Source organism: Nycticebus coucang, chromosome 19, assembly GCF_027406575.1.
Source record: "Nycticebus coucang isolate mNycCou1 chromosome 19, mNycCou1.pri, whole genome shotgun sequence".
In the NCBI taxonomy this organism is placed as follows: domain Eukaryota; kingdom Metazoa; phylum Chordata; class Mammalia; order Primates; family Lorisidae; genus Nycticebus; species Nycticebus coucang.
The window spans coordinates 51,844,531-51,916,619 of NC_069798.1; the positions used below are offsets into that span (position 1 = coordinate 51,844,531).

At 38.6% G+C, this 72,089-nt stretch overlaps 1 protein-coding gene across 1 annotated transcript; it reads left to right on the forward strand.

Moving 5' to 3' along the window:
- The first annotated feature begins 24,186 nt into the window (after positions 1-24,186).
- LOC128571612 (40S ribosomal protein SA-like) lies at positions 24,187-25,216 on the forward strand. Its single transcript, XM_053571168.1, has one exon. The coding sequence runs from the start codon at positions 24,269-24,271 to the stop codon at positions 25,154-25,156; it is 888 nt and encodes a 295-aa protein (XP_053427143.1). The 5' UTR covers positions 24,187-24,268; the 3' UTR covers positions 25,157-25,216.
- Positions 25,217-72,089: the final 46,873 nt, after the last annotated feature.

Sequence of the window (72,089 nt, forward strand, 5' to 3'; positions counted from 1 at the left end):
TTTCCAAGGTGACATTAAATGGAGCAAAACTAAAATCTTCCATGGGAAGAGAAAAGTGGTGGAATATACTATCTATGAGGTCTGATAAATTAAGTTCATGAACTCACCATAGAAAAAGTGCAACATAGCTCACTGCTGAATATCACTATGGCTCCCTTCTAAGTACTCCCGTGGGAAGTTGTGTACCAATGTCAAAGCCTAGTCTACCCTTCAAAGCAATTTTGTAACTCTTTTTCTGGAATGACCATTAGAGCTGTTGTTGTATGGTACCCTACCACATGCAAGAACAATAATGAACGTCACTCAGCAAGACATTGCCCCATGTCAACATGAACAGAGCTGTGAGACATTGATGCATGTATACCAAGGTCACAAAACCTTACTGAGTTGCTTGTACAGTGCTGCCAATGTAAGTACGCACAGGGTGACAAGTTTGAGAAGTTTAATTATCAGACCTCACACAACAACAGCTCTGATGATCATTCCAAAAAGAGAGTTTCAAAATTGCTTTGAAGGGTGGACTAGGCACTGAGTTAGTGCACAGCTTCTCAAGGGGAGTGCTTCAAGTGACTGTAGTGCTGTTAAGCAAAGAATTATGTAGCCCTTTTGCTAGGATGAGTTCTTGAACTTAATTGCCAGACCTAGTAGTTATTAATTTCTTTATAAATGTGTCTTCCCCATTGTACTGGGATATCCTTGAAGGCAAAGATCATCTTGTTTTTACCTTTGTATATTCAATGGCTGGACAGTACTTGACACACAGCTTAATTAAAGTTTCTCGCATGAATAAAGGGGAGAATGCCCGATTGATGAATAAATAAAAGGAAAGTGTTTGGAAGTAGAAAGCAGAAGGAGCCCAAAGAGAGAGGCAGAGGAGAGTTCAGGATGTTAGTAGAAGGAAAAGTGATTATTTGAATGCAGCTGAGAGGGAGAAGAAAGTCGAAGGGTAGATCCAAGTTCTTTCAAGATCTGGAAAAGTGGATGAGATGATAGATGCTTGTTAATCTCTGATATGTTGGTATGAAAAGAAATCATGGCCTTCCATTGTAGTTAACACTAAACTTCTTTGTAGTGTCATTTCTGACCTTAATTTATGTCTGGTGGAGATGCCAGGTAAGAAATAATCGAGATGGTCTGAGACTCCATAAGAGATAAAGGGTTATCAGACATTTGGTATTCATATTTAGAAAAGCATGTCCCTGTCACCATCAGATAACTCTATGATGTGAAAACACAGTTGTGCTATATGAGTATGTTCAAAATGCCAAAGAGGATTCTGTGCTCTTACACTTTGGAGTGGTTCCGTATTTCTTTGTTCACTAATATTTCTCTCTGGTTCATTTGTTCAGAGGTACCACCTGATTTAGAGGCACCACCTTGAAGGAGGTCACCAGCTAGTAGGGGAGACAGATAAGTGCATGCAAAGTTATGAATCAGTGATCTGCAGCAGCTCTGAGCCCAAGAGCACGAGGTCAGGGTCATAGCATTTCTGACCTTCCCTGCCCAGTCTTGACATATCACAACCCAAACCATCCTATTCATTACCTGCTTCAAGCCCTCAACCCCCAGGCTGCTTTCAGCCTGGACACTCCTTCTAGAACCCTGGACTCTATCAAGGCCTGGAGCTTGAAAGCTCTGTTAGTTCTTCCCAGTCTGTCTCCTAGAAGCTTAGACCTTCCCTCCTCCCCAATGTACACAGCTAGACCCTATGTTCTGACTTGGCCTCTTCCCTGCTACCACTTTGCTCCAACAATTGCCCAATGCAAGTCTGATCTAGCCATGACCTTTGGATTATGGGTTTGGACTACCTGGCTACTCTTGTTTAAAACATTTCTTGGTATTTCAGCCAGGTCTTCTTCTGCCTTTTCGTTGGAGCTCTCTCCTCCTTCATGCGATGCCTTGACTTGAGGACTTCCAGCTTGCTTCAGGCCAAAATCTGTCCAAGACAGCTTCTGCCCCCAAGCTCAGCCAGAACCCCATCACTGTCATGGTCCTTGCAAGTATAGTAGGGTATATACTATACAGAGGTATAGTAAAGTTACCTCTGTAAATTGACCACCCAAGGAATTGTTACAAGCTGGGCAACACACTGCGGGTGTCAACATAAGGAACTAGGCCTGCAGGCCTAATAATTTACATGTGGTGCATGTCCAGTAGATATATGAAAACTAGGAGGTGGTCAATGTAGGGATGTGGTCAACTATGGAGGTTTTGCTGTATCTCTTTGGCAGAGAAACTCCCTCGGATGCCCTTTAGAAGGGAGGAATGAGTTTTGGCTCCTATTGGGGTGGCCAGGTTCTGGGGCCTCCTGGCCTCCAAATAAAGTCATTAATAGATTTCACCACAAAAACTACTGGAAGACCAGTGGGACAAAAGTGACAAATGACTCACTCATCAACTCTAAGTTGTGGAAGTCATGTGCTTTTCTATTTCAAGGGAAAATGTGAAACTGTAAATGAAATAACTTGATGAAATATATATACACACAAACACCCACAGAGTAATGGAAACTATTCTGCACTATGCATATATATGTTAATGGGAAAGATGGAAGTCAGTATTTCTTAGCCTCTTATTTGTTAGGTTATGTCAATAAATTTCACCATGTACTTTTTGGTGTAAGAGGCTCTTCTATGTAGAGTATGACAAGGTTTTAGAAAGATATTTTTCACATAATATTACCCCCTGATTTATCTAAGCTTCAGGATTACTTTTATTGTTAAACTAATTTGCCAATATGCCTCCCAATGTTGTATTTCTTTGTGCAAGAATAGATGAAATGTATAAAGACACCAGGAAGGACAAGGACGCACAACTTCAAACCGTTATATCTTGCAGGCAAGTAAACTATTTCAAAATCAAAGTACTTAGTTTCAAGCCTTCAACACTGTTAAAAAATAAATCTGGATATTTTTAAAGTAGGCAAAAATAACTTTTATTGCGTATCATTGAAAATTCAAATTTTTGAGCTGATGGAAAAAATAATTGTGAATCATCAGTTTGTCAAACATCAGCATCAGCTCCAACAAATTTGGGTATTGGCTTTGTATTAGATTTCTTGATAGCTGGAGCAGCAGAAATCTTGAGATTCAGAGTGCAAATTCAGAGAGGCAGGCAGAGATAGAGTCTGGGTTGGTGGAAAAATGGCATCTTGCTGGTAAAACAAGCTTCACACGTTAGCCAGCAACCATCGTGTTGGTGACTTTCCTAATCCCCAGGAGATTCACTAGGTCTAAATTTTTCTGCTGAAGCATTTGACAGGCCTTAGTTCCTGATGTCTCACACTCAAGCCTTACTTTATAGTCACATCTGTTAGTTTAAAGCATTTTTAGTTTATTGAAGAAGGCTTCACAAAGAAAAAACAGATGATGAAAATCTCATCTGTCAAAACTGTTATTAAAACCAGTAACAGTGTGAAATTTTGTTTAAATTGAAAGCATCATTTATTTTTATCAAACATTTTATAAACAATCACATTTGAGAAAGATTTGGGGGACCTGGAGAGCCCTCAACAAAATGCAGCTTGTTATGTTGCTTTGTTTAATGTGCAGCTTTGAGATAGGCGGGGGCTGCTTCTCTTCTCCTTAGTGTGAGACCAGAGGGTGAAGGAATTGCTGTGGAGCAGGGGTTTGCCTGCCTTGACCAGGGAAGAGAGTGGGACAGGTAGACCTCAAATGGAGGCTGAAATGCAATGTTGTGGTGGCAGATCCCAGGGGCATCTACTTTGCCCTTTTCTGATGGATAATGAAGAGTGTCATGGCCTGAACCTTGAAGTCCCTCAGAGAGATTAGGAAAAAGAATGGAAAGGAAAAAAAAAAAGACATTCATGGAAAAATTGAGCCCAGCTTTCTTTTTCTCTGTGTAGACAGTTAATTTCATGCTCAGATCTGCTACTGATATCAAAGGGTGTTTCACAGCCAGAAAGAGTCAGTGACACCCTGAGGAAGAGAAACAAGATGAACATCAAGTCCATTTAGTCAGATCTTCATTCAATCCAGATGTTTGGCAACATGGAGACAAAACATCCGAAGCTTTGCTATTGTGTAGACTCAGCCTTAGAATACACAAAAGATCCAGTTTCACATTCATAACTGGAAGTCTCACACTTCCTTGACTGTTTGGTATTAGCAGCTTTGGAAAAGAAAACGTGTCTGACGAAAGTAGAGCAGTGTAAATCCGAATGATTTGTCCAAGTAGTGACCTTTCTTCCCTTTCTCTGGGCCATATGGTACTTAATTCTGTCACACTGTAAGATCATCCCCTCAGAGCTAGGAAAGGTTCCCCATGGGGCACGGGGTGCTGGGATAGGGGCACCCAGAGCGTTAAAAGACTCTCCAGATCCTTAACGTCCCAGCACACTCTTCCTTAAAGCTTCCTGATGTAAGAATTGGTCTAGTTCTCCTTTCATATCACCCTCTTCTTAGTCCCTTCTTCCACTTGTAAAAGAAAACCTCCCTTTACCCACTCTGGATCTTACTGGGGCCTGTTGCTCCAGTAAATTACAGAACCTCTGGCGCAGTAAACAAAGCAACTGCTGAGGTCTTTGAAGCTTGCTAAAACCAAGTCCTCAGTCTGCTGCCTGTTTTGGATCATTTCAAAGAGGAGAAGGTAAAAATTCCATATTTACTTCCCTAGTAGCAATATTGCATTTTCTGGAAAAAGGACTACATACTGGAGTTAAGTTTGCATTTATATTTTCTTGAACATTTATTCAGGGTCACCTTTTCATGAACTTTTGCCAGGTGATTATGTTCTGTCAGCCTCTATTTCATTTTACAAATATCTTGCCCTCTACTAACCTCTTTTCTGCTCATTTATTTGCTTTTTGCCATGTACTAATAACAGAAATGTCCTGCAGCTTCCACCGCTAAAAAATTCATTTAACACCACCATTTTATACCTTTTATAAGATCTGAACGTCCTGTGGCTCAATCCCTTTTGTGAATGTTGTTGATTTACTCTGAAACCTGTATCCTTATAGCCCGAAGTTGTATTTATCCATAGAACTGTAAACTAGTGGGAGAAAAAGCCTTATCCTTCTCATTAAGAGATGCATTTCCAATAAAAAGTTATTTATTACATTCAATCATTTTTAAATCGAAAGTTATATTTATTTTTGAGAAATTGTGGATTAATAGCTGCAATGATAACTCAATCCAGAAAAAAATTTTGATAGTACTTGGTGTATTATTCATTTTTATTTCATGAACTCACATAAAATGTAAGCAGTTTAAACTTTTACATTTCTATACATATTTTTATTGCAGAGAATTGTGATCAAGAGATCTGTAAAAGTCTTTCAAGCATATATTTTGTTAAGATAAAATTCCTTTCTTTTTCTTGTCTGATTGCTCTGGCCAGGACTCCCAGCACTACATACATTGAGTAGAAACGGTGACAGTTTGTTACCTTGTCCAGTTCCAGATCTAAGCAGGAATGCTTTCAATTTTTCTCCACTCAGCTTTGTGTTGACTGTGGGTTTGTCATATAAAGCTTATATAATTTGGAAGTATGTACCATATCTTTCTATTTTGTTAAGAGTTCTTATCATAAAAGGGTGCTGCATTTTGTCAAATGCATTTTCTGTATCTATTGAGATGGTCATGTGGTCTTTGTTTTTGCTTCTGTTTATCTGGGGAATCATATTCATAGATTTCAGTTTGTTGAACCATCACATCTTTTGTGCTATTATGGTCATACATTTTACATCTTCGTGTACTATAGTACAGTATTTTTAATACAATTGAAATACTCACCTTAAACTCCATAATGAGTTGCTGTTGTTTTACTTTTAAATAGCCAATTAATTTAAAAGAAATGTATAACAAAGGAACAAAATTGTCTTTTAGATTTCTTTATAAATTTATTATTCAAATGGCTCTTCATTCATTTTAGTGATGTCAGTTTCTATCTGGTATCTTTTACTTCTGCCTGGAGAATCTTCTTTAATATTTCTTTGGGAGTGAAAGTGTCCTGTTAAAATATTCTCTTAGTTGTTTTTGCCTTTTTGAAGTCTTTGTTTCACCATTATTTCTGAACTATGTTGTGCTATGTACAAAATACTAAGTTGACAGTTTTTTCTTTCGCCTTCTAAACTTGTTTCCATCTTACACAGTATTTGATAAGAAATCTATTGATAGTTATATCATTTGTTCCTTTTTCATAATGGGAAGTTTTTTTCTTTCTCTGCCTTTAAGATATTTCTCTTTGTGTCATTTTCAGCAATCTGATTGTGATGTATCTTGGCTCCCCTCAGCCCCCAGCCATTTTGCTTGAGGTTTTTTGAACTTCTTGGAACTGTTTATAGCTTTCACTAAATTTGGAAATATTTTGGCAATTTAAATATGTATATACTTTTTCTGACCTCTCATTTTACTTGCTTTCTGGGACTCCAACAGTTAAACAGTTTGATATTTTCTTTAAGGTCTATGAGGATCTTTTCACTTTTCTTATTTCTTTTCTCAGGGTTTTTTTTTTTAAAATAATTGTTTATATTGTTGTATTGTTAGTTCATTTATTTATTTTTGTTCTTTAGTGTCTAATATTAAGTCAATGTTATCTAGTAAGTTCTTCATTTCAGATTTGATACTTCTTATCTCCGGAAGTTTCATTTAGTTCTTTTTTGTATAATCTACTTTACCTCTTATGTTCATGTTTTTCTTTAAATCCTTGAGTATATTATGCATATTTTTAATAGCTTTTTTAATGTCCCTGTATGTTAATTACATTATTTCTGTCATTTATATATCTGTTTCTAGTGGCTAGTTAATCTTCTGGAATGGGCTGTGTTTTCTGATTTCTTCATATATCATAATATTTGGTTTGATTAGGGACATTGTGAATTTATACTTTGGAGTACTGGATTTTGTTGTATTCCCTTAAAGAATATTAGACTTTGTTCTGGCAAGTAGCTAAGCTTCTTGTAGATCAGTTGGATTATTTCAAGGCTTCAAGATTAGTCTGTACTTTGGAAGTAATTAGGCTTATTTCTAAGACATAGTCTATCTTGGCACTCTGCTGAATTATATGTTCCAGGATCTCTTTCCATTCTAACCACTGGAAAATAAAATTGTTCCTAGCCCTATGTGAACTCTTGTAATTTTAAAAAATCTTATAACTTCATTGTACTTGTCTTTTCCCCAGAAGCTTTCCTTGTGAAAGTTTTATCCTATACATACACAGGTCAGTATTTGGCCAAAGACTCAAGAAGACCCCTATTCAAATTTTTCTCCATGTAACTCTCTCTTCTCTGATATTCTGTCTTGCAATTTTTAGCTACATCTGCCACTCTGAACTGTTATGTCTGTCTCTTCAATTCAGCAGTGCTTTGAAGATCTTCTTGAGCTTCCCTCCTAGAGCTGGAGGTTTGTAAATTGCTTCCAGGCAAAATGCCAGTACAATTGAAATACTCACCTTATTTTTCCTCAACCCTTTTCTTTTGGAGATTACAGTCCTATGTTGCCAATTATATGATGTCTGACGACAGTTGTTTCATATATTTTATTCAGTGTTCTGGTTGTTTATGGTAGGAACATAAATCTGGACCCTGTTACTCCCTCATGGCTAGAATTTAAAGTCCTTTTGTCACCTTTTATTTCTGCTTTTTATCTATGCCTTCACATTCAAGTTATTTTTCTTCTTTCTAAGATTCTATCACTGAAACATCTCTCAAACTAGTCACCTCCTTCTCTTTGCCATGGCCTTACTTCAGTCTATAGTTATTTGCCTTCTCAATAATCACAAAAGTCTTTATCTAATTCTTCTTCTACTTCTAGACTCTATTCCCCCAGTCAAATCCTCATTCTATTATCAAAATGATATTCATAAAATTCTTGCAATTGTTAACAATTAAAAATTTCCTTCAAATCTTTAATGACTCCACTTTGGTAGAAGAACAATTAAGCACTTTTAAAAATATTCATTTATTTGTTTAGAGACAGAGTCTCACTTTGTTGCCCTTGGTAGAGTGCCATAGTATTATAACTCATGGAAACCTCAAATTCCTGGGCTCAAGTGATCCTCTTGCCTCAGCCTCTCAAGTAGCTGGGACTACAGGTGCCCCCCACAATGCCTAGCTATTTTTAGTGACAGAGTCTCATTCTTGCTCAGGCTGGTCTTAAACTCCTGAGCTCAGACAATGTATCCATCTCGGCCTCCCAGAATGCTAGGAAACACTTTTTAATATTTTAATATTGGTAGTAAGGCAAGTTTATAATTTTCTCTTTAGCTTTCATTTCTCATATTATCTACCATTAATTCTTTCCACTTTCTTTCCTATCTTATCCTTTCTGTGTCTTCTTTTCCCTGTGTAGCAAAACTTCTTCATATTTTGTGACCAAGATAAAATTACACGTCTTTCGCAATTCCTTCTGGAGTATCATTTTTTAAAGAATTTCCTCCTGTCTGAATTCTGAAAGTACTTTGTTGACACTTTTTATGACACATTTTATTATCTATGCTTTAATTATAGTTCTTTATGAACAAATATTATTGACATCAAATATTGATAGTTATATGCTGTGATTTTTTGTTCTATGTTTTATCTCTCTCTCTCTTTTTTTTTTGCAGTGTTTGGCTGGGGCTGGGTTTGAACCCACCACCTCTGTTATATGGGGCCCGCGCCCTACTCCTTTGAGCCACAGGCACCACCCTACATTTTATCTCTTACAACAAATATTGGCAGTGAATTTCATTGGTTCGGTGCCTAATAAAACTTTGCTGAAAATTATTGCCTGTATTGACATCTTGACATCATCTTTCCTTCTAGTCCGCTGCCTCAAGCCCAAAGGGATTCCTAGAGGAAGCTGACGCTGAACTCTCAACCGAGCTAGGACTTAAAAGTCCTTTTCTTTATGTTGTTCTGTATCATACCACCATTATCACTGTTTGATATTACATATCACATAACTAATTTCATACATTAGAGACAAATAATTCTGTTTTCAATTCATACTCTGTGCTTCTCGTCTTTCTACTTTTATATTATAGATGTCCATTTTTTTTTTTTTTTGCAGTTTTTGGCTGTGGCCAGGTTTGAACCCACCACCTCTGGTATATGGGGCTGGTGCCCAACTCCTTTGAGCCACAGGTGCCACCCCATGTATGTCCATTTTAAAAATTTCTTTCTCACAAGATTATCAGCTCCACCCAAATGAGGCTTTGATTAGTCCTTTAGTATAATGTTTTGCATACACAAATGGAGGAAGTATAATATAATCACAACACTCTGTGTTTTGGGTCATACACACACACACATACCGACTTTGGCTTATTAAGCATAAGACCTCACATATTAAGAACTTAACATAAATATGCATGCATATATCTCTCCATAATGTATAGCTTTAAATAACCTCAATATGTGTGAATTATATACAAAAATTAAATGTAAAAATACTGGGATTTTATTGAATATTAACTGTTTCATATTAGAAAATTACACTATCATATTAGCTTTAAAAGGTATAGCATACATCTGATAGTCAGAGATACTCAGAGTCTCAAATTATAGGGATTCAATTATTTTCTGTAGAAAATACTTATGTCTCAAACTCATTATCAAAACACTTTCCACATGCTTTGCCTAAAATTACCTTTTCTTCATTTTAATTATACAACTCCAAATCGCTTTTCCTCATTAGTATTTGATAATTATAAGCAAAGAAGCAAATATAAGAACAAGAAATACACGAGAACGCAGTCATGCATTTCCCCTTCTTTCTGTTGATAGCACTGAGTTCATTGAGATGAAGTATATTTAATTTCAATTCACTAAATGACCACATTCATAATTGGAGTTCATTTACATTTTAGGCTGATTTCTTTCAAACCTGATTTGATATGCATAATTTTTACTTAAGCTTACATGTCTGTAATCCTTTAAACTTGTTTCCATCCAGGGAATGAGAGAGAAGGAAATTAACATTTATTTTGTATCTCCTTTTGACACAACCTGGTTTGGGTACTTGTCACATACCATCTCATATGATTGTCTCTGCAATCCTGAGAAAACTGACCTTATTATTCTCATTTTAAAGATGAAAATCTGATGATTAGAAACTAACATGCCCACATGGTGGAGTCAGATTTCACACAAGATCATTCTTTTGGGCCAGGCTTGGGGGCTCACACCTGTAATCCTAGCACTCTGGGAGGCTGAGGCAGGTGGAATGCCTGAGCTCACAGGTTCGAGACCAGCCTGAGCCAGAGCAAGACTTCATTTCTAAAAAAAGCCAAATAGCAGGGTGATGTGGCAGGTGCCTATAGTCCCAGCTATGTGGGAGGCTGAGGCAAGAGAATTGCTTGAGCCCAAGAGTTTGAAGTTGCTGTGAGCTATGATGCTACAGCACTCTATCAAGGGAGACAAAGTAAGACTTTGTCTCCAAACCCCTCCCCCAAAACAAAACACCCAAAATCATTCTCTTTCTTTTCTTTTTATTTTCATAAATGGCACGATATTGTTTGTTTTCAAGCCATGAATTTGCAGAAAACTCACTGGAGTTTAGACAGTTAATAATTTTTTTTTTTTGAGACAGAGTCTCAAGCTGTCACCCTCAGTAGAGTGTTGTGGCATCACAGCTCACAGCAACCTCAAACTCCTGTGCCTAAGCTATTCTCTTGCCTCAGCCTCTCACGTTACTGGGACTACAGGTGCCCACTACAACACCCGGCTATTTCTTTGTTGTGGTTGTCATTGTTGTTTAGCTGGCCCGGGTTGGATTCCAACCCGCCAGCCTGGGTGTATGTGGCCAGAGCCCTACCAACTGAGCTATGGATGCTGCTGACAGTTAATAATTTTTAAAAATCATGTTTACACATCTATGATGTATGTGCAAAGTCCATGTGTGAAAATGCTTATCAGATTATCACACTTGAACATGCTCCATGTTAGAATTTTGGGATGTCTTAGAATTTGTGGAAGTGTGAGAGGAGCATTGAAAAAAACCCCATTATTAAGTCATTTCTCTCTATATATGGGCTCTCATTTTTGTGTTGTTTTTAAGACAGTAATAAATTGATCTTAAAGAGTTCACTGAATTGAGATTAAACTAGGGAAAAACCGTCAGTGCAATTACCATCAATCACGAGTGTGTTAGGTTCTGTTTGATAATAATGGGAGGATGTAAGCACACTCCTTTCCACTCCCAGGAATTTGGTTTCATTTCACATGTCACAGGTTTCCCCACAAGTCTTGCTTAATGAAGCTGTAACTTACCCCTTTTGGAGTGATTAAAACTTTAAGCATGCCAATGAGAGACTGTAAATTGTGTACTACGAGAATACTTCTTTTTTAGTAACAACAATGTTGTAAATGTGAGGTCGGATATTGAATGAATTGGAATTTCTCCAGAAAATATGAATTATAAACTCAAGTCCACTATGTGATTTAGGTCAAGTCTTTTGTGAACTGGTTCCTAGTCATTGCTTTCTCAGTGAGGTTTTTTTTTCAAAACTATTTTCCCCCAAAGGAAAAAAGCAGTAAAAGAATACAATAAAAAATGTAAATGGTACAAAAGGAAATACAATAAAATATAATCCTCCCATTCCTGATGCCTAGTTCTTTTTCAATGAAATTGGTATTGACAAATTTTGTTCATTGACACACATTTTCACATTTTCTATGCCCCTACAATTAGGTGTTGTAGGGGTGTGTATGTGTGTGTGTGTGTGTAAAATTTTCCTTTTCCTTTTAACTCAAATGAGAAAATACTGAATTTGCTGTTCAGTTGAATTTTATAAAATAACACATATCTTAGAGATTTTTCCATGTCACCCCATATTTACATCTACTTTATTATTATTATTATTATTATTTTTATTATTGGGGATTCATTGAGGGTACAATAAGCCAGGTTACACTGATTGCAATTGTTAGGTAAAATCCCTCTTGCAATCATGTCTTGCCCCCATAAAGTGTGACACACACCAAGGCCCCAATCCCTCCCTCAGTCCCTCTTTCTGCTTTTCCTCCCCCACCATAACCTTAATTGTCATTAATTGTCCTCATATCAAAATTGAGTACATAGGATTCATGCTTCTCCATTCTTGTGATGCTTTACTAAGAATAATGTCTTCCACTTCCATCCAGGTTAATACGAAGGATGTAAAGTCTCCATTTTTTTTTTAATGGCTGAATAGTATTCCATGGTATACATATACCACAGCTTGTTAATCCATTCCTGGGTTGGTGGGCATTTAGGCTGTTTCCACATTTTGGCGATTGTAAATTGAGCTGCAATCAACAGTCTAGTACAAGTGTCCTTATGATAAAAGGATTTCTTTCCTTCTGGGTAGATGCCCAGTAATGGGATTGCAGGATCAAATGGGAGGTCTAGCTTGAGTGCTTTGAGGTTTCTCCATACTTCCTTCCAGAAAGGTTGTACTAGTTTGCAGTCCCACCAGCAGTGTAAAAGTGTTCCCTTCTCTCCACATCCACGCCAGCATCTGCAGTTTTGAGATTTTGTGATGTGGGCCATTCTCACTGGGGTTAGATGATATCTCAGGGTTGTTTTGATTTGCATTTCTCTAATATATAGAGATGATGAACATTTTTTCATGTGTTTGTTAGCCATTCGTCTGTCATCTTTAGAGAAGGTTCTATTCATGTCTCTTGTCCATTGATATATAGGATTGTTGGCTTTTTTCATGTGGATTAATTTGAGTTCTCTATAGATCCTAGTTATCAAGCTTTTGTCTGATTGAAAATATGCAAATATCCTTTCCCATTATGTAGGTTGTCTCTTTGCTTTGGTTATTGTCTCCTTAGCTGTACAGAAGCTTTTCAGTTTAAAGAAGTCCCATTTGTTTATTTTTGTTGTTGTTGCAATTGCCATGGCAGTCTTCTTCATGAAGTCTTTCCCCAGGCCAATATCTTCCAGTGTTTTTCCTAGACTTTCTTTAAGGATTTTTATTGTTTCATGCCTTAAATTTAAGTCCTTTATTCATCTTGAATCAATTTTTGTGAGTGGGGAAAGGTATGGGTCCAGTTTCAGTCTTTTACATGTAGACATCCAGTTCTCCCAACACCATTTATTGAATAGGGAGTCTTTCCCCCAAGGTATGTTTTTGTTTGGTTTATTGAAGATTAGGAGGTTGTAAGATGTTAGTTTCATTTCTTGGTTTTCAGTTCGATTCCAAGTGTCTATGTCTCTGTTTTTGTGCCAGTACCGTGTTGTCTTGACCACTATGGCTTTGTAGTACAGACTAAAATCTGGTAAGCTGATGCCCCCAGCTTTATTTTTATTACTAAGAACTGCCTCAGCTATACGGGGTTTTTTTCTGTTTCCATACAAAACGCAGAATCATTTTTTCCAAATCTTGAAAGTACCATGTTGGTATTTTAATAGGAATGGCACTGAATAGGTAGATTGCTTTGGGAAGTATAGACATTTTAACAATGTTGATTCTTCCCATCCATGAGCATGGTATGTTCTTCCATTTGTTAATATCCTCTGCTATTTCCTTTCTGAGGATTTCATAGTTTTCTTTATAGAGGTCCTTCACCTCCTTCGTTAGGTATATTCCTAGGTATTTCATTTTCTTTGAAACTATGGTGAAGGGAGTTGTGTCCTTAATTAGCTTCTCATCTTGACTGTTATTGGTGTATACAAAGGCTACTGACTTGTGGACATTGATTTTATATCCTGAAACATTACTGTATTTTTTGATGACTTCTAGGAGTCTTGTGGTTGAGTCTTTGGGGTTCTCTAAGTATAAGATCATGTCGTCAGCAAAGAGGGAGAGTTTGACCTCCTCTGCTCCCATTTGGATTCCCTTTATTTCCTTGTCTTGCCTAATTGTATTGGCTAGAACTTCCAGCACTATGTTGAATAGTAAAGGTGACAGAGGACAACCTTATCTGGTTCCAGTTCTAAGAGGAAAAGCTTTCAATTTTACTCCATTCAGTAAAATATTAGCTGTGGGTTTGTCATAGATAGCTTCAATCAGTTTTAGAAATGTGCCACCTATGCCTATACTCTTCAGTGTTCTAATTAGAAAAGGATGCTGGATTTTATCAAATGCTTTTTCTGCATCTGTTGAGAGGATCATGTGATCTTTATTTTTGCCTCTGTTAATATGGTGGATAACGTTTATGGACTTGCGTATGTTAAACCAGCCTTGCATCCCTGGGATGAAGCCTACTTGATCATGATGAATGACTTTTTTGATGATAAGTTATAATCTACTGGCTAGGATTTTGTTGAGAATTTTTGCATCTATATTCATGAGTGAGATTGGTCTGAAATTCTCCTTTTTGTTTGGGTCTTTTCCTGGTTTTGGTATCAGAGTGATGTTTGCTTCATAGAATGTGTTGGGGAAGATTCCTTCTTCCTCAAATTTTTGGAATAATTTCTGCAGTACAGGAATAAGCTCTTCCTTGAAGGTTTGCTAGATTTCTGGAGTGAAGCCATCTGGACCAGGGCATTTTTTGGTTGGAAGATTTTTTATTGTTTCTTTGATCTCAGTGCTTGAAATTGGTCTGTTCAGTAGCTCTATTTCTTCCTGGCTGAGTCTAGGGAGAGGGTGTGATTCCAAATATTGATCCATTTCCTTCACATTGTCAAATTTCTGGGCATAGAGTTTCTGGTAGTATTCAGAGATGATCTCTTGTATCTCTGTGGGATCAGTTGTTATTTCCCCTTTATCATTTCTGATTGAGGTTACTAGAGATTTTACTTTTCTATTCCTCATTAGTCTGGCCATTGGTTTATCTATTTTATTTATTTTTTCAAAAAACCAACTCCTTGTTTCATTAATTTTCTGAATGATTCTTTTGTTTTCAATTTCATTGATCTCTGATTTGATTTTGGATATTTCTTTTCTTCTACTGAGTTTAGGCTTAGATTGTTCTTCTTTTTCCAATTCCATAAGATCTCTTGTGAGATTGTTGATGTGCTCTCTTTCTGTTTTTCGAATGTAGGCAATCTAAAGTGATGAATTTTCCTCTCAAAACTGCTTTTGCAGTATCCCACAGGTTTTGGTAGCTTGGGTCTTCATTATTGTTATGCTCAAGGAAGTTAATGATTTCCTGTTTTATTTCTTCCTGCACCCATTTGTTATTCAACAGAAGGTTCTTTAATTTCCATGCCTTTGTGTGGGGTCAAGCGTTTTTGTTAGAGTTGAGTTCCACCTTTAGTGCCTTATGGTCTGAGAAGATACAAGGTAAGGTTTCAATTCTTATGATTCTGTTGATATTTGTTTTGTGTCCCAGGATATGATCAATTTTGGAGAATGTTTCATGGGTGATGAGAAGAATGTATATTCTTTATCTTTGGGATGGAGTGTTCTATATGCATCTATCAAGCACAGTTGTTCTAGGGTCTCATTTAAATCTCTTATATCTTTGTTTAATTTCTGTTTAGAGGATCTGTCCAGCTCTGTAAGAGGAGTGTTGAAGTCCCCTGTTATTATGGTATTATCAGATATCATATTGCTCAGACTGAGTAAGGTCTGTTTCAAGAATCTGGGAGCATTTAAATTGGGTGCATAAATATTTAGAATTGAAACGTCTTCTTGTTGTATTTTTCCCTTGACCAATATAAAGCAACCATCTTTGTCTTTTTTGACTTTAGTTGCTTTAAATCCACATGTATCTGAAAATAAGATTGCAACTCCTTTTTTCTCTGACTCCCATTTGCCTGAAAAATTGTCTTCCAACTCTTGACTCGGAGCTTTAATTTGTCTTTTGAAGCCAGGTGTGTTTCTTGCAGACAGCAAATGGATGGCTTGTGTTTTTTAATCCAGTCAGCCAATCTATGTCTCTTCAGTGGGGAATTCAAGCCATTAACATTTATTGAGATAATTGATAAGTGTGGTAGTATTCTATTCATCTTATTTTGTGAGAGTCCATTGCTTAGTTTTATCTTTTGCATCAGTGTGGAGGTTAGGTTCTGTCCTTTAATTTCTGAGTTATTACCTTGCTGCTGATCCATTGTGGTGGTCAGTGTGCAGAACTGGTTGAAGTATTTCCTGTAGAGCTGGTCTTGTGGTGAATTTCCTCAATGTTTGTATATCTGTAAATGATTTGATTTCTCCGTCAATTTTTAAGCTTAGCTTAGCAGGGTACAGAATTCTGGGCAGGAAATTGTTCTGTTTAAGTAGATTAAAGGTAGCTGACCATTGTCTTCTTGCTTGGAAAGTTTCATTAGAGAAGTCTGCGGTAACTCTGATGGATTTGCCCCTGTAGGTCAACTGGCGCTTACTCCTGGCAGCTTGCAGAATCTTTTCTTTTGTCTTGACTTTGAACAGGTTCATCACAATGTGTCTTGGAGAAGGTCGGTTAGAGTTGAGGCGACCTGGGGTCCGATATCTCTCTGAAAGCAGTGTGTCAGAATCTTTGGTGATATTTGGGAAATTTTCTTTTATAATATTCTCTAGTATGGCTTCCATTCCTCTGGGGCATTCTTGTTCCCCTTCTGGGATTCCTATAACTCATATGTTGGAACGCTTCATAAAGTCCCATAATTCTGACAGTGAACGTTCTGCTTTCTCTCTCTTCTTTTCTGCCTCTTTTACTATCTGAGGTATCTCAAGAACTTTGTCTTCTACCTCTGAAATTCTTTCTTCTGCATGGTCTAACCTGTTGCTGATACTGTCGATTGCATCTTTAAGTTCCCTAATTGACTGTTTCAGTTCCTTCAGCTCTGTATATCCTTTTTATATTCTTCATATTGTTCATCTCTTATTCGATTCTGTTTTTGGATTTCCTTTTGGTTATTTTACAGTTTATTAGTAGTTTCCTTCATTGTTTCCATCATTTCTTTCATTGTTTTCAACATGTGTATTCTAAATTCCCTTTCTGTCATTCCTAACATTTCTGTATAGGTGGAATCCTCTGCAGGAACTACCTCATGGTCCCTTGGCGGGGTTGTTCTGGACTGGTTCTTCATGTTGCCTGGAGTTTTCTGCTGATTCTTCCTCATGAGTGATTTCTTTTATCTGTTTCCTTGCCCTAATTTTCCTTTCACTTCTTCTTGCCCTTTAAGTTCTCATGCCTGTGGACTAAGGTTTCGATGAGTTCTTTTGGACAGGACCAGAAGAGTGAGAAGGTTGAAGAGCAAGAAAGGGATGAAAGAAAGGAGGACCAAGTGATAAGAAAAAAAGAAAATATCGGGCGGTGCCTGTGGCTCAGTGAGCAGGGCGCCGGCCCCATATGCCGAGGGTGGCGGGTTTGGACCCAGCCCTGGCCAAACTGCAACAGAAAAATAGCCGGGCATTGTGGTGGGCACCTGTAGTCCCAGCTACTCGGGAGGCTGAGACAGGAGAATCGCTTAAGCCCAAGAGTTAGAGGTTGCTGTGAGCTGTGTGACGCCATGGCACTCTACCGAGGGCAGTACAGTGAGACTCTGTCTCTACAAAAAAAAAAAAAAAAGAAAAAAATATCGAAAGGAGAGGGGGTGGGTAAAAGTAATATTGACAAAAAGAAGAGAGGCACAGAAAGAGGGAGACAGAGCAATATAGATGTACAGTAGTGTACTTTGAGACAATTAAAAAAACCCCCACCTTCTGGGGGTGCCCAATTGGGTGGTTCCCTGGAGGTCAGCAGCTCTTTGCTAACCTGATCAGACACAGTACCCCACCTCCACCAAGTAGAGAAGAAAGACAAAAATGTTATAAATCAAACCAAAACAAGGAAACAGAAAACTTTTTGGGATAAAACTGGGTGAAAAAACAAATAATAGCGGTAGAAACACTAGCAAAAATGTTCTAGTTATTGAAAAAGGCAGCAATGGGGAAATTATAATTAAACTAGAAAAATTGAGAAAGGAAAAGGATCTGTATGGAAAACGTTGAAATTAAAAAAGAAAACAACATCAATAACATCAAAATAAACAAAAAAAAAAAAACCAAACCCCCCAAAAAAAACACAACCAAAAACAAAGCAGTATGTATATGTTGTTGAATATTGTCTGGACAACACGTGGTCTTCTGGGGTATGAGATGTTAATCACAGTTCTGATATGACTGGAGGCTGCTGATTTCTCAAACCCCAGCAGGTAGACACCCTAAATTTTTCTTCAGCCCACTTAAAAGACACTTTGAACTTGTAAACTTGCTGAACAGAAGCTTTCCCAGGAAAGTGCTTGTCGCTGGAATCACTGCTGAAGTGACTATCCACTTACCCAGTGTGCCAAAACCGGTCTCACTCTGCCCCTGAGGGTTAGAGGTGCAAGGTGGCTCAGACCCCACCCTTAGGCTACTCAGTTGCTTGGTTACCAGCTCCCACCCGGATTCTAGCTCTGCGACCCTGAGAGTGGAGCTTGCCGGGGCAGATCACTTACACTGGCTCCCTGTGGCCCACAGCCAAACACCATTAGCTCCGTCTGGCTCAGAGGCTCAGACTGGGGGCCTAGACATCGGCCAAAGTTCTCCGCACTCCCGCTCAGGCTCTCCCCAAGGCAGTTCAACTGAGTGCCAAGTCCAAAGACACCAAAACAGTTCACAGGTAAGGCCTCGCTGCTACTGAACTTACAGTTGCGGGCGGGTTTAGACCAATTGAATACACACGACCACTTGCCGGTTTTCCACTGTTTTAGTCCTCCTCTTGTGGTCCAGAAGTCTCTCGCTGACTCCCTGTATCCTCACAGGGGTGATGATAGGCCAATCCCACAGCCAGAGATGCCTGGAGTCCTATCTCCCCAGACTCACAGTGCCCAGATGCAAGGAAGCTGTTACTCGGCCGCCATCTTGCTCTCCCAATCCCTACTTTATTATTTTTAAGAAAATATTTTTCTTTCATTGCATAAAGATACCATAATTTATTTAGCCATTTTTCTATTGAGGAACATTTAAGTTTGCCACAATGACCACACTTATATATATGAGATTGCAAACACACAGAGGTAAAAAGATATGGAGAATAAATTCTTAAAAGTGAAATTATTGTTCTAAATTAATTTTAAAATAAGTTTAGAAAAATACACATCTACCATTTTTAGCACAATAAATTATTTTGGCAAAAATTATGTATGCTTATAAAAATCCAAGCAATGAAGAATAATAGAAGAAAGTATTACTTTCTCTAATTCACAGCTATCAAGAAATCATCAAATTTTTACATTAAATAACTATCATAACATCTATTTATTGATGCTTATGTAGAAAGGAAGCCAACTAGATAAATAATTTTTTTTCAAAAAGGATCATAGCACATATGCTTATTTAAAAAATATATTATATTTAATTTTTATTTGGATTTAGCAGGATTAAAAAAACTAAGGTGAAACTGCTGGAATCTCTAAACTTGAGATGAACATTTCATTTTTATAAGAGCTATTAATTTCTAGATGTCCCCTCTAAAATTACAAAGAAATATTCTAAAAATATTGAGAATGAAATCCACTCTTACACAATATTTTACTTTGTTTCTCCCCAAAGAGTTTTTGTTAATTTTTTTTTTTTTGTCTTAAGATCTGTCACTTTACAATCTAGTCTTCAATGATTAGTCCCTCAATTTAAAAATTGTATTTCTGTACTTAATTCATATAGGACTCATTACATTTTTAAAAACCACAGTTTCATATTTTTTTATTTCATTATTTTGACTTATCTCTCAGTTTTCTAGCTGCTTTAATTGATATAGAAGGTGGCCATAAAATTCATGTGCAATTTTTGTTTTTCAAGAAAGAATCATATTATTATTATTATTCTAGTGTTTGAATGCTTGAGGACATATTCAGCTATTTTATAGACTAGGGATAACTTGACCAAGTACAATATTCCTTTTTTTTTTAGGCGGAGTCTCACGCTGTTGCCCTGGGTAGAGTGCTCTGGCATCACAGCTCGCAGCAACCTCAAATTCTTTGGGCTCAAGCAACTCTCTTGCCTCAGTCTCCCTAGTAGCTAGGACTATAGATGCCTGCACAATGCCCGGCTATTTTTGTTTTAGCAGCCCAGGCCAGTTTCAAACCCACTGGCCCTGATGCATGTGGCCGGTGCCCTAACCAGTGAGCTATGGGCACCCAGCCTGTATTACTATCTTTTAGGAGAGAGATTTACAGTGGAAATTGATTCTAGTTTTGCCCCTGCACCTTGTAAATGACTTGCTTTTGTTTTATGAGTGCTTTATTTGCTTTTTCATATTAAAACTCAAGAATTTAATCTGAATATGCCTTAATGTAATTTTTCTTCTAAGTCTACTTTTCTTGGAAGACAGTATACATTTGGGATCTGTGTGGTTACTTTTTCCTTCATTCCATGGCCTTTTTTTTATGTTTTATAATACTTTTCTCTTTCACTTCTAAAAAATGTCCAACTCAACATGAATTATTTTATACTGAATCTTCTTTTGGTATTTCATCTCTGCTTTCTTCTCTCTAATGCTTTGATCTCCATTTCCTCTGCAATTTGACTGCAGTTTTTCCTATCAGAAATTTAATTCTCAGGTGTGTGTAGTTAGTTTTCCCTTGTTATTTTTAACATTGCTATTATATCTACAATGCTATTTTTTGGTTCTCACTTGATTTCCTCTACTGTTTGTTTCCTTTATGTTTTACATTGTATGTTTCATTATCTGTTTCCTCTTAAATGAATTCATGTTATTATTAGGTTCTCTTCTTTCATTCAGTTTTTTCCCCCATAGGGTTTTAAATGTCTTTCATTAAATTTAAATTCCCAGTTCACTCTACTAGTAGAGTAGAGAGGACGGCTGTCTTCTTTCATTACAGAAATTCTACGGGGAGGTGTGGGAGCCTCTATCCTTTCCCCAAGCCTCTTACCCCCTTGGCTCAGTATGCTTCTGTCTAAATTGGGGAATATCCAGGGTATTTTCAAAAATTTTGTCTCATGTGTTTTCCCTATTCCATTTCTGAGCAGTAGAAGTTTGTTGATGAGCAATGAACATTACCATATTTATTCCACTGGCCACAATATTTTAAAGATCACAGTATCAGGTTGTTATTCCTTTCTTAGACTGTTGGCTGCTGACGTTTTAAAAAAACTTTGTTTTGAGAATTGTTACTCCTTATGTTCTTAGACCTGGGTGGGGAGGTGTTTTAATCTGGCATTGCCTTTTACATAGAAATACTCTCCCTTGTCAATGCTGAGAATTATGTGTATCCTCCAACGTGGTGGCCCCATTGCACGTTCCACCAAAAGAGATGGTGTAAACCCAAACTACCAAGGTTTGAAATCTTTGCCAATCAGGTATACTGTATAACAATGTTGTTTGATTATTTTTTGATGTACAGTTCTTATGAAAGAGGATAGATAGAAATTCATTTTCTTTTGGCTTTCTAAGAACTCTTTATCTACTATGGGAAGTACCTTTTGTAAACATTCCCCCAGTTTGTCATTTTTCATTTGTCTCTGATGATAACACTTTTAGTATGTTCATATTAATTTCCAAATTTTATGAAGTCAAATGATGTTTTTCCCTTATACTTTTGAGTTTTGTGACTTATTTAGCAAGGTTATTCTTAGTCCTAGATTAAAAAAAATTCAGAAGCTGAAAAAAACAAAGATTCCTCACTCCTCTCCCTCCATTCATAGACTCATATGCCTGTTAAGCCTGAATCCACCAGGAAAGTAGCTTAGCACATAGAACTTGAAAGCTTTCCCTGGTCAAGACTTACCGAACCTAATAGTCTCTGCTGTGTCTTCCACGTTTGACAGGTTAGGACTGTAAGTGATACTTCACAAATAGGAAATGAGCAATCTTTTTGTGAGGACAGAAATGCATCACAGGCTTTAATTTTTTTAAAAAAAGTTATGTTCCCCATTCAGGACTTTGTAACATATAAAGATGTATAAAGTACAATTTATTCCCATTATTTATTTTAGAGGAAACCAGTAAAATATAATGGCCTCTCTTGTTGGAGGATTTTATTGAGATCAGAATAGGGTAAGTATAGTCCCTCTTTTAACCAAAAGAACAAATAGCTGTTCATGATATTTCTAATGATTTGGAGACTAATAAGAAGCAAGATTGTGTTATGGCTATATGGGAAACCAAGAAGATCAATGGGACTCTAGAGAGAAGAAGGTGGAAAAGTGATATTTATTACAGGATTATTATCACTGTTATCTCAGAAACACATTTTATCAAACAGAAAAAGAAAAGCTTGGTTGAATTATTACCGACATGTGCCATCCCATCTTCTGAAGTGGTTCTGTTAGAATATTCCATCATTATTGAGGATGTTTCATAAACAGGATATTTCTTCTGTTCAAAATGATAAGGTGGAGAACATGTAGCCAAATGGAATTATCCAAGTGGTAGAACATTCGCATGTAAGATAATTTATAGTTCTCCATAAATGTTGTTAAATCTGGGGCCTGTACAATGATGAGTTATGAATTCAGCCCTTGTTAATGTTTCCTTTGCAATACGTGGTGGGAAATAGCTATTAAAAATACTAGCGTCACTATTTATTCAAAGGTTCCACATCACCAGAATAAATTGCCTGAGAGGAAACATCTTGTTCATAATGATTTGGAATACAGAGCTTAAAGTTTCATGTGCTGAATGTTTAGCTTTATAATAAGGAAGCATTCATAATACATGTGTGATATTTGTTAGCGCTAAACATATAGCTAAATGTTTCATGAAAGAGTTATTGTGCACTTGATTTTACAATAAACAGTTAAAACTCCTGGAGGAGATTTGATGCAAGTGGAATGTTTGCTTAGATTTAGTGAAGAGAAATAGTGTAAACAATTCATGGGGTGTAATTTGACTCAGTATTTTTCCTGGCCTAAGAGGCATGTGGACCCGCTTCTTCCCCGTCCCCCCCAACTTTGGTCTTTTTTTCAGGTTGCAATTCCTTTCAGTTTGTAATTCACCTGTGGGGTCAATTTGAAAATAAGTTCAAAAGATTAACGGATGGAAATTGTATGTGTTAGAGCAAAAGACTCTGTGTTTTCTTCCTTATTCAATGTGGAAGGTTTTCAAATCCAACACGCGCCACTTCCTTTGAGAAAGATAATGCAAAAGAAGACAGGTAAGGAGGGCTGAACTAAAACAGCGCTGAAGGTGTCCGTTCACCCGCGGTAAAGGTCTTTGCCTCTGTTAAATTAAAGCAGCCTCCAGATACAGCAAACTGCAGTTTAAGTACTCAAACAAAATGCAGTCTGTAATAACGAGAGTATGTTCTTACAAGTAGCTGAATTTCAGCCAATCACAGCAGCAGAGCTTTGGCCAATCACAGGCTGCCAAATGCCAAACGGGAACTAATCAAGCTGTTGCTGTATGTCACTTCCATTTTCTATCTGTAAATACTACCTGGCGACTATTGCTGGGTGGAGGTTCTGACAAAAATTTTGAATTGTTCTTTGCTTAATAAATACTGCTAAAATTAATTTGCCTGAAGTTATTTCCGTAAACAGTTTTGCATCAAAAATGGGATTAGAAATGGACCTCTAGTGACTCTCAGGAGCATGGGGTGACCTAGTGAATCAGGACCCACTGGGTCCAGCCATGCTCATTAATCTCTTGGAGCAACCAGAGTCGTGGATGAATCATGGATTCAAGTTACACAAACTGTGTTTTGAACTCTTTAAATTTGTTTGGACATATTTGATCTGGACTGGGTTCAGAAGCTGTGACAGAAATGGGACTTGGTCCTCTAGAGAGGCCTCAATTGTCAGACTGATCAGTTATGGGCTGGGGTCAGTAGGTAGATAAAGTTACTAAAAAATAGGAATCATGGATTCACCTGGATCCAAGAAGGCCAGAACTCTTCTAATGGAAACTAATTTCTTGTACAAGAACTACATACCAGAACCTGTGCTTTTCTAGACAAATGGGTGGACCTTACCAAAGGTAACTTAGAGTTACAGTAGCCACAATGAGGAGCTTTATTCAAAAGGTAAACCAGTGCAATGTCTTTACAAAGATTAACAAGACCTCCCTGTATATACTTTGAACCCATCCTAAGGGGCCCCAAACTGAAGACCCATATGCCCTGAGATGTCTGCCTTTATTGTTATCAACCAGGCCATTGGAAAAGAAAGTGCCCGCTTTCACAACAGCCATCTGATGGACCTATTCCCTTTGGCCTAGGATGTTTTCCCACTAAAAGAATCCCTCAAAGACTTTCTTCCTAGGACAATAATTAATAAATCTCTCAGCGAGAAAAATTTATATTTCTGTGGTGGCAGTTTCAAATCAAATCCAAAAGGTCTCTGTGTCTGAACTTTGCTGATCGACACTTGGACCATTTTTAGAAAAACATTCGTAAGAATTAGTCCTGCTTTTCGGCGCCGCTCAGGGAGGGCCCATACGGCGTTGTTCTGGATTCCCACCGTAACTTAAAGGGAAATTTTCACAATGTCTGGAGCCCTTGATGTCCTGCAAATGAAGGAGGAGGATGTCCTCAAATTCCTTGCAGCAGGAACCCACTTAGGTGGCACCAATCTTGACTTCCAAATGGAACAGTACATCTACAAAAGGAAAAGTGATGGTATCTACATCATAAATCTGAAGAGGACCTGGGGAAAACTTCTGTTGGCAGCTCGGGCCATTGTTGCCATTGAAAACCCTGCCGATGTCAGGGTCATATCCTCCAGGAATACTGGCCAGCGAGCTGTGCTGAAGTTTGCTGCTGCCACTGGAGCCACTCCTATTGCTGGCCGCTTCACTCCTGGAACCTTCACTAACCAGATCCAGGCAGCCTTCCGGGAGCCTCGTCTTCTAGTGGTTACTGATCCCAGGGCTGACCACCAACCTCTCACAGAGGCATCTTATGTTAACCTGCCTACCATTGCTCTGTGTAACACAGATTCTCCTCTGCGTTATGTGGACATCGCCATCCCTTGCAACAACAAGGGAGCTCACTCAGTAGGTTTGATGTGGTGGATGCTGGCCTGGGAAGTTCTCCGCATGCGTGGCACCATCTCCCGTGAACATCCGTGGGAGGTCATGCCAGATCTCTATTTCTACAGAGATCCTGAAGAGATTGAAAAGGAAGAGCAGGCTGCTGCTGAGAAAGCTGTGACCAAGGAGGAATTTCAGGGTGAATGGACTGCTCCAGCTCCTGAGTTTACTGCTACGCAACCAGAGGTTGCAGACTGGTCAGAAGGCGTGCAAGTGCCCTCTGTGCCTATTCAGCAGTTCCCCACTGAAGACTGGAGTGCCCAGCCTGCCACTGAAGACTGGTCTGCAGCTCCCACTGCTCAGGCCACTGAATGGGTAGGAACAACCACTGAGTGGTCTTAAGCGGTTCTTCCACAAGCTCTTAAACAAGATGGAAATAAAGGAGGAAAATAAACATCAGTTAAAAAAAAAAAAAAGAATTAGTCCTCTGTGTTTTCTCTCTTCCACCTTGCTTCTCCTGTGGGAGCCTCTCACTTGTCTGAAACTCCTCTTCTTAAACCCCTGCTGACTATATGCTCTGCCAACACTTTCCATCTTTCTCTCATGGTCATGATCTTTGCTGTGCCCCAAACCTTTTTTTGGGGAAAAACCCACAACTGATTCATCTATCATTCAATCTTGAAAACAAACAAACGATGAACCGGTCTCTGGCTATAAGGCAAGATTAGAAGTATCCATGTTGAATCCAGGCATACAACATGCTTGTATTTTTGTACTTGGCAGATGGCTAAAATTTTAGAATGAAAGCTATAGGATCTGTTTCTATCTATATGTTTATGTATGTATGATATACATGTGTGATCTTTTTCTATCTTCTAATGATATTGCCAAAACGAAATTATAGAGAGCCCTGTTTAATTGGCTTAAAGAAAAAGAAGGGCTTATATAAATTTAGTGTCCTCTTAGAAAAATAAGAACTAACCCAAATGATTTTCAAGTTCACGTGACTTGGGTAATCTTTGGTAAATAAGAATATTGTTGGTTTAATTAAAACAGGCATAGCTTCTGAGCTGCCATCATCAAATATAATACAGAAACATGACTTTTCCTACCTAGTTTTACTGGTAATACAAGCTTATTTTATCTCTATATTCCACAATTTTCTAGCAAGAAAAATAACTTACATAATGGCTAGCTATTTTATGTCTCATTTTCATGAGGAATCCAAGTGTAATTGTTAAAATCAAGTGAGTTAAATAGATATAAATGAGATAAAATTCTTATATCAAAGATGTCCTCCCTATACTAGGAGATTTTAACATTCATGTAATCAAGAATGGAAAGTTGAGGCCAAGGGAAATATCACAAACAACAAGGACATAAGAGAATAGAGATAAACTGCTTTCTTCAAAATTTCATATTGTGAAGACTCTAAAGATATTTGAGATCATTAGTGAACATGTTCTGTGCCACACTGATAAACTGTACTACAAGAGAACACATGCTTCTAGAAATTATAATTCATGGATCTGTCAGTCTACAGATTGCTGGTATGACAATTCACAACTCTTTGCCCCCTAGTGTTGGTTGGAAATTAAGGCCACTAAGGGTTAAAAATTCTAATTAATAAAATTTCTAAAAATAATAAGGGAAACAACTCCATATGCAAGTATACAAGGACATTAATATGTGTTTTTGATAAGAAAAAGATATAAGGCATAAGAATATTTTGTTTTGTTGAGAGAGTAATATGTGTCCTAAAGTTGTTTCAAAATGAGAATGAGGAAAAGTATAGGACAAAATAATGAATAGATAAGAAAGTTGCAAAGGTTTGTGGAAGATGAATCTTATGGAAGGAAATTTATTGGGATCAAGCTGGCTAAAATAAGAATGGAATTACAGTAGAACCTCCATTGTTGACCACCTCTCTACATTGACCAGACATGCACACATGTATATAATCAGTACAGTAGGTCTTGTTTCTTATGTTGACTAGTTTGTTACAGCCCTTTGGGTGGTCAACTCACTGAGGTTTTACTGTATTTGTAAGTTCTTCTAAAAATTGAGTATTAATATCAACAGCACACTGATTCAAAACTAGAATTCGTCATTTGTGTTAAAACAACAGTGCTCTTATTAGAAGCATACCAATAGCCTAAGAACCTTATGAACATTTTCCTTACCTTTTAGGTAATTGTCCTAGGAAATAAAGATTCTATGCTTTAACAGGACAATTTCCTGTTTTTTATTGTCTTTACTAGGTTTTAGATCACTTAAGAAAACCATCTTCACCATTAAATAGCTAAAGTTTTTCTGTAACTATGTAACTTTTTGTGTTTACCTTTGACATTTTAAGATTATCAGTTTAAATCAATTATCAATGACTAAATGAATGACTGTTATTTCCATAGTGACCTGTGTTCTCAATTTGATCAAGTGTTTTAAACTTTTCATATTTTTGACAAACTTCACCAAAATTAAATTCTAAATGAGGTCTTTTTCTTGACCTCTAATTGAATTTGGGATTTTCCAGATGGACCCCTGGAGCATCTCAAAAGGATATTTCTCTTCACACAAAAAGACTTGATAAACTAATTTGACTTATTTGATATGTTAAATTATGTGGGGAGTATTATCAAATAATAAATGCCACACCTTCTTTGAATTATATTTTTATGGTTGTGAACTCTGATCAAACAATTGGGCTGGATAAGAATTTTGAAAACTTTAATGAAAAACCTGGTTGGTTTCATCAAACTGCTTACCCAATGTCAGGCAGAACAAGAATTAATTGAATACCAAGGAAATGCTTTGGCATATGTTCATGCTAAGTCAGCCAATACTGAAGTTGTTATATGCAGTTTGAATGAACTCCATAAGATTGATGCAAGTCAAATTACCTGTGATAACCTATTTAATAAACAGTGCTATCCTCTTGAATTAGAGAAACAAATTTAATATTTTAAGATACAAATCTAATGTTAAGCATGGACCCATGGAGAACCTGGATATCTGCCTGGGTCTTCCTGAGTCCTTAAAGCTTCCATTATTAAAATCTCTACATTTTATGGCTCATTGTGGAGTAGATAAAATGGTAAAAATTATAAAAAACAATTGGTACATTAACTGTTCTAAAATTGCTAAAATGATTTATAACTAATGTTTGATTTGTTAAACCCCTAATTCTGGTAAGACAATATAAACCTGAAGGGATACATTTTTAGCACCTGCTAAATCATTTGAACATTAACAGATGGATTTCCTTCATTCCTACCTTCAATGAATTTCTGGTCGTATAGAAGCTTTCCCAGGCAGGAAGACCAATGCCATAACAGGAGCTAAATGGTTATTAGAAATGTGTTTCCCTTATAGGGCATTTGTGCAGAAATCTCCAGTGAAAGAAGTACTCATTTCACTAGACAAGTTGTAAAACAATTAAATAAAGTATTACCAACACAATGGCATTAGGCATAACCAACTGAATTAATTGGATTGCCTTGATCAAGGTATTTTCCAATTGATGGTAATCAGATCTACCCCTGGTAGATAACCTTCCTTATTGGAAGGCCTGTGCCCCTAATAAGAACCTCATACATTTCCTGCTTTTACAAACTCTGACATGACTCAGTATTTCAAGGCTTTAATGCATTATGCCAAAGTATATTTTCATCAGGTAAAAGAAAACCTTTGCAACTCACCAAGTGATGACAACTGGACCTTTTATAATCTAGAATGCAGACACTGGGTCTTTTGGAAATGACATGAGAGAAAGAACACCCTGGAACTCTTTTGGAAGGGATCATACTGAGTTCTCTGTAGCAAAACATCAGGGCCTCGAGTCTTGAATCTACATTTGTCACTCAGTTCAACCAAAAGAGCCCCTCCAGACTCTTGAAGACTCATTGGAAACCTCCAGGTAAAACTAAGCAGGGATGTTTACCCTCAGAAGTATCTCAAATGGGAACAGGTTTCCCAAGATCACAGATCAAGGCTTCTTCCTCCATCACCATGAAACCTTTGCCCACTTTTCTCTTTCTCTTGTGTTTCTTTTCTGTTTATACATGGCAAGATAATACAATAATTAAGATTTAATAATTAATAGCTTCTTCAGGGAGCTTAACTGAATGTTGGACATGTTATGTACATGATCTTAGAGATTCTCAGGTTCACCCTCTAACAATTTTCACTGATATTCCAAGTGTGACTACTGTTCAAATTGCACATCTATCCCTATCTACAGGGCTAGGTATTTAGATTCACATATTCAGATTCCTTGTTTAAATCTAAGAACAGGCAAAATCTATTGTGAGTGTTTGCAGTTAAATTATTCTAGAAATTGAATAAGACAACCCAAAGAAAAAAACTTGACATTTTGTAAAAAAACTTAGAGCCTTGATCCCTTAATGGCGAGTAGCCTCCAACCATGCAATGATTCAATGATGGAGCCTGAGACAAATGTTACTAATATTTCCCTACAGTGACCCTTAATGCATAAGGCATCCCACAGGCAACTACCTATTGTGCCTGTGTAGGGTATATTTTTGCTTTAACAACAACCATATGTGAGGGCAACTTCATGTTTTAATAAGTGGAAAATCAGGGGCCAATGTAGATTAGGGGTTCTAATGGTACCACTGTCATTTCGTAACTACCTGGAAAATGAACATTGATCTCTCCCTCTTAATTTACACTATGGAATAAAGAAGAATTTGTTAAAAGGCATAAATCTCTCTAAATGGGTATGTTTTGGTAGAGTACTCCTTTACTGGCTTGGCATAAATGTAAGTAAAGTTATGATTAGAATCTATCTCAAACATTAGCTATGATAGCTTTACTCTACTGTAAAGGCAATAGTTGCCCACCAAACTTCTCTAAATTTTCTTGCTAAAGTTGTTTTAGATAACATAATTGCTTTGGACTATCTGTTGGCTGAACAGGGGGGAGTATGTGTGATAGCTAACACCTCCTGCTGCACTTGGATAAATACATCTGGTATGGTAGAAACTCAGATGCAAGAAATCAACAAACAAGCTACTTGATTAAAACAAGTAGATTCCTTTTCTGGTTCATTTTTGATGTATTTGACTTTGATAGGTTGAATTTGTGGGTACATACTTTAGTCTCTTAGTATTATGTTCTGGAGAGCCATAAGAGTAGTCTCCCTGGTGTGCCATATCCTTAAATGCTCACAGGTAGCCATCTGTTAAATGTCAAATGGTCTCACTAGGGTTAAAATAACAAAAACATGAAACCACCATAAAGAATCATCCAACTGACTTGATGTCATGAATTGTCAGTTTCATACTGGGACCAAACAAGTCTATTATGATGGTGACAGAGAGTGGTATTAAATCCCAAGGTTTTGGTGAATCTCTCCAAATTGAGAGGCTGGCCAAAAAGGAGGAGAATTACTAAATTAAATTAATTTTGCCTCTGTATGCAGCAAACAGCAACTTGACTAAGCTTGTAAACAAAACACAACCTAACTTCTAATAGGGTCAGCCAGTCATAGCAGCTGAGCTTCAGCCAATTACAGGCTGCTAAGTCATCAAACTTAGTCTAATCAAACTGTCTCCTATGTATCTGTTCATAGACAGAAAAGGGAAGTTATATAAAGAGACTTGTTGCTGGGTGGAGGTTCTCAGCGCTGTCCAACTCATAAATTGTTCTTTCCTCAAGTGAACTCTGCAAAATTTATCTAAAGTTTTTCTTTTAACACCTCTGACTTCTCCCTCCGACAAACCAAATGTAACTAGGCCAGAGGTTTAATGCAAGACAAAAAAAAAAAAAAATCTAATGACTTAATGTCACCATGGCATAGGACTAGCCGTACATTATTAATTCAAACCATGATTCTCAGGGCCTTTCTCTTTGCCCTTTCTTCCAGCAATTATGTTAAAGCAATCAGGTTCCAAAGAATATCTTGAGAAGCCTTGAAAGAGAAACATGGAAAAATGTGAAGGGAAAGTCAAATGGTTTTCTTAGTGATACTGAGGGCTTTAAAAAGCTATATAGTTGCCAAGGCTATCTTCCACTCACCCACCAATGTCCTTTTTAAACAATTCCTGGAAAATTTCCTGTTTACTTGTTAGGAATCTAATATGTATTTCCATTTTTAGTGATTGTGAAACTATAATGAAGTTATTGGTTATTTTCCTTCTTTGAGTCATTATTGGTATTTCTTCAGAATGCAGCAAGACAAACACTATTTTTAAAATTGTCTACCCATCGACTAAGGGTAATTTGAGTTATAATATGTTTTTTGTCTTAAGTATGAGTTATGTGAAATAAGATTCTGAGAGAGGGACTGCTCTATTCTTTCTCCCCGCACCCTCAACGTCTCTCTCTCTCTCTCTCTCTCTCTCTCTTACACACACACAGATGGAAGGAAGGAGAAACAGTTCCCAAAGCTACAGGAAGGAAATAGCCTCAATTGATTGACACAAAACTTCAGATGAGAGCAGAAGCAATTGTTTAGGGAGATGTCTATATCAAGACAACTAAAATTTAAAATAAAAAGAGAATGCTGCGAGAATCCCTTCTTATCTGTCTCTGTATGTGTGAGCAGAGAAGGGTATGAGGAAAAGTGTGTTTCTTCAATGAACACCCTATAGATGTGAAGCATTTTCAAAAGCTCTGTGAGCCAGAAGATGTGAATTCTAGTCTTGGCTTCAGCACTAATTAGCTGGTGAATTTGGACCATTTCCCCTTCAGTTTTCTTATTCATAAGCTTCCTTATGCATGGAGCTGGTAATAAGTGATTCTAAAATTCTTTCCAGCTCTAATCTCCTCTTATTCAAGCTGAGTGTTTTCTGAGTTTCAGTCTGAGACATATCAGAGCTGAGCCAGAGTTGAACTACCAGGTTCCATGGAAGAAAGTTGTGGTCCTGGTAATATGAACAAAAGAAGCATCCTCTCCACTGGGTGTGAGCTTGCTGAGGACTGACAAAGGTTCTTTGCTTGACCAAATTGCTAAGTCAGTTTAGGGTATCTGGTACCTAATTACCTTCCCTGTCTGATCGGATCCATCAGCCTCTATCAATTCCCAGTGATGTCCTATTAGGTTGACTTAGTCAGAATCCTCCTGACCCCTGATATTTCCTCTTAAGCGTTTTCCATCCACTGACCCTTGCCCCTGCCTAGCTCTCTAGTTATAAATTCCCACTTGCCCATGCTGTATTTGAAGTGGAGTCTAATCTCTTCCTCTCATTCAAATCCCATTGCCATGATACTTGTATCTTATACCTCTCATGATGGTTTTTATAAAGCCCTCCTTCCCAAGCTTTGGCAAGTACGATTGAGTACTGTTTTTTCCTTAATGGGAGAAAGGATTTTGAGGAGAGAGGTCCAGGAAGGGGGACTTCAGGAACAAAGCCTGGAAAAAGAAAAAGTCCATTAGCTTGGGATTCTCCATTATCAACTAGTGTGCCATCTTTGATGTATTTTAATAATACATTCTTTGATGCACCCTAGAAGACCTGTGGCTAGTTCCATTACTGCCTCAAACTCTGTAAAGATATCAGTATGTGTATCACTATATTATCACGGTGATACCGCATCATATGTCAAGTCACACTGTGTTATACCAGAAGGGTTTCAAAGACCACAGAAAGAACCCTGACGCTTTCTCCCTGTGGGTTCCACTGCACTGGAGAAATGACCTTTGATGGCATTGACCTGTAGCCACTTTAGCTTGCCAACCCACCCTTGTACCTCTTTGCTCTCCTCCCAGCCATGAATGACAAACTCATATAACTCCCTATTTTCACTCTTTTTTTTTTTTAGAGACAGAATCTCACTTTCTTGCCCTCGGTAGAGTGCCGTGGCATCACAGCTCACAGCAACCTCTAGCTCTTGGGCTTAGGCGATTCTCTTGCCTCAGCCTCCCAAATAGCTGGGACTATAGGTGCCCGCCACAACACCTGGCTATTTTCTTTTTTTGTTGTTGTTGTTGTTGCAGTTTGCTGAGGCTGGGTTTGAACCCACCACCCTCAGTATATGGGACCCGTGTCCTACTCACTGAGCCACAGGTGCCGCCCCCTATTTTCACTCTTGACTGCTAATTACTAGAGCAAAATTGGACAAACAAGCTAATTAGATCAAGGCCAAATTTATTTAAATAAAAGGAACAAAAAGAGGTTTTAAATGAGAGACCAAGGAAGACTACAACAGGTAAATCATCATTTTATGTCAGGAAGCACAAAAAATAAGCACTGGCATCTTACAAACCCTGAGATTTCAAGGGACCACATGTTGTCTGGAGGACTCTGGGGAACACACTTTGAGAACTCTCCCCTTGAACTGGGATAATCTACAGCTCTTATTTATTTATTTATTTTTTTTTTTTTTTCCCTTCACAGTAGCCAGGAACTTGAATTCTGAACAAGTTCAGAGGCTCACCAGCCTCTTTCTGAGTCACTGCTTTCTAACACAACACTCTGATTTTCCTTGGAGCATGTCCATTCAGGCACTGACCAGGATTGAACTTATTTAGTTTATAAGACCTGACAGTTTCATAGCCAAAGGTGGGTTAAGAGTCTGTTCATCAAAGTTCAAATCATGATAAGGGATCTGACATGAAATGGGAAGCTGGATTTACCATAAAGGGGGGTTTTCTTTTGGGAAAGGTTGGCATGTTTATGATACTTGAGGTTATGTGAACTCAGTTTTTCCCCTTAAACATCTGCCACAGGTGCTGGGGAAACACTGCTTGTATTTATGTATGAACATGTTGTAAATAATGTCCACTTTCAATAAACTTTTAAAATTGAAACAGCTGCCATGCGGGGGCTTAAAAACAACTTGTGACTTCCTGTAAGTCTGAGATGACCTTATCACCATTCTCCATTTAAAAATGTTACCCCTCCTCTCACAAATATCTTTAGTCTACAGTCCTATAAAGCTCCTAGCTCTCGACTCTGTTTTTTTTTTTTTTTTTTATAAATATAGAGCAATAGCTTTAAGGAACAAATAAACCATTTGTTCTAGATTTTTGAAGGACCTGCTTGAGGCTGGAGCATTTGCCCCTATCTTAGTAACTATATCCGATGCCTTATAAGTTAAACAAACCCTAAAAACTCTAGTATTCAGAGGGCCTTTTAAAAATGAGTGTAACTTCTCTTTTGTATGTTGTTTGTTATGTTGTAAGCCATGACTGCTAGGACTTTATCTTCTAAATTCTTCTATGAATCCTGAAGATTTAACCTAGGTCAAAGAAGGAACCTGGAAAGCCTACATATGTCATACACACTACTTTTGGGTTTCCAGGCATTTATATGTGTTTTCTTTCTTAACCATACAGGATTTTCTTTTTCACAATTCCGGTGGATTCAAAGGCTGAGAAAGGTTTCCCTTCCATGTAACAGAAGACTCTTCTCACATCTTAGGGGCAGATTGGTATCAACCCAGAGACAATAGGGTACTGTTCTCCTTTTTAATAAAAAAATGTACCTCTTTGAAGATTTTTGTCTCTAAAGATAAAATGTGAACCATGTATCAAAAATAATCCAGAACACATTCGCACACTATGTGATTTTGTGTGTGTGTGTGGGGGGTGTATAAAGACTCTTAATAGCTGCTGGATTAAGTAGTTGAGTGAATGTTTGTGCAGATAACCAGTTTACCTTGGTCAAAATCTCTCATCCTGATGTATTCGGCCCAGTGGTTTTCAACTAGGGCAGTTTTGCTCCCCTGGGGACACTTGGTAATGCCTGGAGACATTTTTGGTTATTACATCTGTGGGAAAAGTGCTACTAGCATCTAGTGGACAGAGTGCATGGATGTTTATAAAAATCCCACAATGCCTGTGGTCCCAGCTACTTGGGAGGCTGAGGCAAGAGAATGGCCTAAGCCCAAGAGCTGGAGGTTGCTGTGAGCTGTGACGCTACGGCACTCTACCAAGGGTGACAAAGTGAGACGCTGTCTCTAAAAAAAAAAAAATCCCACAATGCACAGGGTAGCTATTTTCAATTCCTCTCCTCCACCCCCCAATAAAGAGCCATCCCATTGAAATGTCAGTAGTGCCAAGACTAAGAAATCCTATGGGAAAAAGTGATGTTGAATGTAGGGTTGAGTTTAAAGTGGGCCTAAGAGATAACTTTGAAGATTGCCCTCTTCAAATATCAGCTCCTTGCCCATCATCAGCCAACAAAGAGAATGCTTCCAGGGTACCATGTTAGAATCTGACAGTGGGAGACTGAAGACCTACTCCATTGGGCCATGTTTTGGCTCTTCTGTTTAGGTCTTTGATAAATTTTAAGTTAATATTTGTGTACAGTTAAGGTAAGGGTTCAGCTTAATGTTTTTGCCTGGGGATATCCGGTTTTCCCAGCACTATTTGTTAAAAGACTATCTACTCCCCATTGAATAGTCTTGGCAGCTTTGCTGAAATTCATTTGACCATATTTATGAGAGTTTAATTCTGGGTTTTCTATTGTGTTTTATTAGTGTATATATCTGTCTTTATGCCAGTGCCATATTGTTTTTATTATCATGAAAATAAGTTTTCATCTTATTTTCAAAATTTGTTTATTTTTCAAATATGTCATGACTATTCTTGCTCATTTTCTATTCCAGTTGATTTTTAGAATAAACTTGTCAATTGAGATTTTGAGCAATAAAGGTATAGACTAATTTGGCAATATCTGGTACCTTTATGGTATGGTTTTTACGTCTATGATCATGACTCGTCGCTCTTTTCATTCAAAAATTTCTTTATGGTCATGATTGAAATTTTATAATTTTCATCAATGTCTTACACATTTCTTATTAGTTTATTAGTTCTTGCCAGTTTTTAAATAGTTGTCTTGGTCTTTTAAAAAGGTTTTGTCTTACTACATTTTCTTATAATTTTTGGAGTTGAGAAAAGAATATTTTTGAATTTTGGTGTTTTATTGATAATCTAGCTGAACTTTCTGTATGTTTTAATATTGTCCCATTGCTTCTCTTGGATTTTTACTTGTGTCAGATAATTATTTTGCCTGCAACAAATGAAACTGCCATCTTTTTAATGTGGGTATTTATGTCATTTATTGCTCATGTCTTATGGTCTTGGCTGATGCCAAAACTACTAATATTCCTTAGTAGTAGTTGTAACAGGCACTCTTGTCTTTTTCTTGAGTGAGAGTATGTCTAATGCTCACCAGCAAGTGTGGTAGTAAAATATATTGAACTTTATCCCATAATGCATCAGCATAAATTGAGATAATTTTTATTGTTACCATTCATTTATTAAGATGCTACATTGTATTATTAATTTCTCTTCAACTCATTATCTTTTGTTTTTATCAATCAAGTACACTAAGAATTTCCTTTTATATTCTAGGTCTCTATCTCTGTACCCACATTTGGAGTTACCCTGTTCTGTTTATTGATTTTTGGTTAGAAGACTCCTTTGTTTTTCTCCAGCTTCTAGAATGTGCACTTTGTTCACTTATTTCCAGTCCTTTCTTGCTTTCCATGAAATCTCAAATGCCCCCAAATTTTACATGTGTAGTGTTCTCAGTATTATTACTTTACAAATAGCCTGTGCTATCAATTAAACATGTCTTTTTAACCCAAAACTAAGTTAGGAGAATTTTCATATTTCCAATGGATACATTTTAATTTTGCCATTTTCTGTTGCTAATGTTTTGTTTCACTGCGTTATAGTTGTAGAATGTGGTTTGCATGATTTCAACTGTTAAAATATCTTATTTTATTTTTCAAATATGTCATGACTGTTCTTGATATGTCTCATGTCAAGGTCTCATATTTTTTCGGTGTAATATACCATCAGTTTTATGACTGTGCTATGGGTATTTGAAAAGAGTGTTTATTCTGCTTTTTCTTGCATGAATTTCTGCACATATTTATTAAATCAAAGATGTTAACTGTGCTAGTCAAATCCTCCCTTTTGGGGGTGTAATTCTCTCAATTTCTGAGAGAGGAATATTAAAAATTTTCATTATGATATTAAATTTGTCAATTGCTTTTTATATTTCAAACAGGTTTTCGGAAAAATATTGTTTGGCAGTTGAATATTAAATCCACTGAGTTTATGTCTTCTTTTTGAATTCTGTGGGTTTTGTCTAATTAATGCTTCTTGCTCTCACTAACTCTAATGCTGCCGTTCCTGCTTTCTGTTATTCACATTTGCCTGCTCCATCTTTGTCCATCCTTTATATTTGATCTTTCAAAATCATTTTGTTCTGGACGTATCTCTTGGAAACAGATACACCTGGGTTTTGCTTAAAGAAAAACCTAATCTGAAATTCTCTGTCTTTAAATTGGGAAATTTATCTGTTGCCATTTACTAGAAAAATGGAAACATTTGGTCTCATTCTGACATCCCTGTTTGGTTTCCTATTTTTATGTAAATTAGTTTTGACTCTTTCCTGGTGTGATTGGGTTTTCTTTATTGTTATTATTATTTTCTTTTTTATTTACTAGTTTGAAGGGTATATATACTACTAGTATTCATGCAGGGCTTAATGCTTATTTTTTAATAACATATTTGAACATGTTCCTTTTTATCAATTTCTAACATTAGTATCTTTCACCTCCTTCTTAAATAAGACGGTGAAATGTCACCGCTTCCTTTTCTACTCCACTATCTCTGCTGTGTTGACATAGGCAGAAACTTTATTTCAACCTTGTATTGACTCCCTTTTACATCTTGCCTCTGTTTTACAAGGAATTATTTCTTAATAACTGGACTAAGCTCAAAAGTACCACTATGTGAGCCATCATTTTGATCTAATCCTACGGTTCACACACTGTTATCATTGCTTCTTCCTTTCATATCTTTCCTTTTCCTTGGATTCCTTTTTAATTTTTCTCTCACATATTCTTCAGTAAGATTTTAGAAAGGCTTTGTGGACAGCATATTTTCTGAGTCCTTGAATGTACATAGATGGCTTTATTGAGTCATTGGGGGTAGAAATGGAGAACCGACATCTTTTTTCTTCTAAACTTTGAAGCAATTGCTCACTAAATTTTATGATTCCAATTCTGGTTATTTCTTAAGTGAAAGAATGAAACAGAAGAAAAAAAAAAGAATGAAACAGGCCTGCAGTCACCTATGTAGTTATGGAGCTACGATAGTCATGTACAGTATTAGGTTTCAGTAATTCAGAGAAGGTTGACACTGATGTATAAATGAATGTCTGTTGGAAGAAGAAGAGAGTGACTTCATTTGCTTAGGCTAGTGTCCTTTGCAAAGAAATCATGTAAGTCAGACGGTGAAACAAAAGTAGAAATATATTCGAGAATTTATAATCTTATCTACTCCACATATAGTTCTGCTATTAAAATATTAAGTAGAATTAGATGAGATAAACTTATACTAGATTAAAATGACCTAGATTTGAAATAATTCTATTTTTCCCCCAAATATCAATAAATCTTGCTCTGGTATCTAAGTATCTTATCAGATTTTCTAGGGCCGAACTTGGGAAACTAAGGTCCACCTCTTATTTGTATAGATAAAGTTTTATTGGAACTGTTATTCTTATTCGTCTGTATATTACACAGTGAAAGATTTGAGCAGTTACAACAGAGATTGCATGGCTCACAAAGTCTAAAATATTTTTTATCTGGCTTTTTATAAGATAGTTTGTTGATTCTAAGATATTCCTCAGGAGGTGGGGGGATAGGTGACCAAGGCTCATGTCAGACTCCCTATGAGCCAGTGAAGGTGGGATATAACGGCGAATCTCGACTCCCTTGGGATGTCTGATGATTATATTGATACAATTTCAGGAAACGAGTTTGCCTGTATTTTATTTTATTTATTTATTTATTTGCCTATATTTTATATTAAAAGAAATTGAAGCTTATGTCTCTGTCATTTATGATTATCAATAGTAACTTGCCCTTTAAATGGTTTTCTTCTTTCAGTTTTGTTTCTTTCTTGTGTTCTAGTAGTTGTGCAATTCGGCATGGCGGTTTTCATTGCTTTGCCTGCGTGATGTGAGGGAAGCTGGCATATTTTCCAATGTGCTGTTGTGTGGGCTCGGGTTGTTGATTGCTTTTGGCCTAGGTGCTGTGCAGAGCTCCAAGGTTTGGCTTTGTAAATGCTGCCTGGCAAAACGGAAACATTTTGTGAAATTTGACAAATGTCGCGCACACCCGCACACACATACATTTTAAATTGCAAAATTCTCCCCCTTGGCACGCAATTTCCCCCAGGTTTTTGTTCTTCATAATAAATCTTTAACCATCTTCAGCCCTACAGGAGCTCTTTAGCGAGTCCACTTGCTTTGGCTTTGATGAAACTTGCAGTTAAAAAGTCCTTGGTTTCCAGGGTGGACTTACTGTTTTCCCTTTCTCAAAAATTTAATATGATCTTTATTCCAAAGAGAAAAGAGCTTTATTTCAAGTCCAACTGTTTTCTCAGGCAAAGATCCCTGATTTGATTCCTACCGAAAACCATTCTTCAAGATTTAACCCACAGAAACCGACCTTTCGGTTCTCTCTCGTGAACCCAGAGAAACACACCTGGGAGTTGAATTCAGAGAAAAACTGGGCAAATTAAATTCTTTTTGTGTGGGAATTAAAGCACCTAAGACACTATAACAACAGTGCTTAATCTCCATAAAAATCTCAGTGTGCTTTGGTGCTTTTTTCCTTCATGGGTAGCTGAAGATATTTTATAAACAAATCAAATACTTTAGAATGAGGGGACAGAAATTATTGTCACTGGGTCACAGATGACATTAAATTGTGCAGAAGGTAAGCTTTTGCTTAAGGTCAGACAAGATGTTAGTGTGTGTTAACCAGGCTTTATTTTTGTGGTTGGGGTATCTGTTTTGAGAATTCTGCCATAGTTAAGATATGCCCTTGGTTTAAGAAAATTCTTCCAATTTGACTACCCAAATTTTGCATGTCTGTTTGGGCTTGAAGTCCTCTTTCAGATTTCCCTGGCACACTCTAATCACTCAGTCATTACTTCCGACAATGACCCCCCATCTCATGCCTTCAGCATGACCTCAAGGTCCTTGCACCTGTGAGTGGCAATTTCTAGCAGCCTTGATTAGACAGGCTTGGCTGCACCCCATACTGAGCAGTCCCTTCCCAGTTCAGACCTTTTAGGGTAACAATAATTTGGCAGCTCTCGAGATCTGGGGTGATCAAGAGCAACCAGGCCAGTTGGGACCGGTTCAGCCATGCTGTTTGAAACCCATCCTATTGCCCACAGAGCAGACAGTGCAGTTCAGAAACTCTAAAGAGAAAATATAGTGTCTTTGTTTTGTCAGTTACAGATTTGGCTTTTCTCAGAATCCCCAACTGTTGGGGGCGGGGGTGGGGGAGAAACTAAATGTTCAATTGCATCATTTAAACAGTAGAAATTTGCTGTTTATTACGATCGTGGTCATCTTCGTCTATATCCTCTCTTCCCTTCCAGGTGGTGGCTGGGTCTCCTGGAGAAGCGTAAGGTTACTCCACTTCCTGGTTCCTATTGTATTGACACTTTATTTCCTTTGCGCTGTTGTAAGTTCTCATCTGTCAGGGATTTCTTATTTTTAAAAGAAGGACAGCACAGCAGAATGGCTGTGAATATAAGGTCTCTGCAGCCAGACTGCCTGTTTTGAATCTCAGTTCTGCCTCTTGGTAGCTATATGATCTTAGGCAAATTATTCAGTCTTTCTGTGTCTCAGTTGCTAAATAAATAAAATGATAATAATAATATTTAATAGGGTAACATCCCTCAAAAGCTGTTGAGAGATGAACTGATGTAAGTGTCTTGCATGGGACATGGTGTTGTTAAGTTCTCACCAACATGGTGTTGTTATTGCCTCTCATTAATATTATTTCTTTATTGTTCTCAACCCCTCTTCAAAATGACACTGGAGTCTGCTGGGGAAGTGTATGACTCACTCAGCTTCCTGGTGGGGAGAAGTATCAGAGCACTTCAGCTCATCTGGTCTTGGAGGTGATGTCCCTGGATTGGCACTTGATCTGACCTGTGGCTTAGTGAGTCTCAGCATAATTCAGGCTCTGTAGCAATTTCTGGCTGCGTGGAATGTTGTTGGCTTTCCTGGTGCTTCCGACCCATTGCTTTCTGCCATACCTTCTCTCTGGTCTTTGGTTGGGCCGTCACCCCCACCCTACACGGCAAGGTGCATCCTCACCCTATTATGGCTGGTCATTGGCATTTTACACTTTTTCAATAAGCTTTTCAATCCTTCAGGCACCTTTGGAACTTCTGAGTTCCATCTGTGCTGAGACTGCAGGCTAATTTCAAGGTGGCTACACCATAGATAGCTTTGAAACAAGAAACGGGGCAAATCCCCTTGCCCTTGGTGCTCTTTTCAACTTACCTAACATATTCTTCCTTTTCCCCAGTGATAGCAGCTGAAAATTGCCCCCATTTTCCCCTGCAAAGGGTCTCAGTCCCTTGGATCCTTTTAAAGGATGAGATCATGTGGGACAGGCCCCAGGAGAAAAGAGATTTCTCTCCCAGAGACATTTCTTATTAAGACTGACTCATTCCAGAAATGTCCCTGGGATCCTCTCAATTGTCATCACCACTGTGGGCCTGGAGATTCCTGCGTAGTGAGTCCACTAACCATCACTTAGTCATGACTCGAGGTTGGAATCAGGCTCCAGGCATGTGTGTTCAGACATATCAAATGGCCTTATTCAACTGGTAACTGGGATTCTGAACTAGTGTGGCAGAAACGTCAGTAGAGAGAGATAAATGCATCAAATACTGTGGAAGTAGATGTAGGCTTGACCACTGATTCGATGTAGGTGTCAAGGAAGAGAAGACTCAAATGTGACTCCAAGGCATTGAACCTAGGGACTGGGAAAACCAGAAGTTCAAATGCTGTCTTCCTGGTTGGATCTACTCCTGAAGCCTGGAGCCCAAATATTAGTTATAGCCTTGCTAATGATGAACGGATGTGATCAGTTTCACATGTTCTGAGAAGGCAGGTCCAAGAGTCTGATGTTAACATTTATGATACTGTATACAACACATAAATATAGCAGCTGAAAAATTCTAACATCTAGGTAATAATTGGGATATACTCTTTATGACGTCAATTGTTGAGTTTTTCAAATAAAGACACAAGTAATTGCAATACAAAATAGAAGTAATTCCCTCCAGGAATCATATGCACTCATTTTTTCTCTCCTGGCTTGATGATGTAAGCGGTCACATCGTAGAGTCTAGCACACATACCAGAAAGGGGAAGTTGTTTTTCCTTTTCTTAAATGAGGCTTAGCATGGCACTGAAGGTTTTGTGCACTGCCACAGAAGAGTGGTATGTCCCCAGGTGCACCATGAATATTATTTGATGATGACAAGCAGTTCATGAATAATTTCCCGGGTGTTGTTTGTAATTACAGGGATAATAGTAATTATAGATCTAAAAGCAAAAAAGATTTAACTATTAGATTTAAGAATAAGAGGTTAAACCTCATAGAAATGTGATCATTTTTAGTGTTTGTGGAGAAAATGTTAAAATGACTGAAGGAACATATGGGGAACTACCAGCAGACCAATTCATGTGTTGCAGCCATTTAACTGAATTACAAATGCAAAATGCATTCTTTTCCCAGTTTCATTCCATTTAAACCCAAATGGTTATGGGAAATGGTGTCATACACCTGGTGAAAAGCTTTGCTTTCTCAAAATCTTATCACTTCACCAAGGCGCCTGTTGTTGAACCAACAACAGCATTCTTTCTGTATTTTTTAAATGAGTCTAACCACTTTTTCAGAATATTCACATCTCATTCTGTGGAAAAACTATACACCAAAAGGAATTTAATTTAACCCCTTGTTACCCTTCATGGTTCTATTAACACCAATGATGATGATAGTCGTTAGGAAAGAAAAAAGGGAGGACTTTCTTCCCCCTCTTAAAAGCCAGGAAAAATAAGGGAAAAATATATCTTTGTTGTTGTTAAGAGTGGAAAACTGTGTTTTACAAAACAGTAAGAATCACCCTTCCAAATTGCTAAGGAAATGTGAGCAGGAGTGGAGGACTAAAATCCACAAATTAAAAACTTTGAATTATACTTGAGATGGTAACAAGAAGAAAAACACAAACAATTTTCAGTGGAGGCAGTAAAATGTAAGCTGTCGTATGAAAGCATGTTTAAAATAATATTTGATGTCTTTGGGTACAGTGGCTATATTTAGCTACACTGAATTATATCAACTGGACTTTGCAAACTGTTGGCCTTTGAGCTACATCTGGTACCCAGTTGTGTTTTGTTTGGTCTACCCATTATTCAAAAAAATTCTTAATAGCTATCAACATTTAAAAATTGGGAGTAGTCACATAAAAAATCTAGACTTTTTAGTGCTCTTGAAAAAAAGAATCTGGCAGAACTGGGCTTATATTTCTGCAAGGTGTCAGCTGGCTGAAACTGAGACCGCTGCCTTTGCCATAGCCTCTGAGCTGGGTGCTGGGAAGGAGCAGTCCTGATTCTGAAGCTTTTTCAACTGAGCTATGCGCCCTTCTGGTATCTGAGACAGTTCTTAAAGTCAAGATCAGGCTATGCAGACGTTAAGATTTAGACAGATAAGGAGCTGTGCAAACCTGGTCTTGATTTTCCATAAGTAGATTTTTCTCATTGTGGGTTACCTTTAGTGATTCATATTTTAATTTCTTTTTGATAGAATTAAACAGTCCGATAATGTCATTTGATGGCTCTATTCACAGTTTACTTCTGGACTCCATGCAACCCCAGGTGGCCTTTTAAGGGAAAGCACTTAATTATTTCCTATAACCTAAGGGAACGTGAAATTGCAAATACAGCTAGACTGCTAAAGCACATGTTTGGTTCATAATTTGTATCTTCCGCTCATCTGCATTGTGCATCGGAATAGTTTAGGGTAAGGAAACTTGAGGAGAGTAAGGGAATACTTTTAACAACAGGGCATGAGTCTTTTAAAATAAGATTCATTAATGAATTTTCAATAGCAAATTCAGGAAACAATGAAATGCATCATTCAGTTCAGTTTTATAATGTGGGTTTATATTTATTTGAGGAATTATACATTTCCACGACGTAAGACTCCTTGATTATAGGTATACATTACTCTGGAATTGACCACTATTTATATTACCTATACTCTAAGCCAATAAAACGCATGTTGAAGAGATGATCAGTTAGTATTATGAATTAACAGATACCTAACCAGAGAGTCTCTTCATGTACTTTAACATTTTAACTATATTCAGTCAAGTATAACTTATGGGAATCTCAGGCCATAAAAAGTTCAGATTTAGTTTTTCCTTAAAAAAACAAAAAAAAGTGATTTTTGAATGGAGGGAATTCCAAAAGCTGAGTAACTTATTTTTTTAATTAAATCAAGTTAGAAATACGGCATTTTCTTGACCTTTTCTTTCATGAGTAACTCAGAAAATTTGAGTCAAACTTTCCAAAATAATTTTTTTTTTGGCTTGAGAGTAAAGCCTAATTATTGTCGGTACATTAGGAGCTGTTGGAGGATATTTTTCCCCTGACAACACAAGAAGGGATAGAAATTAGGCCCAAATAGAGCACTAGTTGTTGGCTTCATTAGGGAGCAGGGACTGTGGTGCCATCACTACTGGAAGCAATGTGCCCACATTGTCCGTGTTTTTTTTACCTGATAAAATTTAAATTTTTAATTTTGACTTTCTCTTCCCAGAAAAACAGAGATGTGGGTCCCAAATGGAACAATTCCTACTGATGTCAGTAAGCGTGCCATCCCTCTGTGATAGGGGGAAGAATGTGGTCCGGATGGATAAAATGGAATATGTGCTTTACGACTTGAGATGGGAGGCCAGATGGAAACTTTAGAAGGACATGGGGAGCATGAGGAGGTGGGCAGGTGGACGAGGACGCATGAAGACACACACAGTCGCGGCCACTAGGTTGACATTGCTCCACAGACTACGATTCCTAACACAAGGCAGAACTCCTGAGCATTCCCACATGGGTCAGGATATGGTGGGAGGAGACAGGAAGAGGGAGTTTTCTGAGAGCTCTGCAGAGAAGGGGGAGGAAAAGACTGGGAGATGTTAGAAGCATTCAGTTCACGTTGCATCACTTTGTGCAGTCTTGCTCCCAGGCCCACCAGTCTGGAACAAAAGTCAGACTGAAACATAACAACAGACCCTGGGAGCTCTCCAAGAAAAGATCACCTCCCAAAGAACAGGATGGTGCCGGTGACTGGATGCCAGCAGGGGAAGCAGAAATACTGCAGAGGCCCCAGCCAGTGTCTCTTGGCTGCCTCTGAACCAACTGCTAAAAGATCAAGAACTCTGCCGAGAGGTGAGAAGATGTAAGCTGAGCTGCAGCTGATGTTGGGGTTACCACGGCCTACAGGCAGTGGAAACACCATGGGACCTCCATGCAGAGCAGGACAGAAGGATTGTGAGTCAGATCTACAGGCAGAGGATGGGCTTCTGGTTTTCTCTTAGGTGTGGAGCAAACCCAGAGTGCCCACTTGGAGAAAAGCTAAAGCGGTTCACTATCTCTTCAAAACTGACCCTAAGCAATGAGCAAGTGGAAAAATGGTTTGACCTCCACCGACCACACAGTATTAGTTATGGTGGAAGTTTGTCACCACCCCACTGCACGGCCCCCTCACTGTGTGTCCTTTTTACCGGTTTACTTTGACGTACTATATTGAGCACCTCCCATTATAGACATTGATAGTGATGAGCAGCACCTGGTCTTGACCTTGAGCCATTCACTGCCTAGTGTGGGGAACCAATGATTTCAATATAAACTTTTTTTTTTTTTTGCAATTTTTGGCCGGGTCTGGGTTTGAACCCACCACCTCCGGCATATAGGGCCGGCGCCCATACTCCTTTGAGCCGCAGGCACCGCCCACTGATATAAACTTTTAATGAGAGGGATGGGGGCTTGTCTGAGGATCCTGGACTTGGAGGCCAGCATAGTAGGTGGGCAGGGATTCATGAAGTCAGCAGGTGGTGAGCAGAGGGTAGTGGATTCAGCTGATGCTAAGAAAGGTTAGGTAACTCTTCATTTCACAAAGACCAAGAAATGAATCTCTTTTAGCCTCCTTCACATGCCCTTGTTTTGACTCAGACAAAATTTTGGGATCATTAAAAATGAATGAATACGAAGGATGTATAACATTAAGGACGTTACATCCTTCGTATTAACCTGGATGGAAGTGGAAGACATTATTCTTAGTAAAGCATCACAACAATGGAGAAGCATGAATCCTATGTACTCAATTTTGATATGAGGACAATTATGACAATTAAGGTTATGGGGGGGGAGGAAAAGCAGAAAGAGGGATGGAGGGAGGGGGGTGGGGCCTTGGTGTGTGTCACACTTTATGAGGGCAAGACATGATTGCAAGAGGGACTTTACCTAACAATTGCAATCAGTGTAACCTGGCTTATTGTACCCTCAATGAATCCCCAACAATAAAAAAAAAAAAGAATGAATAAACAAATTATATTTATGTGATTAAGTAGAGCAAAAAAAGAAAAAAAGAATAAGCTGTGTGTATACACACACTCTAGTTATACCGAGTGAAAGAAGACAAAAAAGAATATTACTACATGTATTAGTTTGCTAGGACTCATAACCAAGTACCCCAGACTGCCTGGTTTAAACAACAGAAGTTTATTTTCTCACAGTTCTGGAGGCTGGATGCTGAAATCAAGGTGTAGGTAGGGTTGGGTTCTTCTGAGGTCTCTCTCCTTGGCTTGCAGATGGCCCTGTGTTTTCATGTGGTCTTTCTTCCGTACCCATCTGCGTCCAAACTCCTCCTCTTGTAAGAACACTAGTCAGATTGGATTGGGGCCCACTCTTGTGACCTCACATTAACTTAATTACCTGTTTTAAGACCCTATCTTCAAGTACACTCCCCTTCTGAGGCACTAGGGGTTAGAAATTCAACATAGGAAGTTTGGAAGACATAATTAATCTTATAACCCTGCATGATTCCATTCATATAAAGTTCTAGAAAATGAAATCCAATCTATAGTGATAGAAACCAAATCAGTGGTTGCCTGGGATGGTGTGAGGAGTGGGGAGAAGGTGGAGGTCTGAGAGATATATTCATTGTCTAATATGTGGTGATGGTTTATTGGGAATATGCATATATCAAAACTCAGTGCACACTTTAAATACAAATATGCACGGCCTATTGTAAATCATTTAAACATCAACAAAGCTGTCCTTAGGACACATGCCTGTTATGATCTCACCTTTACATTCCTTTTCAGGGATCGGCCTCTCCTTTTTGCAGTTATTTGAATATTGCAAATTCTCTCGTACTGACTAGCCAAGCCTTTGCAAATGTTTTCGGTGTGTGCAATTCCTTTTCTGCTTAGTGCATTCAACTTGGACATCCCTTTGCAGTTAGCAGCCATCTCCAGGCTGAGCTAATGGCCTAGCCTTCCTGCTTGCATAACTTTTGTTATAACACATACATGGCTGTCTTTGGCTGTTTTCTTATTTGCATCCTGTTAGGTTATTTTTTTTTATGTTGGGAATTTTTATCTTTTTTTTTAAGAAACAACCTTTTAATTTTGGAATAATTTTACATTTATAAAAAAATTGTGAAATTGCGAATATAGTAGAGTGCGTTTCCATTATGCCCTTCACCCAGCTCGCCTCATGAAGGTTCACATTTTACATTACTTTGTTTGGACTAAGTAGCCAACACTGGTACATGAGTATTAACTAAACACCGGACTTGATTTGGATTTCACTCATCTTTCTACTCGTAATCTTTTCCTCTTCCAGGATCCGGTGTGAGATACCACATTACATTTTATCATCTGGTCTCCTCTGCTCTGTGACAGTTTCTTAGTCTTTTCTTATTTCTTGACATATTTTTATCTCCAGAGCTATATAATGTCTGGACCCCAGAAATTTAAATATATATATATATATATATCCATCCTAGCTCTATGCAGCTATAAAACATTGCCCTCCTGACTATATACCCTGTTTCCCCGAAAATAAGACAGTGTCTTATATTAAGGTGTGCTCCCAAAGATGTGCTAGGTCTTATTTTCAGGGGATGTCTTATCTTTCCTGTGAGTAGGTCTTATTTTCGGGGAAACAGGGTATCTATCAAACACAGATTTGTAATGCCTCCTATGCCATCTTTCTTTTTTTTTTATTGTTGGGGATTCATTGAGGGTACAATAAACCAGGTTGCACTGATTGCAATTGTTAGGTAAAGTCCCTCTTGCAATCATGTCTTGCCCCCATAAAGTGTGACACACACCAAGGCCCCACCCCCTCCCTCCGTCCCTCTTTCTGCTTGTCCCCCCATAACCTTAATTGTCATTAATTGTCCTCATATCAAAATTGAGTACATAGGATTCTTGCTTCTCCATTCTTGTGATCCTATGCCATCTTTCTTTGAACCAACTCATTTAACCCTCATAATAATCCAGAGATAGTTGCTAATATTAACACTAGTTTAGGAGATGATGAAGTTAATGCCCAAATAGCACAAACCATTAGCTAGTTTGGCTATTAAAACTCTATTCCGTAGGCAACTAATAAATGTTTGTTAGATATGGATAATCCATACCCGCTTTTCTCCATTGGTTGATCCAGAGTTGGGATGAAAATGTAGTATGTACACCATGGTGGGTCTTCTTAAGCAAGCAGGGCAGGTTAAATTATGACAGGACATTCTGGGGAAGGACGAGGCTCTGTTCTGGGTTGGCAGGAGCTGAAGGCTCTGCCTGACTCAGCCCTCCCCAGCACCTGTGGCAGTCAGAGTCCCAGTGTATCATCTGTCACCCACCAAGGAGAAAGCTCTGTTGGAAAAGACAATGAGTTTACCAACCCACAAATGTGAAGTCCAAGGCTCACATTTAGGGCAAGTAAATGATCTAAAGTGCTGAACTATTTCACAGGGATTGTGAAAGACCACTGAAAACTGAGAGCTAATTCAATAAACAGTAAAATAAGCAAGGCAGACTCATTATTTTCTCTCTGGATATTTTGTGGATTTCTTAAAATAAACTGCACTGTTCTTCCCTTCCTGGCATTTCCGTGTGTCCTCAAGGCAAGGAGATCTCTGGAAAATTCCTTTCAGATTGGATGAGTGGTGAGTCGAGTCACTTTTGTGAAGTCAGGGTTTTTTTTTTTTGCCATAAATGTGAAGTCCCAGACACAAACATTTGTGATAAGGAAATAGTCTGGCACATTGTTTATAGAATTGTCAGGAGGGCAATGTTTTATAGCTGCATAGAGCTAGGACACTGTGTGCCAGAAGAGAACCCACAAATCAAAGGGTAAAGACAACCTCACCAGGAAAAAGAAACAGGAGTGACTCAGTTATCCAGACATGTCCTTAGAAGAAGGCTATTTGGGTCACATTTCCACACAATAGGGGTACTCCTCGGCCACCTGAACAATTGTCCCAGTAAGATCAGGAAGCTAAGAGACCCAGGGTGCGGAGTCTCAGCTGGCCTTTGGCCCTAAACCTGTTCTTGCTTTTCCTTACATTTTCTTAAACCATTCATAGGCCCAGGAGAACCTTAATGTATTAATATGTGAGTTAACAGAAGTTAGTATGATCATTTTGACAGGTCAGACAGCAGTATTAAGAGTTGCTCCATAAGGGCACCATTGAGTTCACACGTCAGGGGACACTGGGAAGGTGCTGCTGCCTGGATCCTGGACTGGGGGAGCCCAGGTGCGCACTGTGCCATCTCCCTGCCTTACTGTGTGGGGGGACCATAGAATTCACACGTCAGGGGACACTGGGAAGATGCTGCTGCCTGGATCCTGGACTGGGGGAGCCCAGGTGCGCACTGTGCCATCTCCCTGCCTTACTGTGTGTTATTCATGCCCTGGCATTCTTCCACTAATGGCTTTCTGTAGAAAATGGAAAATGAGTTGGACTCAGAAACATAAATGACAGCCCAGGTTGCCCTGGGTTTTCACAGCCCCCCCTAGGATTCCAGGTATTTGGTGATTTCAGTGTCCAGTGTAGGACACCTTTTTTCACCTTTTTCCCCCCAAAGCTGGGTTCATCCGGGTTCATGATTAAAATGTTTCTTATGTTTAATTCTGCCCTCACCACCTTCTAACAGTCACTGTTACAAAGAGAAAAGGAAACGCTGGAGGGGGAACCAACTCCTGTCACCCAGCATGCTTTCTTTCTCTGCCTTTTGGGAGGACGTTTGGAAATAAAAACATCACCACGAAAGACATAGTAATTAACCATTGGCCCGTCACCTATTAGAAAGTGCAGCAACATTTCGATGTATATATAACACAGTTTTGTATCTTTTGGATAGTTTGTGTCTAGACCAGGGGTCCTCAAACTGCAGCCCGCGGGCCACATGAGGCAGTGTGATTGTATTTGTTCCCGTTTTTTTTTTTTTTTTTTTTTACTTCAAAATAAGGTATGTGCAGTGTGCGTAGGAATTTGTTCATAGTTGTTTTTTTTTTTAAACTATAGTCCGGCCCTCCAACGGTCTGAGGGACAGTGAACTGGCCCCCTGTTTAAAAAATTTGAGGACCCCTGGTCTAGACGATAAATTGCTTTCTAATCCAATTTATTTTTAGTTGTGTATATATCTCATTTTTCCTATTACAGTAAAGCTCTTTGAAAGAAAGGTAACTTTCCTACAACTAATATTATACTTTATTTAATTTATTCAAGTAGCAGAGATTGCTAATTGGTACTGAATATCTGTTCTCTCCTTCCTCCTGGACAAAGAATTCTCTTGAATAACAATGAGTCTAGTTAAAAACAAAAACAAAAAGTCATATTTCCCAGCTTTTCTTGCAAATAGAGATCCATTAAAAAATAAGTAGAAGTTATTGGGTAGAGTTTCATTTTTAAAATTCCTCTTCCCACCCCCCCCCACCCCCCCACCCCCCGTCTTCTTTCCTGAGATTTGAATGTGTTGACTGGAGCTCCAGAAGCTACTTTGGAACCATGAGAGGAAGGCCAAGAAAATTGGAGGGACTTTGGCCCTTACATGCTGACACAATTACTGACTCAGACTTTTAGTTACATGAGAAAATAAGCCCTGTCTGTTTAATCTACTATTTTTCTATCTATAGCCAGTAGCTGAACACAATTTTGAGCTCACACCACCATACCAGTTTATTTCAAAGAGAATTTGAGGGGGAAAACCAACCCCTTTTCATACATCATTGTGTTTTCAAAAGCAATGAATGGTCTGTAACTTCCCAGTGGTAGGTATTCTATAAATGTGTGTTGAATGAACTTTAAAGGAAATTAAGCTCAACCTTATCAATAACATTATCTTTCTCCAACACCTTACCTGTATCATTTTCTTGAACTCAAGTAATCACTTCTATTTCTTTTAAGTACAACATTTTTTTGGTTCATTTCTCCAAATGAAATTCATCATAGGAAACATCCAGCTAAACTCTTTATTTCAGGATAGCCTTCATTTGGTAGCTTCCGTTATTCTGTTCCTCCTATTTTTATGTTCATTAAGTGCCGACACCACAAAAATAATACATTACAATTGTTCAGCCTGTTTAAGTTATCAGGAGCTCATTAACTTTTTTGTTCTCATTTTACCAACACCCTGGCAAGCGATAAAAAATATAATTAGCCCTACTTTATATAGAAAAAGCTTGAGATCCAGATAGTGTGACTTAATTTCTAAAAATAAGATTGTAATGAGAACCAAAATCTCTTGCCTTCCACTGCTAACTAGTATCTTTTCTTAAAAGATGTCAAAGGATTCATTTAGTGAGCCAACTCTGCTCAGTTGATGTGGCTGTCTGGAGCTCTGTGTTAAGCAGGATTCTGAAGCTCTGATCAGGCTCTGCAACCCGTCTTTCTTGTCTTGTTATTCCACGTTTATACCAAGAGATATTTAACTTACACACACAAACACTATAAAAGACACCCCATTCTTGAGGGTTTACTTGATACTATTCTTTCTCTGCCAATCTTTTTCTGCTCCTTTAACTATATTCAGTCTAAATTATGTATTCATGTAATGTATACACACTATATATATTTATATATATATGCAAATATATATATACATCTTTCTGTTACTGTTTTTCTGTGTCTCAATTTAGATAAAGCTGTGTTGGGTAAATTCTGCATCTATTCTGAGTTTTTAAACTTAATTCTAATTTGTTTTTAATTCTATAAGAAATAGCCAATTCTTTATGAAATTACTAGAATTACAACTGTATCAGGCAATATGCGAAAGTCAAGTTTTTGATGACAGTTGAATAAGGATCGGTGTGGTATGCTTTGTATTTTATCCTACCTGGTTGAGAAGAGACGATAAATGGTATTTTAAGGGCCCTTTCGAGAATGCAAAGATACAGAGGAATAGGCTAGGGGTTGGCAAGCTTTTTCTTGTGAAGAGATAGATAGTAAATATTTTAGGCTTTGCAGGCCGTATGTATAGCACAACCACTCAACTCTACCATTGGAGCTCAAAGGCAGCTGTAGCCCGGCAGTAGATAAGATGAATACGTGTGTCCATTCCAGAGGAGGGTGGAGAGAGATTTGACCTGTTAGCTTAGTTTGCAGACCTCTGGCACAGGGAATTTTTAACTGTAAAGGGGACTAGAAGATGGGGATGGTTCCCTACCAAGGACCTGTATGAACTTCAGTTTTATTCTTGCTGCATATCATGGACAAAATGACAACAGTGATGATGAAGATGGTGTCTAGCTTACAGAGTTGTTGTGGAGATTAAGCATCTGATTGTGGGTGCATCTAAAGGGTACCATACCTGTCTGAGTAGGGGACAGCACAGCCGACCATTTGGATGTTTCATCCCCAGCAGGGCGCCTACCTCATCTGCCTGCAGCAGGTGGCTGAGCACATGAGTGCAACAGACCTGGCGGAGATGGGCGCTCATGAGAGAGCAAAGGTCCTGTGTAAAAAACAGACTGTTGCTCAGCTCCAGGCCACTGGTGTCCTGTGGGAATGAAGTTTCCTTATTGCCAGGTTTTCTGATATTTCAGGAGAAGGTAGGAATCCATGCTACATAAAATATTCCAATTTTTAAATTTTGGCCAACTATTTCCAATTTTAAGAAATTAGGACAACTAAAAAATTCAAGTATAAGGACTGGGTTAAGAGTCACTCTGGTGTGGTCTCTGGACACTGTTCTCAGAGTCCAGATCTGAGGAAGGCAATGATACGGTTCAGGGACACGTCAACGGTGACAGCACATCCAGCCAGGAGTGTCTTCCTCCTTCCTCACTAAACTGCTAAGCACTCTGAGACGTCAGTGAATCATCCTACCAGCGCCATTCATTTATGCTATATACAGGCACGCACGTGAGCTCTGCTCCAAGCTTTATTCTAGTAAATTGGTAGGCTTACGATAAAACACGTGGAAGAAGTGGAATCAAAGAACGGCATTTGGAGGAAGTGATGCTGGGGACAGAATCACTTCTTCAAAAAGTTGAAAAAAGTGGTAGCATTTTTAGGAAAACTCAAGGATTATAACAGCAAAGCTACCTATTAACTACCCTGAAAAATCACTCCCTGGCTGAGCTCCGGGTCCACTGAGCTCGGGAGAGGGGTTTAAGTCAGGTACCAGGAAGGACTTCCGCACAGCAGGGTTGTTTAACAGAAACTGGTGCTGAGATTGAGGACTCTCTCCCTCTGGGGAAGTTTCCGAATGAGATAGCAACATCTATCCAGACACACAGTCTCTCCTGGAGGCAGGGAGTTGGACTAGAGCCAAGGGCCTGAGAACTTCACTGAAAAGGTTTGAAGATTCTGAATTTCTTACTTTGGCCTACAGAGTCATCATGTTTCAAAAAACTTGGTGGTTAGAAAGGTCTGTTCTTCCACAGATCAAGCTACATGGAGCAGCTCGTGTAAGGAATGCAGTTTTTTAATTTTAGCACTTTCTATAAATGGGTTTTCTAAACCTTAAGCTGAAGTTGTTACCACAACGGGGAACATGGAGATAATTTTTCATTCTTTCATGCTATGCTGAATGTCAGTAGTAGAAGCACCTAAAAATAATCATACCTTGTATTTATATAGCACTTTTCCCGGAGGTTCTCAAACTGCTTTGCAGACATCATGTAATTAATCCCTATAAAGCATCATGAAGCCAGTAGTATAATATTAAGTTAATATTTGTCTTGTACATAGAGCTTATGTGTTTTATACTTACCTATCATATTGATATTGTTTTCTGTGAACTCTAGAGCAGGCCTGGGGTTTGCTGCCAAAAAACACGTTCTTATTATTGTATTACAAAACCTGACAAGCAGGACTGCTGGAGAATTTGAGCTGTGGTGTTCAGGGAAATATAAAGGAATTCATGTGGGGGCTGCTTGTTGTGAAAGTTTAATTTCTTTCTAAGGTTCATAGAGAACTATTATAAGAGCAGGACAAAGGGACATGGTAAGAGGGTTCTGACACCTCTGCAGAACTATGTATGGTTGATTTGAACAGGTGGAGGTAAGTGAAGAGGTAAGAAATAATGTTAAGTCACTAATGTTTGTACCCCAGCTCCCTTTCTTGGCCCTCTTCTGTCTACTGGGACACAACGTCTCTTTAAGATTCCTCTGCGCATTTATAAAAGCTCATAACAGGACCAGATCTTTCATCAGCCATGCACACTCTAGTATGAATTTTAGCTTATATAACCTCTGCCAAATATTTTGCCACTTGAAACCTCAGTTTTATTTTTGCAATGAAGGATTAAACAAGTTAAAATATGTGCAGCTCTTTGACTAGCACCAGGCACACAATAAATGTTTATGCAAGTTGTTAATATTCTATGTGAAAATGGCAGACATCATGCAGTGGGAATGACAGTGAACCTGGGTCTCTGCAAACATTCATGCGTCCTTGAAATCTGGCCCCATGGGTTGCTTTCAGCTCCATCTATGCATAAAACTAGTTCTGGCAGTGAAAATACAACAAAGAAGCTGTCACCACTGTCCCAGCAGGTGGCTGGAGATTGACAGAGGAAAGAGAGAAGGAGCTCAAATCTGAGGAGCTTTGCTGGGGCAGGGTATGTATGTGTGGGGTGATGACAAACTGGATGGAGAGAGAAAAAAGAGAGCAAAACGCTAGGGGAGGCCCTGAGGTCCTGGCTTGGAGGGGTGTTCATTCGGCTGCTGTGGCTCTCTGTGTCCAGGCCCGGAAAGGGAAATATTTATGTAGGCCCCAGCTTGTGCCCATCCCATCAGGCGGCCTGCAGGTTCACAGCTGAACGTTACCATCATGGCACTCTTTCTTCTGGGGCGGCCAACAGAAGGGAACGGCCAGAGACGTTCTTGCCAGCCCAGAAGTTCTGATGCTGCCCTTGAGTATTTTTGAGTTGGCGAGAGTGGTCTGGTGATTTTCCATGGGCCAAGGCAATCTTCCATGCTCATGGGCCCAAAATTTAGCATTTGTCCTGGTTCCAAAACGCGTCTCATTGGCTTTGATAATTCCTTTCAAACAATTTAGAGGCTGAGCACCAAGCCCACTTTCAAGTGTGAACCAGGCCTTGAGTAGTCCCAGATCCTAAGCCTGAAGTATAGTGTCTGTTTTCAGCTAAATTGACTTGAGGCACCTAGCTTAGCCTTGGCTCAGCCTGAAAAGAAGACATTCTCGAGCAAAGGCCCGAGGCTGTGGAATTCTGCCCTTGGCATGAACGTGGAAGCCTTAATCGAAGCATTCAGCAGGACCTTACATGCTAGATACATTGAGCCCGCCATTGCAGTAGCCACCCTGTTCAAGGCTACCTAAGAACATAATGGACAACATTGTTTCATGTGTGTTACCCGCAAAGGAAATATTTTCTTTTAAAAAAACCAATCAATTTTTAAACAGAAGGAGAGCTGGCTTGAACATTTCCTTAAAAATGGTCATTTTAAAGACTTTAAAAAAATGTTACAATTAGCTGATGCTGTGATAGATGCCAGGATCAGTGTTTCTGATTCTAATATTACTGTCCAATCTAAATGGGTGATGCAAAGTTGAACACTATAAATTCTACCATTTTCCCCCTGGAAATGTATATTTTGCAGCTTAGTGGTAAAAAAGAGAGGACTGTCCCTTTGTGGAATTCATTGAACTTTAATAATTTGAGTGTTTTCTGTCTTCACTAGAATGAGCATTTCTTGAAGATTTTATTAGTGGGACGTGTTCTGGTGCAAGAGGCAGAAATAAAATTTTGCTTGAGCAAAATAAGGAATTTATTGGCTCAACGGGGAAGTATAATAGATGAATAGTTGCTGTGTTTTTCTGGCTCAGGATGCGCAAACAATCCTGTTAAGTCTTGGGTTCTCTCCCTTCTACTCTGAAATCTGTTTTCTTCTGTGGTCGATTTTTCTTAGATGGTTTCTCCCAACCTGTTGGCAAGGATGGCCGCTCCAGCTTCCATCACTCCTACTGCTTGGTTATATGACTGGGGTTAGAGGTGCAGCTTATGGGGTGAGGTGGCAGTGTGGATGTCCAGGGTCACAGGCAGGGAATGGGAGGAAGCGACACGATCAAGCCGGCCCAATCTGAGCCCTTTCCAGGCTCAGAGAGTGAATGTAGATTTTATGATCCATGATTAAAACCTTTTCCCTATCAACACGCTTAACCTCCCTATAGTTACCCGTCTCTTACATCCTTTGTAAACATGGATATTCTTCTATTCTTGGGCCATTGTTCACTTCTGTGATGTGTGGGGCAAACTTGAAGAACAAGGAAACATGCAGGGCAAGAAAGAGGCGTATTCCAGGAGGAAATCAAGATCCTGTTTCTACAAGGAGGAGAGGGCTCTGGGAATCCTAGAAGAAGAGCCCCACTGCCAGGGCATTGTTATATCCTGACCCTTGCACTGTCTCATTCTTCCTAACACCTGCCCCTGGTATAAATTTTTTAGTTTTTTTTTTTTTTTTTTTGCTATACACATGGCCATACAGAATAAAGATTGTATAGTCAAGGTTTCTTGGCTGGTAAGTGTGGCCTTGTAAGTTCTGGTCTCTGGGATACCAGTAGAATCCTGTTGGTACCTGTGGGTCATGCCCTTTGGGAAGGAGCATGCTTCCCCTTTCTTTTACCTGTTCCACAGCCTGGAACATGGGCAGAGTAGTGCCCCATCTTGGATGATGCAGATGAGGGCAAAGCTTTGAGAATGGAGAAGAGAGAAGGAACCTGGGCCTCTGACTCAATGGGCTGCGGGTCCTCATGACCTCCCAGAGCTGAGCCACTTCCTAGCAGGGATAAGAGAGAAATGAATGTCAAAGAAAAATCTTTCATCTTGCTCAAGCCACTGCTACTTTGAGTTTCTATCCCACACCCTGAGCCTCTATCTTAACTAAAACAGTGAATGGAAAAGCTTTAGTAGGAACACTTGGGTCAAACAGTCCAGAAGGTACAACAGTGAGAATTGGGCTGAAATCTGTGAGAACTTAGATTGTTTGAAATAATTACTTTTTTGACACTCAGGATAAAAACAGCTTAAAAAAATAGAGAGTGATAAAAATAATTAATAATTAATTGAGCAGCTTAAGAGAATGGCCTTTACAATGCATTATGGAAATCGGAGACTTGTAACATTTCAGAGCTGGAAAGAATGGGAAAGTCCACCTCATCTCATCACCTGGCCTAACCCCCTCATTTCAGAGCAGAGCTTCCCAGTCTTCAGACTGTTGGTATTTTGGGCTGGTTAATTCTTTGTTGTGAGGACTGTTCTGTGTATTGTACGATGAGTAAGAGCAATCCTGAGCTCCTGCCACCTCCAATCATGATAATCAAAAGTGTCTCAAGACATTGCCAAATGTCCCCCTGGGGGTGGGAGGGGAAATGGGCTCCCAGTTGAGAAGGACTGTTTTAGTGGTCAAGAAAATGAAACCTAGCCAGCTAGAGTCAGAATCCTTCTCTATGGTGTTATACATACAGTAAATGTAAGTCATTTAACAAAAACACTGATTTGTAACTTGGGAAAACATTAAAAGAAAATGCTTTAAAATAAATAAAAATGAACTGGTGGTATTAGCTGATACTTATGAAAGTCAAGATTATTAGGCATCATCTTACTTAATCTTTAGTTAAAACCCTTTGGAACAAGATTCTTCTATTTTCAAGTTGAAGAAACTAGGCTGGGCACAGTGGCTTCTGCTTATAATCCCAGCACTTTTGGAGGCCAAGCCAGGAGGCTCACTTGAGTCCAGCAGTTCAAGACCAGTCTGGGCATCAGAGTGAGACCCCTGTCTACAAAAAAATTAAAAAGTTAGCCGGGTATGGTGGTGTGCACCTATAGTCCTAGCTAGTTGGGAGGCTGAAGCTTATAAGTTCCCTCCCAGGAACTTATACATTGCCTGATTCAATAAACATTGAATACCAAATATATGAATAGCATTGAAGGATAAGGTTAGGAGTTGGAGTCCAGCCTGAGCAAGAGCGAGACCCTATCTATACTAAAAATAGAAAAAATTTGCCAACCATTGGCGGGGGTGGGTGGGGTGGGGGTGGGGTGCTAGTTACTTGGGAGACTGTGGCAAGAGTTTGAGGTTGCTGTGAGGTATGACACCACAGCACTCTACCCTGGGGCGACAGAGTGAGACTCTGTTGCAAAAAAAGAAAAGAAGAGGGTCGGTTAAATGGTTTACATTCATTAGCATACCTGATTAGAAATCTCAGCATATATGATATGCACAGCTGGGGAAACTGAGGCCCTGTTCCTAGGATGAGCAGCTACCCACAGAGAGTCTACACAAAATGATCCTGGGCTCAAAAATCATAATTTCATGAGATCAACTAGACTGGCTTTTTCCTGTAGGAGGGCAATATATTGCAAAAATGGGGGTTACTGAAACCCAGAAGGGTTAAATGGCTTGCCTTTGGTAGCATCACCAGTTAATAATGGAGAATGAGGAACTGGGGACACATATTTTTATTGTCTGATGAAGCTTTCTGTTTTTTCTATATCGTAAAGTTAGCACAATACATCAGGGAGATATCATGGGCTTTTGAATAGCAGGCTAAAGGTCATTAAACTGAGGTCCAGAATGACAAGGTTCAAAGAAGAAGTCATCTCCAAAGGCCTGTGGGTACACCGGGTGCTGAATGAAAATGGGGCCTGGACAAAATGGGCAGTGGCTGGCAGAAATTCAGAATGGAGATGACAGGGATTGGGTAGGCTCTAGCAGTGGAAGTGAAAACAAGAAGGAAAAAAGAAGAATATTAAGATATGAAACAGCCAGAAAGTGAGATTTGGGGCCCTGGAGATAATGGCAATGCCATTAACAGAAATGGAGAATTTAAGGGATTATCAAGGGTGATCAACCCTGCTGATTTGCCTGGATGGAGGGGTATCCTACCTGGTGGGCCTTTCAGTGCTAAATTATGAAAGTCCCAGTCAAAAGTCCTGGGCTGAGTTGGTCATCTCGGAGGAGAGAAAAGTTTTTGCTATTATTTTCTTTTTATGGAGCTCATTAATACTAGACTTATGAAACACAAGCGTAAGACAAGAATCTCAAAGGCTTCTTTCCACTTTAAAATTCTTCATGAATGACCTTATCAACAGTGTGTAAGAAGGGTGAAATCAGCAATGACAGAGTTTGTTTCGGAGGTAAGCATACTGGTAGAACCCTGGAGCCCCCAGTTCAGGTCTCCTCTGCTCTTCCATTTGCTAAAGGATTTAACATAGGGTGGCGCCTGTGGCTCAGTGAGTAGGGCGCCAGCCCCATATGCCGAGGGTGGCGGGTTCAAACCCAGCCCCGGCCAAACTGCAACCAAAAAATAGCCGGGCGTTGTGGCGGGCGCCTGTAGTCCCAGCTGCTCGGGAGGCTGAGGCAAGAGAATCGCGTAAGCCCAAGAGTTAGAGGTTGCTGTGAGCTGGGTGATGCCACGGCACTCTACCGAGGGCGGTACAGTGAGACTCTGTCTCTACAAAAAAAAAAAAATAAATAAAAAAAATAAAATAAAAAAAAAAAAGAAGTTTCAGAAAAATCACCTTGTTCCTCTTGCTCTGATGTAAAAAAGAATTGCAAGCTTTTGACAATACTGTTTCTCCTTTGTGGTAGGCAGATCCTTGATCTGGGAGTTATTCTTATCAAATCTTCCCCGAGGGTATCCACTAACAATGCCCTTCGTATCTGTCTGCTAAATGAGTCACCAGCTCCTAGTTCATGTTGGAACTGGGAAGGTATGTTGGAAGAGCTCCTGATTTCCCAGGCTCAGCCTGAATCTTATTTTAGACAGTAAGAAGTAATTTTTCAGTGCGGTGCACATGAAATTAAGCATGCAACTGCTATTATTAATGGGACTCATGCATCTCATTTCTCTCCTACCCAGTAACATATACACACGTGGGAGGCTTGAAGCTTGCTAGGTTGTACTATCGGAATTTAAAAATCTGTAATCTGTCCCTGGGGATAAATGTGCAATTCACTTTTTTCATGGAAGGAAAACTGAGCCTTGGTCTCTGATTCTCAAAGGGTTTGCTCAAAAGAATCTCTTTCTAGTGGTAAGTGTTTGAGTCTTATGTTTTATTTTTCATACTATACCCACATCCTTAGAATATGCTAGAAAACGCTCACAGCACTTTCGTTTGTAATTTGGTAAATTCATTATTGACCAGATTCTGCACATCACCTCAGCACATGAGGAAGTGATACCCTCTGTTTATTTATAACTTGCCATTTTTTTTTTTAATTGCAGTTTTTGGATGGGGCTGGGTTTGAACCCGCCATCTCTGGCTTATGGGGCCAGTGCCCTACTCTTTTGAGCCACAGGCACCACCCACTTGCCATGTTTTTATAACAAGAAAAACTCTTCCATGTTGCTTCCGGGATGTGCCTCAGTGATGTGCAGAGATACCTCTTCTAGGGATACAACAGTTTTGGTCTTTGATGCCTGAAACATTTTTTTTTTTTTTAACTTTTTTTGTATCTTAGACCAAGACTGGAAACCATTAGTTCCTGGTAAATACTTCTGGTGACCTCGTTTGTTCTCACCCTCTCTTGGTTGGATCAGTTTTGGGTGGTTTACAATTTTAGTGGAGGAAATCTGAATTAGTTACAGTGGGCAAAAGATGTGGAGTAAAGTTGTGAAGAATCAAGAAATGGCAGCTTTTAAGAGCAAGAAGCCAGTGAAATTATTTGGCATAAAAACTACCAATGACCAGGCCTGTCTGACGTATTTTGGAAAGCCAGTTTACTCACCTGCCACTGAGAACTCTGTGGATTTCTCTTGGCCAAATTGATTGTAGCTGGAAGCCTACAGGTGAAAGCCATTACTAAAACCATGAACTCCAGTGATGGTCCAGGGTCATCCTGGGGGCAGACTCAGCTACCAGTCTGTTCAGTGGGAGCAGACCCACCATTCAGAAGTCCTGTACTGTTCTTCATGTTGCTCACAGCAAAATTCTTTGGTTTGTTTTGGTTTTCTGTGTGTTCCAACCTGACAGTCAGTGGGTCTGGTAGAGGCTTAGTAAATAGTAAAAGGATGTCGAACTGAAACAGGCATCACTTTCTAGCCCAAACAGGCTGTTAAGGTATTTGATTGTCACTGTTTTTTCTTGTGAGAAGTTTTTTTTCTATCTTCCTAGTTTTCTTTTGCTAAGAATTTAAACTTTGAAATATGCTCCACCATGGAGTAAAATCCAAATAAGCCTCTCTAGCTACTATCAATTTTGCAGCTGTTCAGTTCAATCTCTTCCAGTCTTGAAACACTGCCTAATTTGGGGTTGGGTTTGGTGTGCCATCCCATTTTGTATTTTCAATGTCACTTTGAGCAGGCATGAAGACCATGACACAGAGCTACAAAGTCGGTGCTCGACGTAATGCTGGTTGTCTATATGGACACAGCCCTTATCTTTTGTGGCATAAACTACATCTGCACATCTGCCACAGATGAGCAGGGAAGAGCCCAAGCTAAGAGGGAGCCAATCCACCTGTCACCCTGTCCCTGTAACTCCTCCAGCACGTTTACAACATCATGGGCATTGCAAAAGCCTTAATACACAAAGCCATTTGTTTCTTACAAATGCATGTTTAGATGGAGAAGAAAGTAGCACCTATCTAAAAAAAAATTATCGCTCAGCTACAATACCCTGTATGACCCTACCATGCAGGCAGACAGCTGCAGAGAAATAGAGTATTTAAAATGAGTTAGGAAAACAACAGTTCCCTGGGGACTTTCTCTACTCCTTAAGTATTGGAAACAAAGCACCTTAAAGGCTTAGTTTAATATACATATAAAGTTATTTAATTCCCAAGGACACTGCTCTCAACATCGAGAATGTGTGCACGGGTATATTTTTTTTCTTTGAGAACTTTCTTTGTTGAAGGTTTGTGCAACGGTTCAGCGGAAATTATGCGGCATCTTTCCTCAAAGAGAGCTGCATTAATGTGCCAATGCCCTTTATTTAATGCACTTTAAAATTCTGACGCGCCTTTTAAAAAGTATGAGTTGTGTTGGGAAAGTCTAATCACCGTTCTGCATGAACGGAAATGTGCTATTTTTGTAAGGGGAGTTCTGGAGTCGGGTTTTAGCATAAGGGTGTCTCTATAATACAGATGTCCGAAGACACTAGTTCGTTTTGATGCCCAAATCAACTAGCTAGAAATGTTACTTCTGCCGAAATGAGAGGAATTTCAACGAATCATCCTTTCAGCAATTGGGGACTGAAAACTCTCATGCCTGGAGGGAATATTTAAAATTCATTCCACAAAAACTCAGCTTAGAGGGCAAACTTCCTTTGCGCCCTGGAACATGATCCACCCCACAAGATTATACTGTGTGCCTGTAATGGCTTCATACGGAGTTTTTAGAAGTCTCTTGGGAGACTATAGTCTTGGTTTGCTCATCTAATCCATTTCCCTTTCTTCTCTGTCACACACCCACCCTTCTCTCTTTGGATGCCTCTCTTTGGATCTCTTCCCGTTCCAATCAGTGTGTCCTTTTAAAAAGTGTTTCATTAAGGTTGAAGTTCCAAGGACATCACTTTCCCTCTTTGAATAAAATGTGCCTTCTTTTTTGAATGCAAACTGCCTGTGCCCTGACTGTATAATCAAAACAACGGGAAATACACCCAGTGCACTCAAGCAAAATTGGTGTGTGAGTCTCTTGGAAATATCTAGTAACAGGTGCAGTCAGATAGGCTGGCAAAGCATTCTAGTTTTATAACAATTACTAATAAGAAAGTAAACATTAGGTATGCATTATTAAAATATTTCGCCATTTTTCCCCCTACGGAAAAAAAATAAAAAACCCCATCCTGTAACCAATTCTGTAACATTTAAACCCATAATAAAAACAACATCTGACTGTCTCTCCCAGTTTAAGCACTCCTTTCTCTATTTTAATCAGATTTGCATATAGATGCGTGTTTTTGTAGGAGGAAAACATACACAATTGTAACGAAAATCTTTGAAAAATCTCTGTCATCCATTAAGACAGTAGGTGATTCCTCTGTCTGTGGGTTTGGGTGACTATACAATTGTATTGATGACATACACTCTGTATCCTAAAGGAATTTCAATTGCAATAAACCAGTAGGCATGCATGCATTTTCCCCTTTTTTAATAAAAAGAATGTTTGCCAATTTGGGGGAATTTTTGTTTGGTTTCTGTGAATAAGGGTTCTGCACAATCCTAGGAGTGGCTCAGAGGCACTTTGGTGAGGAAGGCTGTTTTGCAATTCTTAGAGATTTTAGAAACATCTACTGTATCAGGAATTTTTAATTTGCCTTCCTGCAGTCTGAAACATACATACATATCATATATACATTTATGACGTGTGTAGATATATATGGAAATTTGATCATTTAGTCTTATTTGCTATCTTTGCAATATTTTATAAAGAATCTGAAAAGAGAAGGAAAATCTTTCCTTTTGTAACCAAGAGAAGAACACACTACATATTAGAATCTAATGGTATTTTCCCTTAAACTTTGGATTTCTGCACATGAATTTGGTATACTATTTTTGCTGCCATCAAAAGCTAGAATGTCAGGTTTTATAAAAAGAGCTATAGATGTATTATAGAGATTTTTATGAGTTAAAACCCTTAGAATTTTTTTTTGGGGGGGATGTATAAAGTATAAATGCTTCAAATATAGCAGGAGAATAGGGTGGGAGGGAAGAAACGGAAAATAATAGAAATGGGGGGTGAGGAGAACAATCCACATACTTAGTGAAAATGTTTAAGAGCCTTACATTCTAATGAATGCATTGAATTAAGTGCACAGAAATGTAAAGATGTATTTGATGGAATGCAGCTCTAATTTGACACACTCTGCAGGATTTCTAGAGATTAAGCTTTGGGAAACTTGAAAACAACATGGGTCCAGATATCATCAATGCACGAAAATAGGAAAATGACCACAGGTGAGAGGAAATAATCAATCCTGATCCTACTTTAGCAGAGAAAGAGAGAGCGAGCCCAAACAATTGCTTCAGTTCTTTCTGTTCATAAAAGCTCTCATCACTCCCTACTTTAACTCTGAAATGTTCATATTCGATTTACATTCTGAGATACGAGAGCTGTGGTGAACTAGCGACATTAAGCAGTGGATGGGGAACACAGTCCCTTTAGGCCAATCACCTGTGTTAGGTTTGGGGAAAAAAACAGAAATCGAAAAATTACTCTGCTCTAAAAACCTTTTAATAGCTCTTAACATTTTCGTAGGGTCTGTTTCCCTGTGCAGGCTTACACGCCTGTACGTGTGTCTGTGATGGTGTGTGTGTTGTGTGTGTGTCCCTTTGTGTGTGAGAGACAGACACCAATGAAACAGGGAACAGGGTGAGGGAAGAGAGAAAAGAGAGTTGTCAACATGAATGAAATTGAAGGAAGATTTCCTTAAGGAGCATATATATTCACATATTAAAGAGCATATGTGAAACTATATAAATGGAACATAAGTATTTCCAGCCATGGAATTAAAAACACACACATATTGTGTGTATATGTGTATGTGTTTTTTAACAATTTTTTTGTTAGTAGTTTTTTTTGGAAGGAAAAAGGAAGCAAGTGCCATTTTACTAGCTACATCATCATATTCACAACCACCAAGCCCAGGTCTCCTAACTGCACCAATTAGCCTTGTTTAGTTCTTCATTACCCACATTGCTCAGCCTGCCTTGGTATATAATAAGGTTAATCAAAATGAAATGAAATCATTTGATTTTATTAATTTCTTATACAGTATGTCTTCCAGAATTCTTCCCAGTGCTAGGACATCAGGGAATACTGTTTGTGTGCCAAAGTTTGCTCCCTCTGCTGGTTATCTCTGAGGGATAAATGCTAAAATCTCTGGTTCATTCACACATAAGAACGATTATAGTTTAGGAAAACACACACACACACACAATATATATATATATATATATATATATATCCTCAGGGCAACAGTACCACTGCATTGTGAGTGAGCCCTGTACTCTTTTGGTGTTGACACCAGAAGCATCATCGGCACATTTTGTACCCAGAATGACTTGGGTGCTGAAGGAAAAAAAAAGTTGCACTGGGGACAGGGGAGGCTGGAGTTGGAGATAGGAATTGTGGTATATCTGAGGCTTAGGCAAGCACATCGCAGAACTTGTTTCATTTTCATTCCTTGTTGAAATCTAAGTTCCTAAAGCAGGGTGGGAGAGTGTTATCCTGAAAGGCTTTCCTGGCATGAAAGCAATTTGATCCAAATAAATGTGTCACATTTGGTTCCATAGGACTAACTGGACGTGAGACAGGGTTATCGAATTATTTGAAAAGCCTGTCTCCTTAGTAGAATCCCTAGATTCTACCATTATAAGGTAGTTTGTATAAAATATATAATGTTAAAAGAATAAGAGTTAATTTTTCAAAATGAGAAGATTTGAAAAACAAAACATAGGGAACATCATGGGAATGTAGTTTTAAACCATACATAGAATTTCACTTGAAAAGGCATTCTGTTTAGTAATAAAACTGGTTAAGCAGATACTTAATGTTCTAAGCATATTTTATTTTGTAAACAAATCTAGATGTTAGGAAAAAATCAAGCAACTCTAATAAGATTTCAATAAATGAATAGATTAGGTAAATCTTACATAGAATGTGTGCCTGTCTCAAAGTTAGGAGAAACTGCCTTTCCCTCTGAAGTACACAAAACTATTTCTAGTCCTTTATGAAAAGATTAAGAAGCTAAATTTTAGCTGCAGAATCAAAATCACTAGGAAATTAAAAAAAAAAAGAAGAAGGAAGGTAAAAAAGAAAGCTATGGGAGAAAAAATGCTATCTAATGCATAAACCAATTTCAATTCCTTAATAAAGTTTCTGAATATGCTTGATCATATGATACTAAATTCTACTTTCCCTCTTATTCAATGATTATGGCCTCCTTTTCACTAAGAAAAGATAATCAGAAAAGATACGGAGAATAAAAGAAATGAGTCTATAAAAACCTAAATAAATGGGAATTTATACTTTATTTAACATCAATCTGCTCCAATTTTTATGTGTGTTATGTGTACCCGCCTATATGTTTGGCATTGTTACAGAATAGGTATCAAAATAGACTCTATCGCCTTTCAAATTCATGTAGACCTTACTTGTCCTTCAGAAAGGAAAGCATCCTGTTGGGGTTAGTGGGCGTAAAACAACAACCACCACCACAACACCAACACCACCACTACCACCACCACCACCACCACCAGTAAATTGTGATGGCAAATAGACTTCTCAGTGCGCATGCTCAGTGGGGCTCTCGTGGTTGCTAGGCAACCACCTGCAGATGTGTAGAGGGCCCCAAATGTAAAAACACGAGCACCTTTGGCACAGGTCTCACCCAGTCTAGAAGTCCGTGTTCATTTCTTTAATTACTTACGGGGTCTCCTTGGGTGGCTTTTTTGGGTTCCCTTTGTATATTTTGGAGGGAAGGTTTGGGGTAAGGAAGGACAGAAGGAAGGATGGAGCCGGATGGGCTCAGGAACCAGGCGACTCGCCCGGGAGCGCGTTGTGTCTGAACGGGGTGGCATTTTCACAGTGTGTGCGTGTGACAATGTGACAATTGGTCCTTCCTTTCCGGAGTGGTACTTAGCTTTCACTCACCGCGTTGGGGCTGCTCAGTGCGTCACAGCACCACTCTAACCCCACCCTGGATCAGCCTAACAGCATACGCTGGAAACTTCAGCTTTTCAAATAAATCCATTTTCACATACTCGAGTCATAGAACAGAAAATTTCCAGTTAAACCACATTGTTAAATTGAAGGTTGCAGCCCGTCTTCGAAAGCCCATTCACACACTCCGGGGTTCTGCTAGAGAAGCACTTACGGGAGTTCAGAGACCGCGCAGAGAAGTAAAAACAATCAACTTTCAGAAACCACACAAAGGCAGCGTCTTTGGAGAGCACGGTGCCGTCTCCACCAGCACCTCGAAGTAGCAAGGCGACCGAACACCTGGTTCGGCCCACGGTGCCGGCTCACTGTCTCTCCAGTGGTAACAATTTAGAGGCAGGATGCTAAACAAGATATATACATGATGTCAAATATTGGCTGCACACATCTAAGCCAATCACTTCTAAATAAATTAACCATGGCACTGCCTAATATGATCCACCTGCTTTCTTCCTTGCGTTGTTCCAGACCCTACCTGAACCCCCCTTTGATTAAATGTCAAAAGCTTGCCTTGTGCCTGCAGATTTCACTGAAGGCGGATAACAGAAAGGTTCCTCCTGTGACTCCATAAAACTGAAATAAATTCCACTGGCATCTTGTAAATTTTTATTTTCTACAATGACTGCAGGCCCCATCTGCGGCCCAGCTGTTATTAGAACGGAAAGCGTTGGCCCTTCTGCATTACAAAACAGCATAGAACAGTAATTGCCAGTGGAGGAGATTAAGTGTAGACACTAAAAATGTTTACTCGCAATGAATATGCATAACGATGGGTAGGAAACAGCACTGGAAGATTAAAAAGAGAGAAGGGTTTGTTTACAAGGCTGGGAAAAAAAAAAAGAGTGGAATGTCAGTTGGCCCCGAGCCTGAAATAGGAACGAAAAACCTTTGGGCAAGGCATTAGGGAGAAAAACAGATGGTTTGTGAACCTTTTATTAGATAGAAAAATCATTAATCAAGCCCAGGCTGGAAATGGCAGGGTTTTTGGTAGTTCATATTTTAGTTTATTTTTTCTTAAAGTGACAGTATACTTTTTTTTTTTTTTTGGTCTTTTTGGGGACAGTCATCTATGGATCTTCTGTCAATAGACACTGCTTTAGTACAACATTCCACATGAAAGTCAGCTTCACTTTACGTAGTGTTAGTACTGATTTGTTCTGCCGAGAAAATTCCTCCAAAGGGTTTCACATTTCAGCACCTGTTCTGCTCATATAGCAATTAAAAAAAAAATTGCAGCATGAAATATTTCTTTTCATTCATGTACCATTCCTTAGCTTTTGGAGCTTGGAGGAGAAAATGGAGAAGAAACTTTTGCCTATAAGACCTCGCTGACTAGGTTGATTCATAGCAGTTTAAGCAAAATATGTAGTAGCAATAGCAATTGTAGTAGCAATAGTACAAATTGATTCATCTCCTGAGAGGGAATCCATGTCATTTAATTGGAAAAAGCCATCAAGAGGGTGAAAGGGCCTCATCTGAAACTGTACTTCCCATAAAACTAATCTGTGCCTTTTGGACTTGAAGAGGTTGGATTTACATTTTTGTTTATAACGGCAGTGAAATTCTCAGGAAAGGGCGTATCCCAGAGATTAACACAATCCTGGAATTAATGGTGCAAAACCCATCATTTGCTATTAGCCAGTCATCAAACCCTAGGAAATGCTCTATGCCCGAGGCATTATGGTTTAACTAAAATGCACTTGATAGTCCAACACTCACACCCACATTGTGTGCATACACATAAACATACACACATATATATGCAAACACCTATACACAAACAAGTGTGTGTTCAAGACCTGAAATGAGATTGCTAAATTACAACTGTACTGACTTCAGGAATGAGACACCAGCAGGGAGGAATATCAGAATAAAATTGCCTACAGCCAGACTCAGGATTAATCTCGAAACTGCAGTCCTAAATGTGCCGTGTGCTTGGAGCTGGCAACTCATTTTTACTTTGGGAAGCTACCCTTAATCTTAACTGTAAAATGTTTTTCTTCCTGCCTCGTGTATTTAGTATCCGGGTCGACCTGTTTATGACTCCTAGCGTGAGGCATTGTGTATGTAGGACTCCATGAATATGCAGTGGGCAATTTCTTAAGGCATTAAAAGGTACTTGGAAAGTCTCTCAATCATGTTTTCACTCTTTTAGTGGGAATTTTTATTTTTTAAAAATAACTTTATTCACTAGTATATACCAGCAATTCATAGGACAAGACACTTTTTGGCAAGTGCTCCTAAATAATCCATTGGTTTCCTTTCCTTGTTTGCCATGAAAGGGATTGTGGAAATCAAGGCCAGAAATCACCCACTATGTCATCTGATATGCGTCTGATCATCACCTCCATTCTTTATATTAAGGGAATGAGGCCTGTTGAAATAGCCATGTTAAAATAAAAAGAAAGACAAAAAGGTTTTCTAATCATGGGTCTCTGTCCCAATGTCATTACCATCTCCTCCTGATAATCATTTTTTCTGAATATTTGAGCTTCATTCCTTCTCTTTCCTTTTCCCCTAGTTTCCTCCATGAACCTATTTATTTACATGCAGTTTGCCTGGAGTTAATGTCATTGTCAAATAAAAAATGCCAAAGAGAAGCGAGCTCAGCGGTGACCTTCTGCGCAGATTCCAGAGCCTCGCCAACCTACTTCTGTGTCCTGGTCTGACTTATTGTAGAAACAGAAGTTCAAAGACGTGGCTGTTTCTGCTCCTTTGAAAACACTTTTACAACACATTGAACGTTTTCTGTTTTCTGACATTCTTTTTCTAAGGAGATGCTTAAAGCAAAAAAAGGTTTCCTGCCACGAAAATGACATTAATATTTCGTAAATCAAGAACTAAGATAATGTTTTGGCTGCTACAGAGACGTTTACCTTATGTCGTTTATCTAAATGCTTTTCGATTAAAACATGACACAATTTTTGGACTGGCTTTAACCGGAAAAAACAATTCCAAGAACTTTCTTATTTCAGAGCTTAAAATTCTTTAGTATATTCCTCATCAGAATTCACTGTGGAGTATAAAACCTTTCAGCTCATTGAAAAAGATTTCCCAAATAATAAATCTTTCCAGCAATCATTTGAGTGCACCAAATCAAATAATTTACTAAAACTCAAGAAGAAACCTTTAAACAAAAACCACATAAATATGTTTGTAAACTTTTAAGGAACTGCAATATCAACAACTCTGTTGCCACAGATACAATACTTTTCTACATTGACCTATTAAAAAACTTGGTTTGTTCAAAGGACAGATTTTTTTTTATGTCAAAAGAGCAGCCCTCCCATCTTTATAAAGCACTAAAGCCCGCTTCCATGAGCAGCTGCTGGAGAAAGTATTAAAAATCACAAAAGTGGTTATAAATTTCAAAACTTTTTACCTATTTGAAAGAGAAGAGGTGTTAGAGGCTAGGTAGTAGAGAGAAAATCTGATTTTCTGGTATTATATACAAACCCTGTACCGTATTCTTTTTCTTACAAAATTGTTTATAACAGAAACATTTTATCTCTGACCCTCTATATCTCATTTTATTTATGGGTAATACATTTTTTTTTCTTTTGGAACCTTAAAGGTTTTACCACTGGATTTTGACACAATAGATTTTGGGAAGGAAAACACATATATGATGCAGCTATTTCAAAATATTAAGGAGAATAACACTTACCAAAAAAAAAAAAAATGGCTTTAAGATTTTGCTGTAAACCATTCAATAGCAAACAGAAATCTACAATTATGGCCAAGCTGCTTGTCTGGGGAATAGTGGAGAACAATTTCTTTTCTGACTGTGTGTATCACAGAAGAACTGTCCACATAGTTCCCAAGTCCTGGGCTAATAACTCTGAGAAGAGCTTCCATCAGCAGCAGATGATCCTCCTCAAAGGCTGTGAGGGGCTGGCGCTGGCTGAGGTTGGAAGAATTGGGCAGAAGATCAGGGTCTCAAAGAGAATGCACAATGGTCTGTGTAGGGAAGAGTAGCTAGGATTGCTGGCCTTGCATATGTTGTGGCACATCATTAATAACAATGATCAAAAGAAAGAGAATGTCTTAACAGCTGCATTAAATTATTATGGAAATTGGCATTTAAAAATGAATTCAGGGTGAGACAATAACAAAAGAGCCGCTATGTATGGAACAGGTCACGTTGTAAGGCCAGAGAATAATGCTCAAAGGGAAAGCAGTTGTGATCAAGCAAAGATCCCTTTTGCTTTCATTTATTTCTCTTACATTTACAGAATTTATATAAAGATGTTCATCACCTTACCGCCTGAATAAAGTAAGATGCTTTAATAAGATTGTGTTCTCTGGAATATATGGAAAATATTTAATACCAATAAATCAATAAATATAAGATGAGTTTGATGCAAGATTGCAATACCTATATTTCCAATTTAACTGTACTTAAATATTATAAACTCCAGGTTTGAAGTCAAAGTTTTTATCAAGAAGCAAAAGACTTTGAGACAATTTGCCTTCAATGTAAACATTTTGTATTAATAAAAGAACAAAGCACAAATTAAAAGCACACATGTCTCATTCTGTCGTTTAATGGGACAAAGGAAAATATAAAAATAATTTGAGGTTTAGTTTTGCAGCACTGGAATCTTTGATTTTCAAGATGTGGTCTATGTATTCTGTCTTTTTTTCTTTAATGTGGGTTTAAAAAGTCCTGATTAAGTGATTTTACTGAAGTTATAAAACTGATGCTTTTATAAGTTGTCAGATTATCTCATGAAAAGGTGGGAAAAAAAAGTCAGACAATGATGAGGGTCTCTGAACAGGATACAACCGAATGTTTTCCTCGCTGTATGAAACTTTTGGCGTCTGGTGTAGATCTAATCGAGATTCTTTTATTCACAACTAAGAAGCTGTGAGAAGTCTGTTCCTCAAAACTTTAGAATGAGGGACAACTGCCTTATAGCAAAGTTCTCCACAAAACACTTAAAACTTACACCTTATCTGAGAACATTACCAGGACAAGTTAAATTTTCGCTCTTCAAGTAAAGTCAGGTACTTTAGCGTTTCTTTTGATCCTTGATACAGACTTGAAATGGACATCTGTTGATGCAAGGTAAGTAATATTTTCAATTTGGGTGACCTTGATTTTGTGATTATATTAGAGAAGGAGATTTATTGCATTGTCTTTTGGCAATAATTATATCTATTGCTCTGATTTTATCTGTGGTCTCTGATTTTGTTGAGTGCTATCTCCCAGTCTTTGCTAGAGGTGCTAGAAATATGCCTCTTGACCATGAAAGGAGAAACCTCCCCAGGAACATTCCTGAGAACCAACTGCCATCATAATCTGCAGATTTGCTGCTGT

Bases quoted from the DNA above. Each gene is read 5' to 3' on its own strand.
- LOC128571612 (XM_053571168.1), top strand. From the start codon at position 24,269: ATGTCTGGAGCCCTTGATGTCCTGCAAATGAAGGAGGAGGATGTCCTC.